This window comes from Adiantum capillus-veneris, chromosome 15, assembly GCF_014529385.1.
Source record: "Adiantum capillus-veneris isolate H3 chromosome 15, ASM1452938v2, whole genome shotgun sequence".
NCBI classification, from domain to species: domain Eukaryota; kingdom Viridiplantae; phylum Streptophyta; class Polypodiopsida; order Polypodiales; family Pteridaceae; genus Adiantum; species Adiantum capillus-veneris.
In genome coordinates this window covers 94,280,311-94,352,399 of record NC_140945.1, presented here as the reverse complement: position 1 = coordinate 94,352,399, position 72,089 = coordinate 94,280,311, and the positions used below count along the sequence as shown (strand labels likewise).

General features: G+C 44.0%; 1 protein-coding gene across 1 annotated transcript; it reads right to left on the bottom strand.

The window, feature by feature from the left end:
* Positions 1-16,253: 16,253 nt before the first annotated feature.
* On the bottom strand, positions 16,254-40,974 carry LOC147441097 (uncharacterized). Its single transcript, XM_086482815.1, has 2 exons — positions 40,576-40,974; positions 16,254-16,853 (listed from the first exon to the last, which is right to left on the bottom strand). Exons 1-2 carry the CDS (start codon positions 40,888-40,890, stop codon positions 16,416-16,418), a joined length of 753 nt encoding a protein of 250 aa, XP_086338941.1. The 5' UTR covers positions 40,891-40,974; the 3' UTR covers positions 16,254-16,415.
* Between the last annotated feature and the right edge of the window lie 31,115 nt (positions 40,975-72,089).

The window sequence follows — 72,089 nt, the reverse complement described above, 5'->3', positions numbered from 1 at the left end:
GAGCACTCACTCATTCACTCATCTTGAGCCATACACCATCATTCAGTTCCGCTGCACATTTCATGTCGTCTGCAAACATGGAGGGGGGGAGAGAGAGAGAGAGAGAGAGAGAGAGAGAGAGAGAGAGAGAGAGAGAGATGTCATCTGTGAGGACGATGAGGCAAGAGACATATTTTTTCATGGTCTATGTCGACTCTTTCTTTCCATTCCATTGATGCTTTGTGGCTTCTGTGTCACTAGTTTGTGTCTACTCGATCGAATAATTGTGCTTGGTCTATCGCAATGTTATCCTGAGATGGCCAATTTCCATTGATGCTCTATAGCTTATGGGTTGCTAGTTTGTGCTTGGTCAATTGAATTGGTCTGTCACAATACTATTGTGAGATAGCCATTGCCCTATTAATGCATGTTGCCCTCATGTGCAAGAGCTATAAGGCATGTCATAAATAAGACCAAAGGGAGTGTATAAACACCTCTACGATTTGTGAGCTAGATTGTTATTCTCTCTCTCTCTCTCTCTCTCTCTCTCTCTCTCTCTCTCTCTCTCTCTCTCTCTCTCTCTTAAGTGAAGGTCTTGGTCGGTTTTTTGACTCGCTCGGTGAATGGTAACACTCTCCAATAAGATAGCGCAACATGAAGGAAAAACTCAAATCTCATCTCAAGAATGAAGTTCCGCGCTTGTCTACCTGCAAAATATGTTATGAGGGTACTCATGCAAGATTGTTTAAGTCGAGCTCAAAGGTATATAAATCCAGAGCTCTCTGTGCCTAATCTCTTTGAGAGTGGACGACGCACTTTCTCTACAAACAATGCTAGAATGAGAAATACACAAGGCTAGCAAGTTGTCGAGATATTTAAAACTATGGACGTCCACTAGCCAGATCCTCTGAATCTCCTTTGTCAGACCCGCATCTGAAAACACTCTATCTACAGTATCCCCTCCGAGGGGTATCAAGGGTCTGAAACGAGATGCACAACGAAACTGGAAAATGATCAGAAAGAACCCTACCTCCCCAAATAGTAGTGGAACCACCAAGGGGACGCAACCCCTGCACGCATAAGAATTTATCCAACCACTCAGAGAGACGGCTCTCCTCTTTGTGGAATCCCCACGAGGATCAGAGTGAAAGTGAGTGAGGCTAGTGACCAACGGATGGAATGTGCCATGTAACAAACTTGCACACTCCAAGTCAAGATTCTACCGCGACACAGCAGAGATTCGCTTCAAAACAGTTCACGATTGATTCGACACGGTCCGGCGGAGTTCCGTGCCTAGAGATATTGGCCCCAAAGATTGGCGCCCCTTTTGGTATTTCTTTTTGTATCAATCTGAGTTCAAAGTACAACTGAGTGGGAGGGTTCTCACTCTCAGACTCTTTGTCCAGATGCTCTAAGAAGTGAGGCCCTACCCACTTGTTTATTGGTTACAAGGGATGCCTAAAAGCAAAGCCTCAAAAGCAGTAAGTGAAAAGCCTTCAAAAAAATAAAGCAATTATCCCAAAAAGCTGCCAATTTTCAGCTAGCGCAAAAATCAGGGATTCCGTACATTTTGCCACATCATCAGCTCTACAAAAAGCGGGATTTCCATACACTGTACCACATCAGCATGTCAGCGTGTTTTGCGACGAAAATTCCAAAAGTTCGTACGATATGCCACGTCAGCATGTCAACGCATATTGCGGGTCCACGTCAGAGTGTATGTATGTGGGACAGTGCGACGTCACCAGTTGTGACATACCTCCCTCTTGAAAGCATTGTAATCGCCCTCGATTACACCTGCAAAACAGACAGAGGCCATAAACTATCTTAGCAGACACTGACTGTTAGTACCGACGCACTAGGAACAACACATCTAGTACATGTACCAATTGACAGTCACATCACAAGGCATCACTTGACATCACAAGACATCACATGACAAATCACATTCAAAATTCATTCGTATTTCAGATTATGATTAATCGGCAATGTATTTAGCAATCACATCTTGATCCACTCGGGATCTCATAGATGCCCGATTAACTAATCCTTAGTGCAATCACGTCTATCGAGATCTTTCAGACCGAAATGCTGCAGTCATTTCGTCTATCAATTCCTACACTTAGACCAGTCAAGAACAAATCAGTATCATATTATCAGGAATTCCAGTTCATAGGTCATACAACAGAATACTGTCAGCTCACAATATCCCTGGACTCAAAAGAGACATCAGTAACTTTAGTATCAAAAATTGGGGCAATTTGTTGACAAAAGAGTGGAGCGACTCCCCTATTGTGCATACCCACTGCACCAAATTCCGCCCAGCTGAGTTTAGGGTTCAATTTCGAATAGACTATGCTAAACCAAATGCTTCAAGGTAAAGGTTCACAATCTCAGGAGTATCTGCCAGGTCCTCCTTCTCCATCCACTTCACATCCAATGCGGGATAGTTCTTGAAATTAACCAAGAATCACCTTATCATTTTACCTTTTACCTTCTATCTTTATGTGCCAAAATCTATTCTGAAACGAGTATCTCCTCGTTTTCCTCCACTTCGAGTTGCTCATCAAGCTGAAGAGATGGCCGAATATATCAACTCTCAACGGCCTGGTACTATTACCGAAGTAATCCACCACACCATGGTTGCTTCACGCATCAATTTCCATCAAGGGGCTAGACGTAATGTCAAGCCCATGGAAAACAAAGATAAAAATGATGCAAAGGGGAAATCCAATGCTCAAAATAATTCCCAAGGCACTTCCAACAACAACAACAACAATCGGTCCAAGGAGAAGGGAGTTTACAAAGGTAAAAACAAACTCTCTCCTGAAGAGCTTGAAGCTTTTCGCAAGGACCATAAGTGTTTCAAGTGTGGGGAGCAAGGACATGGCTATCGTTCTTGCCCCAAGAAGAATACTCGCAATGAGACTCCTAGGGCTTCCACCATCGAAGCTCCAAAAGAGGATGCTCATTGCAAAGGATCATCACTCTCCTATGCTTGGGGAAAGGTAAGAGAGTATGATGCCTTCATCTTGTTTGATCCTGGCTCTACTCTCAACTTCATATCAATAGAGTTGGCCACCAAGTTGGGCATTCAAGCTTTTGAGATGGGAGATATAGTAACAGCTGATGCAGCTTTCAAGGGACAACAAGCCTCCATTACTCCCTTGATTGGGAAGTTGAGGCTTCATGTCCAAAGCTATGTCGACAAAGAAGACTTCTTCATCTCTCCCCTCCAACATCAGGATGTTATCCTAGGGGCACCATGGTTTGATCGCATGGCTGCCAACATGAAGTTCCCTGAAAGGAGAATTTACTTCACCTACAGGGGAAAGAACATGTATATAGATGCTAGTGAGCGTGGTCGCACTATTCCACTTGTAAATCCTCTTTCTTTTGATAAATCAATGAAGAGCTCAGTTTCTGCGTACATGATTTATGTCAAAGAGTCTCTAAAAGCTAATAATGTTTCATCAAATGAAAATGATAGGAATCAAGAAGAGTTAGACTTGTCTACTTTTCTAAAAGGATTCCAAGATGTGTTCATCGATGATATCCCTATGGACCTACCTCCAAAACGAGGGGATGATGACCATCGTATTGAGCTCCTTCCAGGAAGCTCACCGCCTAACAAACCTCCTTATCGAGTCTCACAAGCTCAACAAGAGGAGATCATGAGGCAAGTACAAGAGCTGGTAGACAAAGGGATGGTGAGGCCTAGTTCCTCTCCCTTTTGTTCTCCAGTCCTTTTAGTGCAAAAGAAAGATGGTACATACCGTATGTGTGTGGACTATCGAGCACTAAACCATATCACTATCAAAAACAGATTTCCCGTACCTCGGGTAGAAGATCTGTTTGATAAGCTACAAGGCTCTACCTACTTCAGTAGGATTGACCTTAAGAGTGGCTATCATCAAATAAGGATAGTGGATGAGGATATCTTAAAGACCGCGTTTCGCACAACATTTGGTCTTTATGAATATCTAGTCATGCCTTTTGGCTTGACTAATGCACTAGCTACGTTCAATCGTTTGATGGAGAAAATTTTTAGACCATATCGAAAATTCACTGGAGTGTTCTTCGATGATATCATCATCTACTCCAAGTCTTTGGAGGAACATAAGCAACATCTCCAAGTGATTTTTCAAGCCTTGAGGGAGAACAAACTTTTTCTCAACCAAAAGAAAAGTGAATTCTTCCTTCAAGAGATTCAATATCTAGGCCATATTATCTCTCACGATGGTATTCGTATGGATCCATCAAAGTTAGAGGTAATAAAATCATGGCCTAACCCAAGGAATCTACATGAGCTAAGAAGCTTTATTGGTATGTGTGCATACTATAGACGCTTCATAGCAAAATTCTCTCAAGTAGCAGGACCACTACACGACTTAACCAAGAAGAACGTTAAGTTTGTATGGTCTGCTAAGGAGCAAAATGCTTTTCAAAAACTCAAAGAGAAGCTTACTTCCCAACCAGTCCTCGTGCTTCCGGATCTCTCAAAGCCATTTGAGGTCCAATGTGATGCTTGTGGTGATTGCCTTGGAGCAGTTTTGCTTCAAGAAGGGCATGCCATAGCATATGAGAGCCAAAGGCTCAATGGTGATGAACGAGTCTTGGGCATTTATGAGAAAGAGCTTTTAGCTGTTCTACATGCCCTAGACACATGGAAGCACTACCTATTGGGGACTCCATTTATCCTACGAACTGACCACCAAAGTCTCAAGTATTTCATGACGCAAACCAAGCTTTCCGACAAACAAATGAGGTGGGCAAATTTTCTTTCGCAATTTAATTTCCATATTGCTCACATAGCTGGTAAGCACAATCAAGTTGCCGATGCACTTTCACGACGACCAAAAGTTAATGCGGTGTCTATAGCTACTCACAATGATCTATCCTCTATGATAGATGAGTATGCTACTGACCCTGACTTTAGAGACATAATGTCAGCCCTTGCTTTGGGGAAGAAAGAGGAACCATTCACCTTGCAAGATGGTTATCTTCTCCACGGAAATAGGCTATGTGTTACCCATTCCCTTCGTGAGAAGGTTATGTATGAATCCCATGCTCCTCCATATGCAGGGCATAGAGGTATTCAACCTACTCTCCGAGGAGTAGAGACGTATTTCTATTGGCCTACCATGAAAGTGGACATACAAGAGTATGTTTCAAAATGTGTAGTATGCCAAAAGACCAAGTATGATAGAGGGAAGCAACCTGGATTACTCCAGCCATTGCCTATTCCAAATTCACCATGGGAGAGTATATCCATGGATTTCATCTTTGGATTACCCAAGTCTATCCATGGGAATACAGGAATATGGACAATAGTCGACAGGTTTAGCAAGCAAGCACATTTTATTCCTGTCAAAAAGACTATTAAGGCACATCAAATGGCAACTCTCTTCATATCTCAGATTTTCAAACACCATGGATTACCCACATCCATCGTGTCAGATAGAGATCCTAGAATGACCAGTAATTTCTGGAAAGGTCTCTTTGAAAATCTAGGAACAAGATTGAATTTCTCTTCGGCCTATCACCCACAAACGGATGGCCAAAGTGAGATAGCCAATCTTACGATACTCGATCTACTCAAGACTTATGTTACCGAAGTAGATCAACGCTCACAATGGGAAAAGTATTTACCGCTAGTAGAGTATGCCTACAATAATACTGTACATACTTCTACGGGCAAAGCACCTTTCGAGATCATAGAAGGAAGACCTAAAAGTCCCTTGCTACTGAAAGTACATGGGAAGATCTTCGCCGCCGATGAGTATAGCCGTGACCTACAAGAATCTTTTCAAAAGATTAGGGAGGCTATAGCCATCTCTCAACAAAGGCAAAAAGCTGCTACTGATAAGCACAGAAGAGCCTTAATGTTCAAAGAAAATGATTGGGTCTTACTCAAGTTTCCTAAGGCTCGATTAAGGCAAACGACGGGCAAAAATCCTACGGGCCATCAAAAGTATTATGCTAAACTAGCAAAAAGATACTATGGTCCTTTCCAAATCTTGAAGCCTATCAATGAGACGGCTTATCAACTCAAGTTGCCCAACCATTGGCTTATACACAATGCCTTTCATGTAAGCTTACTTAAGCCCTACAAAGGAGAGCCACCAATTGAACCAATTATTGAAGACCCTCCCGAAGTTGAAGACCAAGAAGAGGTGCTACAACCCGAAGCTATCCTTCGGCATGAAGACAAGGTACTACGACATGGTAAGATTATCCGACGGTATCTTATTAAGTTCAAAAATTATCCTTTTGAAGATGCTAAATGGATGCAAGGAGTACAACTTAAGGATAGTATGAACCTTGTCAATGCTTACAATGCTACATTAGAGTAAGCAAATGTACAAATTTCTTTTAAATAACTCATGTTTTTGTCTTATATGACTAGTCCTCTTTTTAATTGTGCACAAATTTAACTAGTATGCATGCTTAGAATCATGTTTGTGATGACGACGTCTCTCAAACACCAAGTAGAATTTGTCACTCTACTTTGGGAGAATGAAATGGACTAAATAGCAGACATGCTTGCGGCAGCTATGTCTCCCAAGCACCAAATGGATTAGTCATCCATCTTGGAAAGATGTCGTAGGGTAAAAAGGGATCCTTTACCCGCTAAGTACGATTGACTAATGACTAAGACTTTATCTCTTCTACCTCATAGTCGAGGACGACTATGATTTCAAGAAAGAGGTAATGTCATAAAATCTAATATCTAACTAACCCAAATGATTTTCTCATATTAAATTGATCACTTAATGTGGGAGAATAAACGGGAACAAGTGTTAAGATATAGGTATGTGCTTTTAGATCTATCTCAACACGGGGCCAATGTAAAGGGGCCCAAAAGGGAGATGGTCTATCAAAGAGCAAGGCTAACCAATGGAGCATAAGACCTTAGGGTTAGCTTCATTGAAGACCTCCAATAAATGTGTGTAAAAGTCCTTTTGACCTTAAGTAAGCTAGGGCTGAGCTTGAGGTGGGAACCCGGCCCAAGCTCGAGGTGCTTGTCCTACTTGAGGTGCTTGTCATGCTTGAGGTGCTTGATTAAGATGCTTGAGGTGCTTGACTGGCTCCATGCTTGAGGTGCTTGACTTGCTGCATGATTAAGGTACTTGAGGTGCCTTGAGAAGCTTGCCTGAGATGCTTGTGGGAACACCCCCTAGTTCAAGTGCTTTGTCATGCTTGATGAGTAAGGTGCTTGATCACCTAATGTCAAAATCATTCCTACAAGAGGGGGGGCGAGCCCTTTTCCTAGGAGCTAGAGAGAGAACACCCACTCACACACACAAGGGAAGCCCCAACTTGAAGAGGCAGCAAGGACACATGTCAGGCCCCTACCCATGTTACCTTCATGTGTTGCTTGAAGCCTATTGGCTAAGCTTCAAAGGGGTCCAATGATAAATTACATGAATTATCTAATTGTTTTAGCATTTATCAAGTCCTCTCTCTCAAAGGGGAAAGGGGGACACTTGTCCCAAGGCTACCCATGTTGCTTGTAATGGCTCCTGCTTGTGATTGGCTAGGCCTGGAGGGGTCCAATGAGCTTCAGGCATGAGCTACAAGGGGGGGTCGACCCAAGCAAGCTAGGGGGGTGCCTAGGGGGTATACTCACCCACACACACTCACAATCACTCTCATTGTGTGCTATGCAAAGTGCAAGAGCTCCCTCTCCAAGCAAGTAGAGGTTGAGAGCCTACACCAACACTCTTGGCTATGGAGTGCAAATCCAACCAAGAGCCATGCTTCAATGCTTAAGCTTGCCATCTCCTTCTTCTTCATTACTATGCTATTATGTATGCTAGCAACAAGAGTATGATAAGTGAGGAACTAATTCTTTCTCTTACGAAATGTTTCTTCTTCCTCTTCCCTACCCTCATTCCCTGCTAGCTCTCTCCACCTTCGAAGGTGTTTGAGGTCTTGGGACTGAGGCTTGGGATAGTTAAAGCTTTCTTCAAGTTTATGTTATGTTTGTGGTGCATGAAGCCTTCCATCTTCATGGCATCACCTAGGTCACAAGGAACACAAAGACTGTATTGTAACAAGTCTCTCTTTATGGGAGAAATCATAATACAAATGCCTATTGGAGGGGGGACCGGCTCCACATAAATCCGGTCCTCAATTGTTGTCATGTTCTCTAAACTCTCTCTCTTGCAAAAGTATTGTCTATGCCAAGTTAACTAATTGCTATGATTATGTTGCTATCTTCAATTATGTCTACCCGCTATGCTCACAAAATCATTTCTTGAAAGTACTCTCATTAAATTCCGCTATTCTCAAATTGAATAGGCAAATTCCATTACACCTTTACTAGAATGAAATGAGCTTGCTTGCTAGATCTGTCAATAACAGTCCATATACCATCGTGCTCACTCTGTGTTCTCAAGAGAACAAAAATGAAATCCATTGCAGTACTTTCCCAGGGGTGGGTGGGTATGGGTAAAGGCTGTAACAATCCCTGTGCTTTATGCCTATCAAACTTGACCTTCTAGCATACCTAATTGCGTACAAAATCCTCCACGTCCTTCTTGAGTCTCGGCCAAAAGAAGTCTCTCTCCACACCTTTCAAGGTGGTAGCAATGCCGCGGTGACCCGTAAATGGTGGGATAGTGGCATTCGGTTAACCATTTTCCCTCAACGGTTGTGTAATGCACAATATCGTTTCCTCATCAAGTAGCCATCACGAACGGAATATCCCGCTACTACCTCCCCATTTCATATCCGAGTGAAAGTATCTGTAAAATCTGTATATGTGGCATACTAATCGACCATATCCTCGAAGCTACTATGATGTATCACGGAAATAGCCAGAACCAACAGTTTCCAGGACAAAGCATCTGCCACCAAATTCTTATGTCCCTGCACATGGACAATCTGGAAGTGAAACTGTGACAAGATGTTCGTCTACCGCATTTGCTTTTCTGATAGCTGCTTCTTTGACAAGAAGTAGCGTAAACTCTGGTGATTTGTGAAGATCGTAATATCGCTCCGAGTACGTAATGTCGCCACTGAGTAAGAGCATGGGTAACCGCCAAAAGCTCTTTCTCATATATCTGTGCTATGATTCCGGCATTGAGAACAATCGGCTCTCGTAGGCAATGACATGGCCTTCTTGCATTAAAACCGCACCCAGACTATGACCACAAGCATCACAATATACTTCAAATGACTTCTGCAAATCTGGCAAAGTCAAGATTGGTCCTATAGTCAATTTCTCTTTCAATGTCTGAAAGGCAGTCACCTCTGTGGGTCCCCACGAGAAAGGGACTCTATGCAAAGGGGAAGCAACCTCTGCAAACTTTCTAATGAACTGCTGGTAGTAAGAACATAAGCCCAAGAATCTTTTACCTTCATGGACATTCTTCAAATCGGACCAATCACGGATAGTCTCTATCTTGGTCGGGTCCATTTGCACTTCTGCTGTTGAGACAATGTGTCCCAAAACGTGTATCTCAGATAGAAAAAATTCACTTTTCTTTGCATTAATCACCAACTTGTGATCTCGTAATGCCTGAAAGACCTGTAGCAGATGTTCTCTATGTTCTGTCTCATCCTTGGAGAAGACAATAATGTCATCAAAGAAAGTGCCCACAAAAGATCTCTACTCTTTGGAAATCATGTCCATCATTCGGTTAAAGGTCACTGGAGCATTGGTAAGCCCAAAAGGCATCACCAAAAACTCGAATAAATCGAAGGTCGTCCGAAAAGCTGTCTTGTAGATATCTCCCGGTGCGATTCGGATCTGATGATATCCGCTCCTCAAATTGATCCTGCTGTTCCAAGAGGTCTTTCACTTGGTTCATAATTTCTTCATTATGGGCTCGGCTCACATGGTAAGGTGGTCGGTTCAGTGGTGTGCTTCCAGGTATCCAATGAATGGTATGATCCTTAGGACGAGCTGGTGGCAACTCGTTTGGCAGGCCCTCAGAAAAGCAATCGACATGAGTGTGAAGAAAATCGTGGCGTTCTTTATCAAGGTTAAAACATATTTGACCTTCAATTATCATTTAGTTCTCTCCAGAAATTCGAGTAAAGAAACTGAATTTCATCAAGTACAATCTCTGTGCCCTTCATTTGTCAAAGTCGCTTTCTTAGCCCAATAGTCAACCCACAGCGTTGTTCTTGTGGTACCAAGGGATTTCGAGGAGGACGTCACAACCTCCCAAGGGCATTACGTAGAAGTCCTCGTGCCCTAAAGCACCTTTTGAAATTGTTGAAGGCTGCAAAAAGGTTCCTCCCATTTTGCATACAAAGGACAAGATCTTTGAGGCAGATCGATATGTTGAGAACATGGATGAGATGTATAAGAAGATTAAAGTTGCCTTGGACAAGACTCAGGCAAAACAGAAAAAGGTTGCTGATCGTCACCGTCGTGAATTGCTACTATCACCTGGTGATTGGGTTCTCTTAAGGTTCGAAAAGGCAAGGTTAAAGAAGATGAAGGGCAAGGAACGGCTGTTTCCTAAGCTCAGCATGCGTTACTATGGGCCTTTTCAAGTGCTTGACAAGATCAGTGATGTGGCTTACAGGCTGAAATTGCCTGATGCATGGAAGATTCATAATGCGTTTCACGTGAGTCTTCTAAGACCCTTTGTGGGTGATGTGCCAGAAGATATGCCAGTTGAGGATCAGCCAGAAGTTGAAGAACTTGATGAGATCTTGGTACCTGAGCAAGTTTTGGCACATAAGGACAGAAAAGTTAAAGGACAAGTTGCAAGACGCTATTTGGTGAAGTTCAAGAACTATCCGCCTATGGATGCAAAGTGGATGGAAGAGCATGAACTGTCAGAGTCACCAAATGTATTGCAGCTTTACCTTGAAGCCTTTGGGTTACAGCCTACTTATGCCCCAACCCAACGTGTGCAAAGGAGGGGTAATGATAGAGCTAGTACATCAAATGTACACATGAATTCAGTGTCATAGATGGAAATGGCAAAAGTATGAAGGCCTCATTAAGTCATTTGTATCTATGTATGTTACGACCTTTCTTGCGGATACATGCGATGATAAAAGAGTGTTAATAGCACAAGATCATCAGTGGCGTGTATTTATGGTATGCAATCGAGGACGTTTGCGATTTCAAGAGGGGGGTATGTCACGAGGACGTGGCAGTTATTAACCATGTCACAGAGATGTGGCAACTGCTAACCTTGGTTGTTGGTTTCTTTCCAATGGGGTTTATTTTATTTGTTTAAGACCCTCTTTTTGAAGTAGCAAACGGTCGGACATTGTATGGCCAATGTGAACGGTGGATTCACCCGCAGACGGGAAGTGGTCGGCACTGGAATTCGTATGGTAAGAGGATGTCTAGGCTCAGAGCAAGATCATATAGGTCCCCCCGTCGCACTTAGCAAGTTGGTGGATACTAGGAAGTGAACTCAATTAAGGCGTAAAGTCAAGGTGGGACTACCAACAAAAAGTATCCAACAGTTGGGCCACATTGCACTTTTGGATGCGGTCCCAATGAGGATAGATGGTCAGAAGACCAGTGGGAGCCCAACGGAAGCATCGCCTAAAATTTAGGGAACTGCTATTTTGGGCCGTGAAATGTGTTCGCGTCATTACCTCCGGTATGACTAGGGGAACACTTTATAACTCTGCCGCGAAGTCAACTGACACGTCGGTTGGGATATTTTTAAGCGGCGAACCCGAAACGGGAAAATGCTTGAAAATGCGCCAAGTGTCACATTTTGGTGAACTTTCCTCTTGCAGAAAAATGGGCGCTGATTTTTATGCTGGGAGAGGCCTCATTTGCAACTTGTCACAGGTTAAGAGCTATGGAGTGCTTTCTTTCCCTCTCATGTACAGTGTGGTGCTAGGAGTGATGCCCTGCACACTACACACTGCTCTCTCTCTCCCCTACGTGCAGTTATGTGATGCCCCACAAGAGGGCTACTCATTTGACTGATGTACAGTTGTGTGGGTTCATGCTTTTGTGCTGAGGCAAGAGCCTCCTTGAGCAGGAACAGGGGTAGCTAACTGTTGCTCCAAAGCAGGCACTGGTGAGGGTCATAAGCTCACCGTACAGGTGCAAAATCAGCGCTGTGTATGCGCTGTAAATTCACTATTTTTCAGCCATACGGACGCCAAGATCATTGGGAATCGTACCCCACTGGCAAAGGACAGTTAGGGGACTGTTTGGGGCTGAAAACAGGGCAAAAACCAGTAAATACAGCGTGCTGAATTTACTGTTTTTGGACAGGAATCAGAGGGTATACGACAGTGCAAGCGAGTTCCAGCAGGGGAATTGGTTTCGCGCAAGTTTTGGGGCTGTTATGCTGCCGAAATTTGGCCAAATCAAATGGTATCTAGGTGGATACACGTGAAGGATTCCCAAGACCTTACCTTGTAATTTACCCTCCTAAAGAATAAAGAAATACCGAAAGGGGCGCCAATTTTGGGGCCTATAAGTTGTCGGCGTCTGCTCGGAGCATTCTAGCTTCCGAGCCGTGTGTGAGTTGAAGTGTTAATTCCCATTACAGGTTCTCTTTGCAAAGTGCTCTGTGTGTGTGTATAAAGTAAAGAATTTCGGGTGAAAGCCAACGCCTACCGCCCTACGGGCCGGTTACACCTTCAATGAAGAAGCTCGTAGAAAAGAGCTCCAAAATCTCTCGCAATCAGTGTCCAAAGAATCTCCCTAGGTCATCCGAAGATGATTCCAAGTGGTTCGTATGCCTCGTTCGTACTCCCGAGTCAGCCAAGAAGAAATAAAAAGCCTTTTGAAGTTGAACCATTTAACCGGAGCTTCTTTCTCAACAAAAGAGTGGACCACCATGTTCGAGCATCTCGGAACCCAGAAAAGGATTCAAATCGACTGTCCACCTTCGTTAAATTCTTTGACTTTCTTGCTTTTATCTTCCAGGAAGTCATATTGGTTGGCTTTATAAAAATGTTTCTTCTTTGCATAAAACATGTTATCATCAGAGTCCGAAGTATCTGAGGATGAGTCCTCGGTAGAACTGTCAGAAACTGGGCGAAATCTAGGCTTCTTTGCCTTTTTCTTGCCCTTTCCGAAGCTTTGCTTTTTGCTTCGCTTGTTCATGTCTTTCTGCGAGTACAGGTTCTGCTTTTCTGCACTCGTTTGTCTTTTCAGCTTTACTCCCTACCTAAGAGGAGGAGCAATGGCGACACGCCATCTCGAGGAAATCTTATCAATTGGGTAATTCTCGGGTGTATCACCAATCTCGGGTCCCTGGAGTACTTAATCAATATGTTCACACAATCTGCAGTTGACGTTTGTACTCCTTTCTGGCACACTTATCCAAAAAAAAAAAACCTAAATCTTCATTCTTTTCTTCAGCTCCCACGCCGGATTATTCAACTTTTCTTTGCCTTCCCACTAAGAGGTGTCATCTCTGTCAAATTTTTCATGAGAACCCATGTGTAATCTGGGATTCTTAATGGCTTTATGCCCTGTAAGACAGAGCGATGAAGATGGGAGTGCACCTGATGCGCGATGTATGAAGGGTGGGAGTGGTTAATAAGTCTGGGGTCGGGACACGAAGATTCTTTCTCAAAAGCTGTGTGCGCTGCAAAAAGGATCAAATCCTCCATAGAAGAAGAATCTTTTTATGCTTTGATACCACTGTAACAAACTTGGACACTCCAAGTCAAGATTCTATGGAGGATCAAATCCTCCATAGAAGAAGAATCTTTTTATGCTCTGATACCACTGTAACAAACTTGGACACTCCAAGTCAAGATTCTGCCGCGACACAACAGAGATTCACTTCAAAACAGCTCACAGTTCACAATTGATTCAACACGGCCTGGTAGAGTTCCGTGCCTAGAGATATTGGCCCCAAAGACTGGCGCCCCTTTCGGTATTTCTTTTTGTATTAATTTGAGTTCAAAGTACAAGGTGAGAGGGTTCTCACTCTCAGACTCTGCGTCCAGATGCTCTGAGAAGTGAGGTCCTGCCCACTTATTTATTGGTTACAAGGGATGCCCAAAAGCAGTAAGTGAAAGCCTTCAAAAAAATAAAGCAACTATCCTAAAAAGCTGCCAATTTTCAGCCAACGCAAAAATCAGGAATTCCGTACGTTTTGCCACGTCATCAGCTCCGCAAAAAGCGGGATTTCCGTACACTATGCCACGTCACCCTGTTAGCACATTTTGCGGTGGAAATTCCGGAAGTTCGTACGGTATGCCACGTCAACATGTCAGTGCATATTGCAGGTCCACGTCAGAGTGCATGTATCTAGGGCAGTGCTACATCACCAGTTTGTGACATGCTAAGCATGCACTGCATGTATAGCTAAGAGGAATCTCTCCTAAGCATTTTGCTCGTGTGGGGCTATGGAGGATAAAGCTGGAGGGGTGGAGGCCTCCCAATGATCTATCTTCTCTATGTTGTTGAAGTGGCCTCCTACGACCCAAGTATCCACAATAGGTAATGCATGAATAGCTTTGTCCAGAAGGTAGCTTGTTCTCCCAAATGAGTAGGAGGTAGACGGGCATGAAACCAACCAAAATGGCAACATAAATGGCTCTACAAGGCCACATAGCATGGACCCACAAAGATGCACACTCCACATCTACGAGACACATCACCTATAACAGGCTCCCAAAAGGTGCAAGATCCTACATACATATGATTGCCAAATGGTTTGGCCATCTTATGCTCCTGAACCAATTAAACGTCCGCATCGCCAACTACATGTAAATGCAAATCTTCCCCAAGTAGAGGCCCCTCACCCTGGATGAATGTAATCCATTAGTGTTCCAAGTCATGGCATGCATGTCCATCAAGAACTAGAAGCATAATCCGAAGCGCAACAGAGCTCACATTCTCCTTATACCAGAGGCACGCTGATCAATCGAGTGACTGAGCTAGGGAGATCCAGTTGCACACGAGTCCGCATCGCCGGAGGTTGCATCAGAGGATTCGGGCCACTTTGGCCCGACATGCACGCTGCCTGGTCAGACTATTGACGATGGAGGAGATTGATGAGATCTGCTAGCGACAGATGATGGATCTCTTGTGATTTAGATCTTTTGAGGATTGCTTGTACCACACACATACCCACAATGTGTTATATTAGCCCTCATCCACTCCTTTCACCCACACCCCCCCCCCCCCCCAACCCCCACCCCAATACTCAGATTCCGCACAATTCCATTTCAATACCTTTTCTTTTTATTTTTGGTACTCAGACATTGTATCAGATTCACCGCGTGGTGACTTTTTTTTTTGTCTCATACGTCATTTTGGCCTTTTGAAGACGTTAATATAACATTTAATTTCTCTCTCTCTCTCTCTCTCTCTCTCTCTCTCTCTCTCTCTCACACACACACACACATTTAAGAGCTGTACTTTATTATAGACACTTAAGAAATCACCCTGCAAAGACCAAGCATTTACTTGATCTTACTACAGCAGGTCAATTTTTGGGCAAGCCTGTATAGTGAAATTCATCAGCAAACTGCTTGTTTCAAGAGAGCTTCCAAACATTTTCTATATAAATGCAGTGTGCCATGAGGCCCCAAAGAAATCAGTGGTCATACCCAAAGTGATGCACCCCAGCAAGTGGGCTATGCGCCCTTGCTTGGAAGACTTCTCTATTGAAGCAACAGTGTAAAAGTCACAATGGTCTACATAAGAGGATGAGAAAGAGTGTGTGTGACCCATAACTTGATACCCCTCTTTATAGAAATGGGAAAAACAATTGTCAACTTTCTCCAACAGTGGCCTACGTATAGAAAAGACAATGCTTAGTTGATGCCTCTCTTACAAGAAATGGGAAGAGAAAAAGTTTGGCATCACTTGCCATATGGCACTATCAAGAACTTTTACCTGAAGTCCACAATTGCTACCAAGAGTTCAATGCTTTACTAAGGCCTTATGCAGGCCAGAAAGGGTAATGCACAACTAGTTAAAGTGCCTTTGATTTCGATCAATGGTCTAATACCAACTTCAAAATCTCAAGAGGCAGCTCAAGTGTGAGCAACACTGTATGTAAACTGAAGCAATGCACAAGGATTGACGTGGGGATTGATCCTGCCACCGTGATTCACACCAACATCCTATCGAACTAGCCTACTTTTTGACAGGTTTTTCCTTCGTAGAAATCATGCTCATGGCAGCTGACAAAAAATTATGTAGGTAATCTACAAAAAAACAGGTTTACCTCAACACAGAATCATCTACCATGCACTTTGGAGGCAAACAACTGCCAGACCATTAAGAGATATAGCTATTGACTTTGCTTACATTACAAGCTTCTACACCACAAAATGTGTAAAATTGAAAGAAGTCTTGGAACACTTTGCTACTTGCTATTTGATTCAGTCAAATGGAGTCAATGTACTAACAAACAGTTAAATGAGGCCAGCAATGCTAATTAGCATAATTTGTTACAGGAGAAAATTACAATCATATATTGCACATGATTGTATATTCAGCAAAACTGAACAAATCATTCTGTATCATCTTTTCTGGAAGATATGGACTTTTCAAACAATAGCTGGATGGACAGAAGTGATATGATGATAATGGACACAATAATGCCTGACAATGAACGCTCAGCAGATGTAACACTTTCTACAAGCAGAAAACCCATCAGGAAGATCAACAAGATGTACAAGTTCTTCCGTGATTTGGATTTCATGAGAGCCCCTGTGGTTTCAGCAATCTGGTTTGCCTCTTCCCTTATAGCCTCCTGCTCAGCAGGATCTCTGTCCTTCCATCGTTTCAGCGGCTTATATAGTCCCTTGAAAAACAAGCCTTGACTTCGAGCATTTTGCACGCTTTTTTCAAACTCATCCAGCTCCTCTTGTCCTGAGTTTATCTCAGCTAAATCGGAGGCCAGTTGTTCCTCCACAGCTTGGAAGCCTTCATCAATAGCTTTTATAGTCTGGAAAAGGCCAAACACTACAGAAGAAAGTTACTTCCTGACAACAAGATCAAGTTCATTAAGACTGAGTCGGCCCTCCTCTTTTACAGAAAGCCTTAAATTGATGAAATTTTAAACGGACCTTGCAGCATCTTACAAGACACACAAAGAATGATGAATAGTCACCTATAATAACCCAATGAATTGTGCTGAGGTTTCTGCTGGAATGCCCAGAACTGCAGTAAAGAACTCACATTACATGCCCCCGCTTACATCTCACAAAACGGACCTCTATGCACTTACACTGATTCCAAACAGAAAAGACGCACAACATTTGAGCATTTCTATTTGAATCTGCTAGTCTTCAAGAAGCTAAACAAGTGCTAAACCTCATTTGCCACCATTAATATGGATTCCAACGGAAAGGCTTGTAGTTTGAGAATGACACCTTGCAATAGCCATGAGGGGGGGGGGGGGGGGGAGAGAGAGAGAGAGAGAGAGAGAGAGAGAGTGAGTTCCTTGGTGGGTGCAAAGGTCATCGGTGCTACCTATGGGATCCGTAGAGGGGTTGCTACATTTATGCAAGAGATTGATGTGACTATTCCCATTGACTGGCATGCCCTTGTTTTTGACCCAGACTCTGTGTTGTCACTGGAGTAGGCTACAGTGTCACTTTCACAGGACACACAGTTAGTACAGTTGGTCTGGTCTAGTTCACACAGGACAAACTCTCTGGGCTGGGCAGTCACACGTGGCAGGGATACGGACGGTGGTCTATTGGACATCGTGGCCAAGTCACCACCATCACTCAGTTTGGAGATAGACTTAGATGGCTTACATTTATGAGCCATTGTGGCTCTTTAAGGTGGTACATGTGAGTAGTAGTTGTTGGGTCAGGATTATCATCTTCTTCATATATGGTCCAGCGTCGTCGTCTAGGGTAGCGAGTCTATACACAACACGTCTGCACCATCCCTGCACATCTGAGCCTCGACACCCCCATTGTACCCGTGAGTTCTGGGATGGAGCTGAGTGTGCTGCCACGCCAGAGTCTGTATCGGTTCTTTGAGATAGTCGAGTCCATATGTTCTGGTCATGCTGTGTCTCTGTGTTGCTCGTGCTGTGTCTCTGTGTTGATCAGCTATTATCTATTGTTTCCTTTGTTTTCATTCTGTTTTGAGTGAGATGTCACGCACATTGCACTGAGGAGCACCCACCGTAGAGAGCACGACACACTATCCGCGCTACAGGTGCTCTCATTTTTGGCACGCCCGGTGGGACCTCAATTGAAGTCTCACTCTCTGTTGAGGTGCAAATCAAGGAGCTAACTGGGTTTTACCTAGCCTCGCCTGCTTCGCCTTGCCCAGTGCAGCTTGCTGGTCTAGTCCAGTTTCACCCTAGACAGTTTACTCTAGCTGACCTAGTCTCTCGCCCTGCTGGTCTGGTCCTCTCTTGCCCTAGTGTCACGTGACACATCCAACCCTATGTGTCCGTGGAAAAGCTATAGCACGACAAGGGTTCAGTCAGTCCAGTTAGTCTAGATTAGAAGTGATCAGGCACTTTTGTGAGTCTATTCGTAGACCATGCATATCCAGACACTTAGTGTAGATGCATATCCTCCGATTGCACACAACATGATCATAAGCATTCCCATCAGAATCCGTCAGGGAATTTTCCAGTGCATTTAGCCTATTTTACCTATTTTTGACATTTTTCACTTATTATTTTTAAGTGACTTTTGTTGGAAAGTAGGTAGGGCAAATTGAGTAAGTTTGTATATAAGCAAACCTAAACTAGCACTAATTAGCAGAAGAGGCAACAGGAGCCAAGCTCAGCAGGCAACTTCTCAAGCAAGAACTTGGTGGATTTCCTCCAAGCAAGAAGAACCATTCCTCAGCGTTTTCTCCATCAAGCACGATCTGCATCAGCCTTGCGTTTTCAGCATTTGGATCATTGCCAGCAAGTCCCTTGCCTTAGCGTTTTTTGCATCAGCAGATCTTCCCCGCAAGCAAGCTCAAGCCTAGCGTTTTCAGCAGCCTGCAAACACCAGCGTTTTCAGCCTTGCCATCGCCAGCAGAACCCCCTATGACTAGCGTTTTTGTTCATAGCAGATTCAGCCCTAAAGAGTAGCAGATTCAGCCCAGAAGAAACCTCAGTTTTCAGCCTAAAACCTGCAGATTTTCAGCATCAAAGAACATCAGAAAACAGCCCCAAAATCAGCGTTTTGGACTTGTAGCAGATTTCAGCCCTAGTGTCGGTCTCGTCGTCCCCGTCGTCATCGTCGACATAGCCTAGACTTGCATCAATCTCATGCATCACGATTGTACCAGATTGTGCAATCATAAGTAGACCACTCTCGCCCACGAGAGTGGGGCCTTCGGAGAAGGGTTTTACGTCTCTGGTGTCATATCTCTCTTCTCTCTCTATCTCTCGGTCTCATACACTTACACGCACAGTGTCCATTCACTTTGTTTGTGATCATAGTATTCTCTCATTAAGAACGGAAGGCTCTCCCTTCCATAAGAACAAAAGGAACCTTGAGCGCAGTTTGGAGCACTCATCTTGAGCAAAGCGCAAACATTCATTCCGCTGCACCTAACATTGGTATCAGAGCTTTGGCAGTGTTCTGTATCACTCAAGGAAAGAACCACAAGAATTTTTTTGCTTGTTGCGGTCGCACGAACCCAAGTTCGCTTAGGCGTGTTGATTCCTAATTGTGTTTTTGAAGAGTGACAGGAATCCCAAGAAAGAAGGGCTTGTACAGCCTCCCCTTGTGTCTCTTTTCACTCATTGAGAGCGGACCGTGCACTTAGCGGCCGGCCAATCGACGTCAGGTAGGAAAAAGCAACCTTGGTGTGAGCACAAGGCCGCCAAGGGGTGCACCCGCGGAAAAGAGTAGAACACGGGTGAAGAGAAGATCCTTCTCAAACACAGATTGCAAGCGAAAGAAGAACCTCAAGAACCTCAACAACTCAAGACCCCCAAGAACCCAAGTTCCTCGTGAACTTAAGAACCCACAAGAACCCACGACTTCAGAATGGTCATCACTAGAAGCGGAATGGATACTTCGCTTGGAGGTGATGAGCATGAGAGAGGCGAAGAAGAATTTCTCCACCAGGAGGTTTTTTCAACCCTCCCCCTTCTCATCTACGCCAAGGATTGCACTAACTCCTATGGAGGCGTTGAAGCATTTGTTTATGGAAAGAAAGCTAGAACGCGAAGAAAGAGAAGCAGACAGAAAGGCCTACGAAGAAGAAATGGCAGCCATAGATCACGACTATGAAGAAGAAATGGAAGCCATAGAGCGTAAGTACGACTTGGAAGACAAAGAAAGTGAAGCACAATTTGATCGCGAGAACAAAGCAAGACAAGCAGAATTTGATCGCGAGAACAAAGCCATCAAAGAGAAGAGCGATCAACACATGAAAGAATTCTTGCGACTCTTTTCTCAAGTTCAAGCACAGATGCAAGAGATTCGGAAAAAGGAGACTCTCTCAGTCTCTCCTTCTCCAAAGCATGACACACAAGATTTGCATGATTATGAGAAGCATGATGATTTGAATGACGATGATTTGCATGATGATTTGAATGACAATGATTTGCATGATGATTTGAATGATAATGATGAGCATGATGATTTGGATGACAATGACAAACATGATGATTTGCATGATCAAGATGTGATTTCTCACAAGCATGATAATTTGCATGAAGATGACGTGATTGTTCACAAGGATGATGTGTTAGTTGATGCTTTTTCTAGCGAAGCTAACCTCGTTACAGATTCGATCAATCACGAAGGATCGATCTTGGCTCTCGAGCATAGGTCCAAAGAACCCTCACAAAAAGTATTATGTGTTCGCATGATTGATACGCACGCATTGTAGGAGTGTTTCATTCGTGATCGTTTCCTGTATTTTAGTCAGCGTTCTTATGTGATCCCTTTTACTAGGCATGACATATTGTTCGTTGAGCACGTTTCACTCACGAATGGGCACGAATGTATGCGCATTGTTCATGAAAAGTTGAAAAGTATGCATTCAAGGAAGTCACATTCCATGTCTCTTCCTTGGCATGACACATTTGTAGAAAGAGCACATGAAAGTATGAGCACCAAGCATGGGCATTTCCATTGTGAATTGCCACAGTTGATTGCTTTAGATCAAAAGAGAAAGATTCGATATCATTGTTTGCATGTGTGTGGTGAACGGATTGGCACTCCGTCTCTTTGTTCATCTACATTGCATGCACAGTCTTTGAGGAAGACGAGATTTTTTTCAATCACTTTACATGGAATAGGCATGTTCATGTTTTTGTGTTGAAAGTGGTTTCAGGACAGCTGTGGAGATTCTTGAAGACGGAAGAAGCAGGACTCTAGACGAAGTTGAAGCATTGAAGACGACTTTGTGTCGCTTTTGGCGCAGCCCAAAGAAGCAAGCTTTGCAGACCTTTATGAAGTTCAAGTATCGCACGACCCACACATCAGAGTGGGCCAGCGAAGAGTCCCTTCCAGGATTCCGGATGTTGTTGGCAATCTCCGTCGACGCCATACAGTTCGGTACCAGTACCTCACTTTGAAAAGGAGGGGATGTCACGTGACACATCCAACCCTATGTGTCCGTGGACAAGCTACAGCACGACAAGGGTTCAGTCAATCCAGTCAGTCTAGATTAGTAGTGATCTGGCACTTTTGTGAGTCTATTCGTAGACCGTGCATATCCAGACACTTAAGTGTAGATGCATATCCTCCGGTTGCACACAGCATGATCATAAGCATTCCCATCAAAATCCATCAGGGGAATTTTCCAGTGCATTTAGCCTATTTTACCTATTTTTGACAACATTTTTCACTTAATATTTTTAAGTGACTTTTCTTGGAAAGTAGGTAGGGCAAATTGAGTAAGTTTGTATATAAGCAAACCTAGACTAGCACTAATTGGCAGAAGAGGCAACAGGAGCCAAGCTCGGCAGGTAACTTCTCAAGCAAGAACTTGGTGGATTTCCTCCAAGCAAGAAGAACCATCCCTCTAGTGTTTTCTCCATCAAGCACCATCGCCTAGATCTGCATCAGCCTTGCGTTTTCAGCATTTGGATCATTGCCAGCAAGTCCCTTGCCTTAGCGTTTTTTGCATCAGCAGATCTTCCCCGCAAGCAAGCCCAAGCCTAGCGTTTTCAGCAGCCTGCAAACACCAACGTTTTCAGCCTTGCCATCACCAGCACAACCCCCCATGACTAGCGTTTTTGTTCATAGCAGATTCAGTCCTAAAGAGTAGCAGATTCAGCCCGGAAGAAACCTCAGTTTTCAGCCCTTAAGAACCTCAGTTTTCAGCCTGAAACCTGCAGATTTTCAGCGTCAAAGATAATCAGAAAACAGCCCCAAAATCAGCGTTTTTGGACTTGTAGCAGATTTCAGCCCATAGCGTTTTTGGACAACAGATAAAAGATTGCAGATTTCAGCCTAGTGTCGGTCTCGTCGTCCCCGTTGTCGTCATCAACATAGCCTAGACTTGCATCAGTCTCATGCATCACCATTGTACCGGATTGTGCAATCATAAGTAGACCACTCTCGCCGACGAGAGTGGGGCCTTCGGAGGAGGGTTTTACAACGTCTCTGGTGTCGTATCTCTCTTCTCTCTCTATCTCTCAGTCTCATACACTACACTTTGTTTGTGATCATAGCATTCTCTCATTAAGAACGGAAGGCTCTCCCTTCCATAGGAACAAAAGGAACCTTGAGCACAGTTCGGAGCACTCATCTTGAGCAAAGCGCAAACATTCATTCCGCTGCACCTAACACCTAGTCCAACCAAGCTCTCGTCCTAGTCTAGTCCTTCCTCGTCCCTTCGTCCTTGTCTAGTTCTTCCTCGTCCCTGGTCCAGCCAGGTGATTAGTCATTTGCCTAGTCTAGTAGAGTCTAGACCTGTGTTCACCCAGTTAAGGGTCTTCTTGCCCAAAGCTTGGTTGGGTTTGTGCTCACTGCATGACACATACAAGGCAGTCATTAGAGCATCAAAGCGCATTACGACAGAAGACGTCAACCCTTGGTACCCAATAGAATTCCACCAACCTCATCATCCATTCCTCCATCCGGTTCTACATCTTCCAGGTCACCTTCCCCAGTAAAGCTCTCACCCATTTTTTTACAGCAAGCTATTGAGCAACAGGCTCCTAAGCAAGAGGCCATGGAGGCGTTGACCAGTGTTTTGGCCAAGGTAAACATCAAGTTTCCTACTTTCAAGGGACTCTCCTCAGAAGATGCAGACGACCATGCGAGGAGGTTTGTATCTCTCTGTAGAGATCGTGGTCTTAATAGAGAAGATGCTTATTTGGTACTCTTTCCATCTACCTTGGATGGCTTAGCAGACAAGTGGTACAGTTACTTTGTAGAGAACCATTTTGCAAATTGGACAGCTTTAAGACAACAGTTATGTGCATCATTCAGGCTAGGTGACTACCAAGAAAAGGTTTTGGATGAGTTGGCCAACAGGGGAATTTATGGTTAAGAAGTGGGTGGAGAAGGCTCTTCCCAAAACTTCCCAACAAAAACTCCAAGAGAGTCTCCAACTTGACGCCACTCTGGAGGAGTTTGTCGCGGCTACTACTAGGATAGAGGGAGCTAGGAAGCTGTTCACCAATTCTCCTCAAGTAGAGACCCCCTCAGTATTTTTGGAAAGTCCTTCTGATCCTTTAACTTCTTTACGCAGGGAACTGGAAGCCCTAAAGTTACAGCGAGCTCTTCAAGAGGAGAGGTCCTTCTCTCTTAGACAGGAGAAGCCTCCACATCACGAGGCATTGGAACAGATCAAGCGCCAGCTAGAAGAGCTCAAGTCCCAGCAGGAGACTAAGGCTATGGTTTGGTGTAGCTCATGCCGCACTCCAGGGCACCCTCCACATGAATGCCCCCTTCGAGTTTACTGCCACTTCTGTGAAAAGTCTGGACATGAGGACAAGGACTGCTACTACCTCAAGGGATTGCGGCAAATACAGCAAAGTCTTGGTCCTACTCTTCAACAAGGGCCGGCACCTGCATCCAACATGGTTTCTCCCTGTGGCCATCCACACCACACGCCACCTTTATTGTCAGCCCCTCCTATGCAAGGTATGCAGAGCACTTTTCCCTCTCACAGCTTTTATCATACCCATGCTCCCTCACCACCTCACAGCTTCTATGCCTCCACCTCCAACTCCATGCACTAGGAGCAAGGACCACCTCGCCCTCCAACTCGCCCATTGAATCGGCCCATTTTGTGTTGCAAATGCGGGGAATATGGTCATTACCAAAGCAAATGCCCTTTGCCTGAAGGGTCCCCTCCCTGCCGTCATTGCCCTGAAACGAAGGATCGCTACAGTAAAGATTGCCTAAACTTCGTGCATCCACGGCTGCGAACCCAAGTCAAAGCCAAAATGAGTTTACCTTTCCCAAGCTCAATTTGATGGCAGTTAGCACCACTCCTCAACCACCCCCTTCTGCCCGTGTGGTTACCACTCAAGAGAAGCTGCAGTTGGTCGAGGAGCCAGCAAGCGTCCTCACCCGGGCCCAGAGAGCCGCTCTCGGTCTTAGTATTCCAACACGTTTAACTCCCCCACACATTCTCCCAACAGTGGATACTCTACCTTCAACTGGCGCCAAGCCCTCAATCAGTGAAGCAAGAATCCAAATCTTTGCTCTCCGATATTGATGAAGTCTTCTTGGAAGCAGTGGCTGATCTACAGCACATCAAGGTACTAGAAAAGCCACTGGAAGAAAAAGAAAATCCTACAATAGAGACAATCTTGAAGAACACTTTTCAACAAGTGTCGCTTTATGACATGCTGCGGCTAGATGCGAGTTTTCGAAGTGACACCCTTACAGTTATTCAATCACTTTGCCCCGGAGCAGGTCCTAGTGGCGGGCACTGTAACAGACTTGGACACTCCAAGTCAAGAATCAACCGCGACAGCACCAAATAACCACTTCAAAACAATTCACAGATCACAATAGATTTGCACTGGCCCCGCGGAGTTCCGTGCCTAGAGATATTGGCCCCAAAGACTAGCGCCCCTTTCGGTATTTCTTTTTATATTAATAAATCATCAAAGTACAAGAGAGCGGTTAGGGTTTCACTCTCAGACTCTACGTCCAGATGCTCTGAGAAGTGAGGCCCTCACCACTAATTTAAAGGTTACAAGGGATGCCCAAAAGCAGAGCCCCAAAAGCTTTTAAAATCAAAAGCATCAGTTCTCTCTCTCTTAGAGAGTCTTTTTCTCTTTTTTTATAAAAAAAAGAAAAATTCGCGTCGCTCTTCATTTTCCAAAAAAAAAAAAAAAGTTAATAGCCTCCACGATTTTCGGAAATTAGGGTTTCTGGCAGAAATTAGGGTTTCTATTGTCCGCCACATCATCACTTTGTGACATACCCCCCTCTTGAAAGCATTGTAATCAACCGCGATTACGCCTGCAAAACCGACAAAAGCCATAAACCGTCTTCGCAGACACTGACTGTTAGTACCTACGTACTAGGATCACACATCTAGCACATGTACAAAATTAACAGTCACATCACACGACATCACAGGACATCACATGACATTCAACATTCATTCGGATCTTAGACCATGATTTATCGGCAATGTAGCTAGCAATCACATCTAGGTCCAATCGGGACCTCAACGATGTCCGATTGACTAACCCCTATTGCAACCATGTCTATTCGAGATCAATCAGACCAAAATGCTGCAGCCATTTCGTCTATCAGTTCCTGCACTCACAAGAAGTCAAGAACAAATCAATATCATTATCAGGAATTCCATTTCATAAAGTCATCCAACAGAATACTGTCAGCTCTCAGTATCCCTGAAGCTCAAAGAGACATCAATGACTTTAGTATCAAAAGCAAGGCATCTGTTGACAAAGGAGTGGAGTGACTCCCCTCTTGTGCATCCCACTGCACCAGATCTCCGGCCAAGCTGAATTCTGGGTTCCGTTTGGAGTAGACTATGCTAAACCAAAACATCGAGGTAAAGTTTCACAATCCGAGGAGTATCTGCTAGGTCCTCCTCAATCCACTTCGCATCAAATGCAGGAAAGTTCTTGAACTAAACCAAGAACCCGCCTTCGGACTTTACCTTTCTTCGTATCATTATGTGCCAAAATCTGTTTAGGAACAAGGATCTCCTCGTTTTCTTCCACTTCGGGTTGCTCATCAGGCTCCCCATCATCAGGCACATCACCCTTAACAGGGTTCAAGAGACTCACATGCAATGCATTGTGAATCCTCCAAGTATCTGGCAGTTTCAATCGGAAGGAGACATCATTTATATTTTCAGCCATCTGGAAAGGTCCGTAGTATCACATACTAAGCTTTGGAAAAAGCCTCTCCTTTCCCTTTTTCTTTCTTAGGTGTGCCTTCTCAAAAGTAAGAGCACCCAATCATCCTCCTTTAGTTTCAAGTCGCGACGATGGCGATCCGCTACCTTTTTCTGTCGTTCTTGAGACTCCTGAAAAGTCTCGCGAACCTTGGCAAAAGCCGTATCCAAATCTCGCGAATATTCATCCGCTTCAAATATCTAATCTTTCGTGCTCAGGAAGGATGGAACCTTCGCAGCACTTTCAACAATCTCACATGGCGTCTTCCCCGTCGAAGAGTGTATCGTGTTATTGTAGGCAAATTCCACCAAAGGTAAGTTCTTTTCCCATTGAGTCTTCTGATCCGAGATACAAGACTTCAATAAATCTAAAATCACTGAATTGGCAATCTCAAATTGCCCGTCAGTCTGCAAGTGGAACGATGACGAGAACTGCAACTGCGTGCCAATGTTCTCCCAAATTGCCTTCCAAAACCAACTCATAAATCTGGGGTCTCTGTCGGAGAGAATCGTCTCAGACGTGCCATGTAATCGGAAAATCATCGTGATCATTCTGTGTTCTCGGGAGATCAAAAAAATGAATCCATTTCAATATTTTCCCAGGGGTGGGTGGGTATGGGTAAAGGCTGTAACAATCCCTGTGCCTTATGCCTGTCAAACTTGACCTTTTGGCATACCAAGCAACTGCGCACAAACTCTTCCACATCCTTCTTGAGTCTCCGCCAAAAGAAATATCTCTCTACCCCTTTCATGGTGGTAGCAATGCCGCGGTGACCCGTAAAAGGTGGACAGTGGCAATCAGTCATAACCTTATCCCTCAACGGCTGTGTAACGCACAACATAATCTTTTTCATCAAGTAGCCTTCCCGAAGGGAGTATCCAGCTACTATCTCCCCATCCCGTATCCGTGTGAAAATATCTGCAAATTTTGTATATGTGGCACACTGATTGACCATATCCTCGAAGCTCCTATGATGTATCGCGGAAATAGCCAGAACCAACGGTTTCCGAGACAAAGCATCTGCCACCACATTCTTCTGTCCCTGCACATGGACAATCTCGAAGTGGAACTGTGACAAGATGTTCACCCACCGCATCTGCTTTTCCGAAAGCTGCTTCTGTGACAAGAAGTAGCGCAAACTCTGATGGTCTGTAAAGACAGTAAAATCCGCTCCGAGTAGGTAATGCCGCCACTGAGTAAGAGCATGGATAACCGCCAAAAGCTCTTTCTCATAGATCTGTGCTGTCATCTCCGGCCTAGAGAACAAATGGCTCTCGTAAGCTATGACATGGCCTTCTTGCATGAAGACCGCACCCAGACTACGACCACAAGCATCACAATACACTTCAAATGACTTCTGCAAGTCCGGCAAAGTCAAAACAGGTCCCGTAGTCAATTTCTCTTTCAATGTCCGAAAGGCAGTCACCTCTGTGGGTCCCCACGAAAAAGGTACTCCTTTCTGTGTCAAGGTATGCAAAGGGGAAGCAACCTCTGCAAACTTTCGTATGAACCGCCTGTAGTACGAACACAGTCCCAAGAAGCTTCCAACTTCATGGACATTCCTCAAATCGGGCCAATCACGGATAGTCTCTATCTTGGCCGTGTCCATTTGCACTCCTGCTGCTGACACAATGTGTCCCAAAAAGTGTATCTCTGATAGGAAAAATTCACTTTTCTTTGCATTAATCACTAGCGTGTGATCTCGTAATGCCTGAAAGACTTGAAGCAGATGATCTCTGTGTTCTGCCTCATTCTTGGAGAAAACAATGATGTTGTCAAAGAAAGTGCCAACAAATAGTCTGTACTCTCGAAAAATCCAGTCCATCATCCGGTTAAAAGTCGCAGGAGCATTGGTTAAGCCAAAAGGCATCACCAAAAACTCAAATAACCCAAAAGTCGTCCGAAAAGCTGTCTTGTAGACATCTCCTAGCGCTATCCTGATCTGATGATATCCACTCTTCAAGTCAATCTCGTTCAAATCGAACACGCTTCTTCTGTTTCTTTGCCTTGTCAAATGTCGACCGACGACCCAAATAACTTGGAAAGTCAGTGCTTTTCTTCTGCTTTTTTTGCCGTGCTTTTTGGCTTTCTTTTGCGCGTCAAAAAGCTGAGCAATCCGTGCATCAACCACGTTCTCCAGTTCCTTCTCCGTATATTTTCTTGGAGGCAGAAGGTTTCTTGAGAGCGGGTTTCGGGAGTGGTGTTGTGGTTCTCTGCCACTCCATCTGTACCTCTTCCAAAGAGGTCTGGTTCATATATTTTGCCATCTTTGGGTCCTTGGCAAAATTGAGCATCATCTTTGTTGCATCGCCAATCAATTGACGACGCTCCATCTCTCTTTGCTCCGCCTGAGTAGGCCGAGGCGGGCCATACTCTCTGTCTGAATCTTCGTTGTGATCCCAGCCCGCATCTCCAGATGCAGAGGGAGTCGACTGATCATTGCCTGAAGCCATAGGTGCCACGGAAAAAAATTTCGGGGATCGGATTTCCCGTAGAAGAGAAATCGGCCGAGCTCTGATACCACTGTAACAGACTTGGACACTCCAAGTCAAGAATCAACCGCGACAGCACCAAATAACCACTTCAAAACAATTCACAGATCACAATAGATTTGCACTGGCCCGGCGGAGTTCCGTGCCTAGAGATATTGGCCCCAAAGACTGGCGCCCCTTTCGGTATTTCTTTTTATATTAATCAATCAACAAAGTACAAGAGAGCGGTTAGGGTTTCACTCTCAGACTCTGCGTCCAGATGCTCTCAGAAGTGAGGCCCTCACCACTAATTTAAAGGTTATAGGAGATGCCCAAAAGCAGAGCCCCAAAAGCTTTTAAAATCAAAAGCATCAGTTCTCTCTCTCTCTTAGAGAGTCTTTTTCTCTTTTTTTATAAAAAAAAGCAAAATTCGCGTCGCTCTTCATTTTCCAAAAAAAAAAAATAATAATAATAGCCTCTGCGATTTCCGGAAATTAGGGTTTCTGGCAAAAATTAGGGTTTCTGCTGTCCACCACATCATCACTTTGTGACAGGCACCTCCCAGTGCAACCATCCGAGTCCTATATGATATCCCATCACGCTGCTCCCCTCACGGATTATAGAAGCCCTCGTCTCACCGTGTCTATCTTGGGACAACAATTTTCAGGGGTAATTGTGGATGGTGGATCCGGCATCAATATGATGCCTGAGTTCACTATGATGGCTTTAGACCTACAGCCTACTCAACCTGACCCCTTCTTAGTAACATTGGCCGATCAGAGGACAATATACCCTGTGGGCATAGTAGAAAAAGTGCCTCTGCAGGTACAAGACTTTACTTTTAATTTGGATTTTGTTGTGGTTCATCTTCCCCAGGTTGAGGGCGGATTTCCCTTGCTCATCGGTAGACCATGGCTACGACACACTAAAGCACTTCATGATTGGGGAAACGATGCCATGTAGATACATACTCCTGGCTCCCTGATACAACCCATTTGCCTAGAAGGAGGCATGGATCCCGTCGTGCAACATAGTTCTTTGTTCCTAGCAACCAGCCTTGAATTGGAACAGCCTACTCCACCTGACGGGTCAGACGAGGATCTGTTGGGGTGGTTGGATGCTACCCCTATTATGGAGTCTCTACTCACTCTTTGCCTGAAGGTACACCCTCTCCCAATGTTTCCACAGTAACTAAACCTAATGAGCCAGCTCAAAGGTTGAAGGTCATAGAAGTTACTCCCGATGCGCCCTTGGTGGAAGCCTTTGAATTTGGTGAGCTTATGGAGAATCATAGCAGCGGACAGACATCTCCTCTACAGGAGTTCACCCCCCCTCAAACATCAGTCCCATTGGTGTCTACTTCTCCAACCAAAACAAAGCTCTCCTCTGTGTCTAGCGAACTCCCTTCACAGAGCCCGTCCTGCTTGATGAATTCCCTGCTCATGATAATTGTCTTGCTCATGGTACCTCCTCATGTTCTCCATCAACTTCTGCGCTCTGTAGCATCTACTCTTTCAGCCAGTGGACCATGGAATTCATCTACAGTGGAACACGAATTCTTCCGGCTATACCTTGCATTGGAGATGAATATTTGCTATCTGCCACCCCCTCACACCCTCGCGCCCCATCTACCCCCTATCCCCTCGACCCTACCCTCCCCCTCACACACTCGCCCCCCTACCCACCCCTCGCCCCCCCTTACCAGCCCTCGCCCCTACCGTCCTCCTCACACCCCCTCGCCCCTAGTCCCCCCTCACCAGCCCTAGCCCCTGTGTCACAAACGGGAGCGCATAACAATATAAAATACATTCGGATAAATAGACTTTATCACTTAGTACTGAAGCCAAAGGATATAGAGAGAAATAGATAGAGAGAGAGATAGAGAGTGAGAAGATCGACGCAGTACTGGGGACCAGAAGATGGGCTGGTCCCCCCCCATAATAGTATCTTTATTACTGAGGAGAAGTCTATACAAGCACTTGAACCGAACGTATTACCACGTTCGTTCTAGAATAAGACTTGACGGTTCCCGAAAGCCTCAGCTTCCGATTCCTAGGGCAAAACCCTATTCCAAGGAACTTATGTTCCTTATTCCAATTCCTCAAGAATCAAGGTTCTCGCCTTTGGATCTCACCTTCCAGACTCAGGGCATGGCATCCCTGCAACTCTTTTCCAACTCTCTTTCCAGAGTCCTCTTCCCTCAGAACAACTCTGCTTTCCCGGACACGAAGTCCTTACTTGGGAATCCCAACTTCCGGATCACAACTTGAGAGACTACCTCTCTCTGATCCGTGGATCTACTTCCCAAACTCGGGTACGAAACCCCTGGGCTGATCTGGCTCTAGTTCCTCAGAGCGCTTTTCTCCTGCAGAGGCTCATACCTTCCTCTGCTCCTACTCCCTCACTAAGAGGAAGTACACCTGCAAACAAATACTCAGAGTTCATAACATGAAAATCGTTACCTTCAAAGTCTCGACGCTCGAAATACAACTCCGTTCTCGAAAAGCAATTCCCCGGAAGAGATCTCTCCATAGAAAATCCTCTCTTCCAATCCTACACACAAAAGAGGTGTGTTCTTGGGTTCCTTCTCGTAAATCAGCCCCGTCTACGACGTTTATGGGCTGAAAACAGAGAAAAACAGAAACTTGTCGCGATGGAAACACGCTTCGTAGGCACTTCTTCGCGAGGGAACTCGCACACTGGGTCTTGGCGACATCTGGTGCACTTGGGGCAGCCATGGGCATCACCGGCAAACGTCTTCTTTGCGGGTGAACTCTGCAGCAGCATCTCCTTCTTGCAAAAACTGATCCTCCTCTCTGAGTGAGGGCATGTGATGCTTTTATAGCTCCTAGCCCGGGCACGAATAGCTGCTCGCGTAGAGATCGCGGCCTTTTTTTTTTTTCCTTTTTTTTTTTCTTTTTTTTTTTCGTTGTTCTGCCAGAAAAAGAGAAAGAGAAAACGCTGGCTGATCAGTTGCCTTATTTATCAGATGGCTGCCCACTTATTAAGTGGGCGGCCGGCGTATTTTAAAAATAGTCTGAACCTGCCCAAAAACTCAATAAAACCTTATAAGTTAAAAACAATGCTTTCACAGCACTTCCCATGCGTCCCTGGATGCAATCACATGCACAGTTGCAATGCAGACATAGACTTCCTCGCGAGAAAGCATCTGCTTTCCCGAAAAGCAATCCCGCTTTCTCAGAAAGCATTTGTTTTTCCTCAAAGTTTCCTTTGAACCCATCTTCATTCAAGTGCTTGAATTTCCTTGTGCACAATTCTAACACAGTTCGGAATTTCTCCCGACTATGGATATTCCCTTTCCGATGCACCCGTCATCCACCTTGTGACGCATCAGGAATACCCATCACCTAGTCCTTTCCTACCGAACTTACGGTACAATCTCCTTCACAATGCTCTATGTCACCCATCCTATGACGCATCAGAGATGTCCGTTCCCGGATGGTCGGATACTTCTTTCCGATGCTCCCTATCACCCATCCGATGTGACGCATCAGAAGTACCCGTTCCTGGTGGCCTTACAGATATTCCCGTTCTCAGTGCTCCCATCGTTACTTTGAATGACGCACTAGGAATACTCTGTACTCGGATGTCTCCAGTGAGAAAAGCCCTCTCACTTAAAATTCCAATAATTCATTTAGAATTATTTTTCCTTGGTGTTCCAAGCGAGAAAACCCTCTCGCTTATAAATCAAATAATTCATTTAGAATTATTTTTCTGTAAGATAAAGCCAATTTAGCAACACCCTGCCTACTCACCCTCGCCCCTAGTCCCTCCCCCTCGCCCCCCCTCACCAGCCCTCGCCTCTACCCTCCCCCACACCCCCTCACCCCTAGTTACCCTACCCACCCCTCACCCCTACCCACACGCCCTTCCACCCCTCACCCCTATCTAGCCCCCCCTCGCCCCTACCCACCCAATCTTCCCCTGTCACCCCTATCTAGCCCTACCCACCCCTTCCCCTCTAGAAAAAAAATGCAGAAAAAAGAAAGCATCTGTACACCTCATGCTATACACTGTGCTCTGCCAGGGCTGCTAGCTTTTGGAGTTTCTGAAGCAGGTCTTTTGGTGTTTCACGGTAGACGAGCAAGATGAAGAGCCTTTTGGTTGTTTCCTTGTGGCTTTCAAGCATTCACCTAGTTGCCATCCCGTTGCTGTTAATGATTTTCATTCTACCATCACGATGGAGCTTAACCTTATTTGCGGTGTTATTCCACCTTATGGTCATCCCTCTTTTCGAGAAGAGTGTTGTGCAGAAAGTGTTGCAAGGTTCATCTGTAAGCATGGACCAGGCCATTTTCCTCTCACTATGGTTATGGAGGATAAAGATGCGCTGGATACAAACCAAGCATATCTCTTTGCTGTGGAGCCTCATTCTATTTTGCCAATTGGGATTCTTGGACTATGCAATCATACTGGGTTCCTGCCTATTCAAAGGCTTAAGGTGTTTGCAAGCAGTGCCGTGTTTTTAACTCCACTTTTGAGGCATGTAAGGTCATGATTGGGCCTAGCACCTTCTTCACGAAAGATGTACGGATGCGGTACCTAGTGGTTTTCTTTCACAGTTTTTCAGTATTCCTCTCACCGAGACGATGAGCGGTCTTGTGGCAAGCAACCTCTACAGTGGAGCCTCGTTCTATTTTGCCAATTGGGAATCTTGGACTATGCAATCATATTGGGTTCCTGCCTATTCAAATGCTTAAGGTGTTTACAAGCAGTGCAGTGTTTTTAACTCCACTCTTGAGGCATGTAAGGTCATGGTTGGGCCTAGCACCTGCTTCACAAAAGATGTACGGATGCGGTACCTAGTGCTTTTCTTTCACAGTTTTTCAGTATTCCTCTCAGCGAGACGGTGAGAGGTCTTGTGGCGGGCAACCTGTAGCAGGCTACAATGTCACTTTCACAGGACACACAGTTAGTACAATTGGTCTGGTCTGGTTCACACTGGACGGACTCTCTCAGCTGGGCAGTGACATGTCGTAGGGATACGGACGGTCGTCTATTGGACATTGTGGCCAAGTCACCACCACCACTCAGTTTGGAGATAGACTTAGATGGCTACCATTTATGAGCCGTTGGTGGCTCTTTACGGTGGTACATGTGAGTAGTAGTTGTTGGGTCAGGATTAGCATCTTCTTCATACATGGTCCAAGGTCGTCGTCTAGGGTAGCGAGTCTATACACAGCACGTCTACACCATCCCTGCACATCTGAGCCTCGACACCCCCATTGTACCCGTGAGTTCTGGGCTGGAGCTGAGTGGGCTGCCATGCCAGAGTCTGTATCGGTTCTTTGAGATAGTGGAGTCCATATGTTCCGGTCATGCTGTCTCTGTGTGTTGATCAACTATTATATATTGTTTCCTTTGTTTTCATTTTGTTTTGAGTGAGATGTCACGCACATTGCACTGAGGAGCACCCACCATAGAGAGCACGACACAACTATCCACGCTACAGTCACCAATTCTAGCCTTTGCAGGGCTGATTTGCAACTATCACCAATTTGGCCCATAGCCATGGATAGGGCTGAATATCTGGGAGTGTTGAATGCATTCATATGCTTGTTGATTTTGCAAGAATCTCTTGAGAAGCTGCAGGAGACTCTGTTGCTTGTGAGGCTCCAGGCGCTTGACCTGTGCAGAGCACCCAGGATAAGGGAGACTGGCAGAGCATGCAGAGGGACCCTTACACTGGCAAAGAATGCAAAGAAAGGGGCAAGTCTACTCTCGCCTAGCCATTGGCAGAGCATGCGAGGTAAGTAGGAGTCCATGCAAGTTAATTGGAGTCCATGCATGGCAGGTAGCAATCCATGCAAGTGCACTGGAGTCCATGTATGCCAGATAGTAGTCCATGCATGGGGGCAGCAGTCCATGCAAAGCAATTAGTGTCCTTCCATGGGAGGTGGCAGTTCAAGGATGGCAAGTACCAGGGTCCAGGAAACCTTGGTGAGGATCAGTTCAAGCATAGTAAGGAAAACAACCCTAGTAAAGGGCAGTTGAAGCATGGCAAGAGCATGACAACACAAAAGATGCCATTTTCAGGCAAGGTGCCCACACACACAAATAGGGAGCCGGAGCCGGCCACTAGTTCAAAACAGCCAATTAGAGGCTCAAACACAAGAAGAAAGTGCACACACTTGGCACTTGGACTTTGTGTAAACAGACACACACACACACATATCTCTATTTAAAGGGATGATTTAGCTAATTGTAAGGACTATTGTTGGCTCTCTCTCTCTCTCTCTCTCTCTCTCTCTCTCTCTCTCTCTCTCTCTCTCTCTCTCTCTCTCTGTGTGTGTGTGTGTAACAGACTTAGACACTCCAAGTCAAGAATCAACCGCAACAGCACCAAATAACCACTTCAAAACAATTCACAGATCACAATAGATTTGCACTGGCCCGGCGGAGTTCCGTGCCTAGAGATATTGGCCCCAAAGACTGGCGCCCCTTTCGGTATTTCTTTTTGTATTAATCAATCATCAAAGTACAAGAGAGCGGTTAGGGTTTCACTTCTCAGAGCATCTGGACGCAGAGTCTGAGAGTGAAACCCTAACCGCTCTCTTGTACTTTGATGATTGATTAATACAAAAAGAAATACCGAAAGGGGCGCCAGTCTTTGGGGCCAATATCTCTAGGCACGGAACTCCGCCGGGCCAGTGCAAATCTATTGTGATCTGTGAATTGTTTTGAAGTGGTTATTTGGTGCTATCGCGGTTGATTCTTGACTTGGAGTGTCCAAGTCTGTTACTCTCTCTCTCTCTCTCTCTCTCTCTCTCTCTCTCTCTCTCTCACACACACACACACACACACACACACACACACACACACACACACACACACACACACAAATGCAGGGCGCCATCACTCATGAGCTTTGTACTGTTGAAATTTTACATTAATAAAACAAATACCAAAAGGAGCACCTATTCAAGGGCCAGTACCACGTAGCCAAGGAATTGCACCTCTCCATCTATCCCGATCCCATCTCTATCTCTCAGTCTCTTTATTTCTTGATTACTCTGTCTTATATCTCCATTATCCAAGTGCTGAGTTTCTGATTTTACAAGCTGAAAATCTCTGTTGTTGCTGTCCCGCACCGTCTAGTTGGTAGTCCAGCAAGTTTCACGTGCAACATGCTCTGTGGCAGAAAACCACCCAGCCACCAATCAAACCGGCGATCAAGAAGCCTCCTACTCCAAGAATGTTTACTGAAGAAGAAATCCAGGATGTGGTCCATGCCTGAATCAATCAGATTCTCAATACGAAGAAGACGGAAAAGCAATTGAAACAACATAACAAGGGAACCAATTTCCCCGGTTACTTGGGGCAAAAAACCACTTTCGAAAACGCCAGAAAACAGAAGAAGCGTGTACGCTTCGAAGGATTGCCCAGTTCGTCCTCATCTTCTGATAGCTCGGACACCTCATCTTCTTTTGATTCAAGTGATGAGGACAGGAAAGGCAAGAAACGACGGACAGAGCATATGTTTTATGCAAAAAGAAAGCATTTTTACAAAGCCAATCAATATGATTTTCTCCACGACAAGGGCAAAAAGCCCAAAGAATTCAAAGAGGGAGGACAGGCAGTAAAGTTAGAGCACTTTTCAGGGTTTCGAGATGCTCCCAAGGCTTTAGCCTTTGTCCAACAGTTTGAAATAGCATTTCTGAAGGCCGCTATACAGAGCACTCCAAGATCCGACGGGCGGCATCCTTTCTGAAAGGCAATGCACGGACATGGTGGTCCACTCTATTGTTAAGGAAACAAGCGCAGACAAAGTGGTTGAAATTTGAGAAACTCTTTATTTCTTCATGGCTCACAAAAGAGTACAAACGAGACGTGATTACTGACTAAACCGTGTTCGGATGGTCAAGACAGAATCTTTGGATTCTTACTGTGGAAGATTTTGGGAAATTTTTCTACCTGTTTCATCCTTTAAGAAGATCAAATTTAAGGAGCAGATTGAACGATCTTCCCAAAGAAATTTGAGATCATTGTCTCGAAAGGAAGTCCGAGTCTATACAACAGTTGATGGGACATGCGAAGCCGGGATTTGCTATACATTCGGGTAAATTGATTTACACATCAGATGAACCTTCAATACATCAGAGCAGAAACAATCGACGAAGAGATAGACGACCTTCACTGACAGAAGACCAAAGAGATGAATATTTCAAAGCAGGGAAGTGTTTTGAATGTGGAGAACAAGGACATATCGCTACAAAGTGTCCCAGAAGGGCACAAGAATCAGAATGACTGGCACATTGAAAGAACAGCAGGACAAGGCAATACTCATTCCAGAAACAACTTTCTGAATTAGCATTATTTTGCTTAATAGATTTATGAAGCAAAAACTTTTTTTTTGAAAGATTTTGAATTTTGAATAAAACTGATGTTTTCTGAAAGAATCTATTTATTATGGAAAAAGAGCAAGATTAAGATGACATGGAGCAATGATGGCTCCTGAATGAACCTGATAACGAATCATGACTGATTCGATCAGCTTAGTGATGGATTCGAACCCCCGAAAATGATTCTCGCACACGACAATGCTTGAGGCGAATGACTACTTGCACACGACAGTGCTTGAGTCGGAAATAAGAAAAAAAAAAATCTCTATGACATGATTGCAATATGGGATTAGTTAACCCGACATCAATGAAGTCCGCAATGGATCTAGATGTGGTTACTAAATACGTTGTTGGCGGTCATGGTTTGAGATTTGGAATGAATGTTTCTGTGATTGATTGTCATGTGATGTCATGTGCAGTGATGAGACTGCCGTCTTTGTACATGTGCTAGATGTGTCGTGTCTAGTGCGTCGGTGCTAACAATCAGTGTCTACTAAGACAGTTTATGGCCTCTGTTTGTTTTTGCAGGCGTAATCGAGGGCGATTACAGTTCTTTCAAGAGGGGGGTATGTCACAAACGGGTGACGTGGCAAGCCCCGAACAAACACACGTGTTGAAGTGCTGACGTGGCAGTACGGACCCCTGGAGATTACGCTGAAGTGCTGACGTGGCAGTCTTGTACGGACAGGGCCGGATTTTGCGTTGGCTGTTGTACGGAATTCCCCAAATCGCGCTGATGCTTTTCTGGGCAGATTTTTGGATCAGTTGCTTTTGGAACAATTGCTTTTAGTTTGAGAAGCTGTTAAGTTTGAGAGCTTTTGATTTTGGGGCTCTGCTTTTGGCATCCCTTGTAAGAATAAAAGAGCCCTCAAGGCCTCATTCTTCAGAGCATCTGGACGCAGAGTCTGAGAGCAGAAGTCCCTGCGGGAGTTGTACTTTGTTCAAAAGATTAATATAAAAGAAATACCGAAAGGGCGCTAGTCTTTGGGGCCAATCTCTCTTGGACGGAACTACGTCGGGCAGTGTCGACCAAATTGAACTGTGATTCTAAAGTTATGAAGTATTTTAAGTGATTCTCTCTCGTATCATAAACAGAATCTAGACTTGGAATGCCCAAGTTTGTTACACGTACATATAGGAAAAAGGAAGTGGATCGAGCAGTTATTATAACCCCAAGACTTCACTTACAAGAGCGTAACCTAAGTGACTTGGAGAATGTTCATATGCCTATATGCTTAAGTGATTGTATTATGCAAGTGAGGGTATGCAACTATTCACTTGCCTGATCATGCATGTATTTCTGAAGGCTCACAAAGTGTGAGGCTAGATCCTAAGCTATACTAACTAAGACTAATGCTAACTTGTAGCAATAGCTTGTCCACTTGGCTCAAGTGCAATGCGCATGTGACAAGAGAGGCTCCTCTCATTCTTGCAATTGCAGATTGAAGAGAGAGTTCCCTCGAATAGTTGTACCTTCTGAAGATCAATAGAAAAGAAATACCAAAAGGTGCGCCGAAGTTCTGAGGCCAAAGCATCTGAGAGTAGAACTCAACTCCATGTCCATTGTGTGGAATCTCTCGCTCTCTCACCTTCAGTTGTGTTTAAGTGTTAAAGTCTGTTCGAGTTTTGTTTTTCAATTAGCACGTGGTGCCCTTTTATGGATACAGAATCCAACTAGGTCACCGCCTCTAGCTACCAGGTTGTTTTTGGTTTGTGTATCTCAGGTGAATTGCTCTTCATCATGAATTTCAATGGCTTATCCATTGGGATCAAACTTTTCGAGGATATACTCGGTTTCACTTGCATTTCAGCGGCCACATCTGGCCCACACTAGAGGCATGTCATTTGGTATGCAAAGCAGTGGGAGAACGGATGTCATCGCCATAGCTTTTGGATTTCCTCAATAACTCCCTTTCTCATGTCACCCATTCCCAAGATTATGATGTTCTCCCCTCTTGGGAGATGTTGCTCATTCAGTTTGAGACATCGGACGAGGCTCCTTTGAAATTGATGATTTCGACAGAGATCTCTCAGCTTCATTAGGTCGTACAGTAAAGTACGCTACACTTCCATACGGCAAAATACAGTGTATTTCAAATTATATCGTACAATTTGGATAAGTACAATGTGTCTACTAAAAAAATTACTTAAAACCATAAAAACCATCTATAGATTACCTCATGACTTAGGACTATGCCTAAGTCTAAGGTTCAAGGGCCTAACAACTTATGAAAAGGGAGTGCGCACAAAGACCAAAGTCTCAAGGTACACCCTACCAAAAACCAAAAAAAAAAGGCTGGACCGTATTTGTATATGTACAGCCGTACGACTGTATACCGTACAATTGTACAACATGGGCATTCATACAACATACGGAAACCTCCAGGTTCGCCGCAAGGGTCTAGCACTTACAGCCAAGTTTCCAAGACTAATGTCAAAGTTTCAGCTGCATATTACAGGGATTGGCAATAGTCTGGGTGTTGTTTTGAGCAAGGGTGCTGCACCATCCGATGGTAAATACACCCGACTGCTTGGATGGATTCTTCATCCCTCTCTCATGACGAGTCCTCCTCAGTTTGTTTCTCTCCCTACTATACGTAAAGGTGATATACTACAGTAAGTATTCCATTTCGGCTTATCAGGACACCATTTTTTATGTGGCGGAGCTGGGCATATGGCAACTCGATGCATTGAAAGAATAAAGAGTCCACTACAGAGACAGGCAAAGGTATCATCTGGTTCTAGGAAATCAGATTTGAGAGAGCTAGGAGGAGAGAAGCAAAGAAGAGGAGAAGGCAACAGAAGCAGACAGAGAGACCTCTAGTTATACAAGTACACAAGCACAAGGATCTGTTAGCGAACCCACCTCTTCAATGCTAGCTCTTTTTTGGCGACGATACCCCCTTGTTTCTCCTGAGTACGAAAAGCCTCCGTGGGGTAGACCTACTCCTTCATGCAATTCTGACAGAAATGATGTTCCTCTTGTTGTGCTCATGACCCAATATGAGGAGAGATTTTCGCCTCTTGGAAATGATAAATATTTATATGTTAAAAGATTTGAGAGATAGAGAACCAAGAAATAGTCTTGGCAATTATGGTATATTATATGGATATTCCTCTAGGGTGATCAGCTTTGTGTATCTTATCTTGAGGCTATGCCCTTGAGATAATTAGGAAGATTTTCTCTTGGAATAGAGAGGGGAAGCACACCCCTGTCATAGCTTCTCTTTTGTGCAATCTGCACATTGAAGCCTTATCACAAAGGCTCCATCTCTACCAAGTATGGCCGATGTCCAAACGGAACTAGCATTGTATATGGTTTTCTTTCATGGGCAACTTTGGCCTTCTGCAAAAACCCCTGTAGATCAATGAGAAAGTGCAAATACAGCTGGTACAAGCCTTTGATTGTCAATCGCAACCAGCCTCAAATACCTCCCACAAAATGCTTACCCAAAACAAGATGACTCCATCAAAACTGTGTGTGTGTGTGTGTGTGTGTGTGTGTGTGTGTGTGTGTGAGAGAGTGAGAGAGAGAGAGAGAGAGAGAGAGAGAGGCAACCGTACCTTGGCACTTGCCTCATCGAAGTCTTTCAGAGCATCGGTCGCAATTCGATCAGACTCCAGCATAGCCTGATCGGCAATATTTGATAAGAGCTTGGCTTTGTCTTGTATGTAGTCAGAAACCCTAACTTTCCCAGTCTCCAGCCGAATGATGTCCACCAGCGTCTGCTGAACATCGGCGTCCCCAGAAGCCTCATTATCCCCACTCTTGAGCGACCGCACTACAGTCCTACAGTTGTGACGCAAGCCCAAGCACTTTGTCAGTTTGAGTTCCGCCCTCAACTGTCCAACGAGAGAGACGCCCAGCGTCAGGTCCATGTAAACAGCAAGGCTGCAGGATGCTGTCTCTAGTATCAATTTGAACTTCGAAGCATTTCAATGAACCAATGGAAACAAAGCACTAAGGCCTTCTGGGAGGATGAGATTTATGGAGATGAGTTTTCAATGAGTACCTAAAATCAGGGATTTTTTGTTGTGTTTTAATATAAAATTATATTATCCATCTATATGTATATGTATTCTATAACAGCAGTCTGAGTACCCCTTACACGTGTCTACGTCTGTGAGTTGAAGGCTAAATGCCAAGCACGGGATAAAGATGGGGAGCGAAAGAGAGAGAGAGAGAGAGAGAGGTCGCCTTTGGCGGCCGGCCGTACTCGTTACAGATACATAATTACAAATGGTGTACCAAAGTACCCCTTTAATTGAGGAAATTCCCAAAGTGCCTGCGACCTTCAAATTTTTCAAAATTCCCAAAATACCCCTAGTTGTGAGATTAAATATCTCCCAAGAGGGAAAAAAATTGTAGCTTTTCATAAGAAGTTTGATTGTCTATCAATACAAGATGCTAAAACTATAATCTAACTTGGTTATGTAGGATTTGGAGATTTCCATTATATACTCGAGTAACAAAATCATACTTTGGTGGCCAACCATTGCAACATAAGTTTGTAATCGATGGTGCCAAAATCGCTGAATCGACACTAATGAGACGTGTTATATAAATGAGTGAATTTTCACTTGTGCTACCCAAACCAGAGAATCTGCACTGATATTGTTTAACTAGTTAATTTGTTAATTGATGATGTGCTGCCTAAACTGGTGAATATGCACTCGTGCTACTTAAATTGACGTATTTGCACTCATGTAAATACGTGCAAGAGAAAAATGCTCACTCGAAAAATCTTCACCATGATGAGCATATACACATTGCCTAAATGGGCAAATCTATGTGCTTGTGACCAATGGTCTATACAAGGCATAAAAGAGAAAAACATTTACTACCTGTTTGACACCACTATTGTTGCTAATTGGACTATTTTCTAATTTTTAATGATTAATTTCTTTCTCTAGGATATTTTATTGTGTACACTAGAACTGTTAAAAGATTGTAGCTACAAGAAGTGCCATCAAGAACGAACAACTCTGATGTGTCATTTGATGGGTGACGGTAAACATCGCAAAGGAGTTTCCGTAAGTTCGGTGGAAAGGGCCGGGTTACGAATGCCCCTGATGCGTCACATGATGGGTGACGGATGCATCAGAAAGGGGGCATTCCGTAGGCTGAGGAGGAAATCCGAACTGAGTAAGAAAATACGCGTAAGAACGCAAGCACAAGAATAAAGATGGGTTCAAAGAAGCTTTTTACGAAAAGCAGGAACTTTTGCGGGAGGGCAGATGCTTTCCCGCGAGGAAGCTATGTCTGCATTGCATCTGTGCCGTGTTCTGCACTCGGGGACGCCTGGAATGTGTTCGTGTAGCATTGTTTTCACTAACTGAGTGAGTTTTAAAGTTTAAACAAGTTCACACTTTACTTTATAAAATGGCCGGCCACTTTTAAGTGACCGGTCCCTTTTATTAATAAAATAAAGCATCCCCAAAAGCTTACGTAAAAAAACCCACGCAAGCTGTACGGATGGGCTGAAAAACAGTGAGCTCTCTCTCTCTCTCCTCTCTCTAGAAGCGCCAGAAACAGCGAGCTCTCTCTCTCCTCTCTCTAGAAGCACCAGAGCTTTTGTTTTTGTGCCCTATTTCCGCCGGGTGCACGGGCCTATAAAAAGGCAACCAGCCAACGTTCAGTTTTTGGGGGAAGGCAAGGAGCACCAGAAGTCCCAGCGCTGAGGATTCTCGAACAAGTGCTGACGACGGAAATCTGCAAGTGTTCGTGTGACGACTAAGTACGGAGGTCGCTTTTCCGAGCAAGGAGTGACATGTATAATTTGTCGATACGCATTGCGAGTTGTTGCTTTGTGTGGTTTGTTTTGCAGGAATCTCCCTTCTTTACAAGAAAGTACGGCTTCACGCCTAAGTCCTTTACAGAAAAGTACGGCTTCGCGCCTAAGTCCCTTACGGGAAAGTACAGCCTTGTGCCTAATCCCTTTACGGGAAAGAACGACCTTCGGGTCTAAGATTACAGAACGGAGGGGTTTCCTTGGGTTCTTGTGCTTGTATACGAATTCTCCCTGAATAAAGAATACTCTTGACGGGGGGGGGACCAGCCCATCTTCTGGTCCCCAATACTGTGTCGATCATCTCCCTTCTCTCACATTTGCAAAGTATTTTATTTTTCAGATTTCTAAGTGCTCGTGTACGCTCCCGTTTTGTGACAGTGGTATCAGAGCTCGGACTCCTCTCTTTCTCTGCAAAGAAGGACGACTCCGGGAAGAACGGGAAGAACCATGTCGAGCCAAGGGAGAAGCGTTGAAGAGGAGCTTCAACGAGTGTGAGCTCAGCTTGCGGATTTGCAACAAATCTTACTATTGCCAGATGTCCAAAAGTCTTGGGCGGAATGAAGAGAACGAATGGAACCGATGCAGCCGGCATCCAGACCACACTGTTGGCGTGAGACCACATGAATAAAGAGAAGAAGAACGTGCCAAGGTGCACAAAGGATCTTCGGATCGGAATGAACAGCCTACTCCAAGGAAAGGCCAGGAAAAAGCGCTCTCTTTGCTAGACGAGAGCAAGGACATCTCTATTTCATCTCCATCTTACTCCCCTGATTATACTTCTACTTCTCAATCTTCTCGCCAGAAGAAGGAAGCCGCTACTACTACTACCCTACATCAACCTAAAGATAAGCCTCGATTCAAGAAGCATGGTCGCAAGTCTCAACATCGCATGAGAGTCTTCAAATCGGGCGACAAGGACATCAAGTTCGAAACCTACAACGGACGGAGAGATATATCCAAAGCATTGTCCTTCATCAGACAGTTTGAAGTCGCCTTTACCAATGGGCACTTCACAGAAAGATCCAAATTGTGCCATGTGGGGATGCACCTCAAGGAAACGACCAGTAATTGGTGGTTAGCCAAGATTCTGGAAGGTTCTCAGGCCAGAACTTGGGAGAGATTCAAATCTGAATTTTATGAACAGTTTCTTCCGCCTGACTTCGAGCAAGACATACGGAAGGAATGGGACTAGCTCGCCCAGAAGGAACATGAGAGAGTAACGACCTATGTGGACAAGTATTGGTCGGTTCTTCTGAAGGTCACTCCCTTCATGAAGATTGCCGACGAGGAAAAGAAACGAAAGTTCGAAGCGGGTCTCCAACCGCAACTACGAAAGAGTATGAAAGTGTATCCGCATGACACTTTTCAAAGGATGATGGAGTCAGCAATCATTGTTGACGATTTGCACTCAACTGGGACGCCCAGAAAAATGGAGCATAGCACTTACCGTGCGAGACAAAGAGGGGTCTACCATGACCAAGGGGGCCAAGGAAGAAAACGTCCTCCGTCTAGGGACCATGATCATTCTAAGAAGCCAGAGGGCAATGGCAAGCGAACTAAGTATCTCTCTCCTACTCAACTCCAAACCTTCAGAGAGGAAGGAAGATGCTTCTACTGTGGAGAGAAAGGACATATGAAGCCGGACTGCCCTCTAAAGCAGCAATGGCAAGAACAAGCCTCTACGAGGCAAGATAAAGCAAGGAAGGAACCCGCTCCACCAAGCTCGAACTCAATTCCAGATGTTCAAGGAAACACAGAAACGGAGAAAGGGAAGCGTCAGCTTCTGAAGGGCTGGGGGTCTCTGAACAACCAGCGAGTACTGATTCTTTATGATCCAGGATCCATGGATAACTTCATCTCCCTGGATACTGCGGAACGTTTGTGCCTCACACCGGCTCAGCTTGGCACACCGGTTACATCCGGATTGGCATTCGAGGGGTTGACAACCAATGCAACTCCCATGCAAGGACAGCTCAATCTTCGGATTGGCGAGTACAAGGACCACGAATCATTTTTGATGGCACCCATCGAGGGATGTGATATCATCTTGGGTATGCCATGGCACTTCCACATGACACCTGTCCCCGATTATGTGGAAAAGACCCTCACTTTTTATCATGGGGGTAAGAAAATAAAGATTCATGCTCATGTAGAAGATTGGCAGTTCCCAATTGTAAGCCATATCTCCATTAAGAAAGAAATGAAGAAGTGTGTTTCTGCTTACTTGATTTTTGCACGTGAGAAGGATAAAACTAGTGGGGATCCACTCTCTAGTCTAGAAATTAAGCGTTTTCAATTTATTGAAAAGTACAAAGATTGTTTCACAGAAACACTCCCTGATGAACTACCTCCGGTACGCCCGGAAGATCACCGCATAGATCTCATCCGGGTAGCTCGCCTCCCAATCAACCCCCTTATCGGGTGAGTCTTGCTCAGCAAGAGGAAATTTTGAAGCAAGTCAACGAGCTTCTAGAGAGAGGGTTAGTACGGCCAAGTGCTTCACCCTACTGCTCTCCAGTTCTATTGGTGCAGAAGAAAGATGCCACGTTTCGAATGTGCATAGACTATAGGTCTTTAAACAAGATTACGGTCAAGAATCGCTTTCCGATCCCTCGGATTGATGATATACTTGATAAGTTGTAGGGTGCAAGTGTCTTTAGTCGCATAGACTTAAAGAGTGGGTATCATCAGATACGGATCGCCCATGAGGATGTCCATAAGAGTGCTTTCCGCACAACCTTTGGACTATATGAATTTTTGGTAATGCCTTTCGGCTTGACCAATGCTCCTGTGACGTTCAATCGCATGATGGACCGCATTTTCAGCCCGTATCGAGCTTTTACGGGAGTATTCTTTGATGACATACTCATCTTCTCTAAGTCAGAAGAGGAACATCGGAAGCTCTTGGACCTAGTGTTTCAAGAATTGCGAAAGCATGAGTTGCATGTGAATGCAAAGAAGAGCGAGTTCTTTCTCTCAGAGATACACTATCTCGGCCATATAGTCTCTCACAATCAAGTGAGTATGGATCCTGCCAAGATCCGAGTGGTAGAAGATTGGCCTATTCCCCTTACGGTACATGATGTACGTAGCTTCCTGGGATTATGTTCTCGTATTATCGAAGGTTTGTCCGAGGATTTGCCCATGTAGCAGGACCACTTCATGATTTGACAAAGAAGAAGATTCCTTTCATATGGGGATCGAGACAAAAAGGAGCTTTTGATCGGCTCAAGTACTTGCTAAGCCATGGACCTATTTTGATAGTGCCTGACTTAAGGAAACCATTTGAGGTTCACTGCGATGCTTCAGGCAATTGCATCGGAGCAGTGTTTAACCAAGAAGGCCATGCAGTGGCCTACGAAAGCAGACGGCTCAAGGATGCCGAGTTGCATGCATCAATCTACGAAAAGGAACTCACGGCTGTGATTCACGCCTTATCCAACTGGAAGCACTATCTTCTAGGAGCGGATTTTGTGATCAAGATTGATCACAAGAGTTTGCGGTATTTTCTTACGCAAAGGAAACTATCTGAGAAGCAGATGAGATGGGCAAACTTTTTGTCTATGTTTCACTTCCAGATCCTTCACACGGCTGGGAGTAAGAATGTGGTCGCGGACGCATTGTCAAGGCAGCCAAGGGTGAACGCTATCACTTCGGTGTACCACCAAGAATTAGAAGCACTACCGGATTTGTATCCGAATGATCCAGACTTCTCCACCGTTTGGGGAAAGCTACATCGTGGAGAGAATGAGTTTCCCTATTCCATTCGGGACGGTTATCTCTACCACCATAAGGCCATATGTGTGGCGGAACCATTAAGAAAGAAGATCATGGATGAAGCACACGCTTCGCCTTATGCGGGTCATCGGGGTATTCTCCCTACGACCTTAGCAATGGAAAGAGATTTCTTTTGGCCTAGCCTCAAAGCAGACATTGATAGGTATGTCAGGGAATGCTTGGTTTGCCAAAAAGTGAAGTATAATCGGCATAAGATGCCTGGGTTGCTACAACCTTTGCATGTGCCTAATGAACCTTGGGAAAGTATTGCCATAGACTTCATCATGGACCTCCCTAGAACTCAGACTGGAAATGACGCGATCTGGACCATTGTGGACAGGTTTAGCAAGCAAGCACACTTTATACCAGTCAAGAAAACGATCAAAGCAGATCATATGGCTAGGGTCTTCCTAGCACATATCTTTAAACATCATGGAATGCCTAAGTCTATTGTGAGTGATCAAGATCCTCGCACGACAGGAAATTTTTGGCATGCCTTGATGGATAATCTTGGTACGAAGTTGAATTTTTCATCTGCCTACCATCCTCAAACGGACGGGCAAAGTGAGATAGCCAATTCCATAGTATTGGATATGTTAAAAGCTTATGTGTCAGACCGGCAATCTGACTAGGAGAAATATTTGCCTCTTGTCGAGTATGCGTACAACAATACCATACACTCGTCGACGGGGAAAGCACCTTTTGAGATTCTCTATGGTAAGCCTTTGCTTCCACCGATCCTTTTAACTAAGGATAAGATCCTTGTAGCAGATGAATTTGTCCGGGATTTGGACACAGCCTACGGGAAAGTTAGGAGAGCTATTCTACGCTCTCAGGAAAAGCATAAGAAAGCTGCAGACAAGCACAGGAGGAATCTAGACTTGACAGTCGGACAGTTAGTCTTACTCAAGTTTGAGAAGGCAAGACTTAAGAAACAAGCGTCTCATAAGGGGAAGGTGGTAAAACTTTCTACCCGTTATTATGGTCCATTTAAGATCACTGAGCAAGTGAATGATGTCACCTTCCGATTAGAGCTACCACCTAATTGGAGGATCCATAATGCTTTCCATGTCAGTTTACTCCGGCCGTATGTGGGACCACCTCCGAGTCAGCCTAGTGCTGAGGAACCTCCTGAGGTTGAGGAAACAGAAGAAATACTCCAACCGGAGCAGATAGTAAGTCATCAGGAGCGGCCCCTCAAGTCCAGAAAAATAACACGGAAGTATTTGGTTAAGTTTAAGAACTATTCGAATCTAGATGCTCAGTGGATGACGCAGGAGGAATTAACAGCTTATCCCGAGATACTGGAGGTATATGTTCAAGCACTATAGTTGAGGTCAACTGTTTAGAAGCCAGAGGGATGTTGCTAATTGGATTATTTTCTAATTTTTAATGATTAATTTCTTTCTCTAGGATATTTTATTGTGTACACTAGAACTGTTAAAAGATTGTAGCTACAGGAAGTGCCATCAAGAACGGACAACTCTGATGTGTCATTTGATGGGTGACGGTAAACATCGCGAAGGAGTTTCCGTAAGTTCGGTGGAAAGGGCCGGGTTACGAATGCCCCTGATGCGTCACATGATGGGTGACGGGTGCATCAGAAAGGGGGCATTCCGTAGGCTGAGGAGGAAATCCGAACTGAGTAAGAAAATACGCGTAAGAACGCAAGCACAAGAATAAAGATGGGTTCAAAGAAGCTTTTTACGAAAAGCAGGAACTTTTGCGGGAGGGCAGATGCTTTCCCGCGAGGAAGCTATGCCTGCATTGCATCTGTGCCGTGTTCTGCACCCGGGGACGCCTGGAATGTGTTCGTGTAGCATTGTTTTCACTAACTGAGTGAGTTTTAAAGTTTAAACAAGTTCACACTTTATTTTATAAAGTGGCCGGCCACTTTTAAGTGACCGGTCCCTTTTATTAATAAAATAAAGCATCCCCAAAAGCTTACGTAAAAAAACCCACGCAAGCTGTACGGATGGGCTGAAAAACAGCCCTCTCTCTCTCTCTCTCCTCTCTCTAGAAGCGCCAGAGCTTTTGTTTTTGTGCCCTATTTCTGCCGGGTGCACGGGCCTATAAAAAGGCAGCCAGCATTCAGTTTTTGGGGGAAGGCAAGGAGCAGCAGAAGTCCCAGCGTTGAGGATTCTGGAACAAGTGCCGACGACGAAAATCTGCAAGTGTTAGTGTGACGACTGAGTACGGTGGTCGCTTTTCCGAGCAAGGAGCGACAGGTATAATTTGTCGATACGCATTGCGAGTTGTTGCTTTGTGTGGTTTGTTTTGCAGGAATCTCCCTTCTTACGGGAAAGTCCCTCACGGGAAGTACGACTTCACGCCTAAGTCCTTTACGGGAAAGTACGGCTTCACGCCTAAGTCCTTTACGGGAAAGTACGGATTCGCGCCTAAGTCCCTTACGGGAAAGTACGGCCTTGTGCCTAAGCCCTTTACGGGAAAGAATGACCTTCGGGTCTAAGATTACAGAACGGAGGGGTTTCCTCGGGCTCTTGTGCTTGTATACGAATTCTCCCTGAATAAAGAATACTCTTGACGGGGGGGGGGGGGGGGGGGGGGGACCAGCCCATCTTCTGGTCCCCATACTGTGTCGATCGTCTCCCTTCTCTCACATTTGCAAAGTATTTTATTTTTCAGATTTATAAGTGCTCATGTACGCTCCCGTTTTGTGACAACTATGTAGTATAGCTGAGTAGTAAAGTACTTACAAAGTGTTGTTCACTAGCTCAAAGCACCTCAACTTATGTGAGTAAGTGCATAGCTTAATGTCAATTGATCTCAATTCAGTGCAAGTATAGCCACGACGCTAGACCTTTTCTATTTGATCGTTATAAGATAATGCAAGTAAGTAAAAGACCCCTACCTTCTTAAAATATCTGACGATAATCATTGCTTAAGTGTAGCATGTCAGGTATATCTGCAAAGAGATTAACTTACTAAAAAGTAAAGAAAATGAACGTTTATCAAGAGAGTATATTAAAGTGGGGGATTTTTTATAAGTAGATGTTGTAAGAGGTGTTGTATAATGTGGAGATCTTAAGGTAAAATAAATATTTGGGTGGTGCATGACATTTGGCCCTACAGAGAGAGAACTGACCACTCAAAGAAAAATGATTTTGTTAGGTTTGTGATAATAGAATACAATGAGAAATTAGGTGACTCGAGGTTCTTTGAGGCTATGAATTAAACTAATATGTGAACCATTTAATTGGAATTTGTGTGCATTTGTTAGTTGCTTTGAATGGGATCTATTGGAGAGTTAGTATGTGCAACTAACTAAGTATTATGAATGATAAACTAGTTAAGATATTTGATATAGAAACAACCAAGGATTTCATTCTAAAATCCTATATGGTGCCACTATTATATTATCACCTGAATTTTGGAATTGACAATAAAAGAAAACAAAAAGGAGGGGAGGACTTATCTGGTTGCTTCTCCATGATGTCGTGTGTTCTTGATGGTATTCATGTAGTAAGACGAAAAGTTGATTAGTCTACAAAATGTTGGTAATAGAGCTTAGTACAAACTTGGATATGGGTTCCACTTTGTAAAGGGTCCATCATATGGGTTACATCTGTAATAAGTACCACAAAAGAGGGGAAAAAAAAAGTGGCCTTTGGACATGGTTAGTACAAAGCTAAGGATAAGAACCACATTAAATATCATTAAGAAATATAAAAAATGTAATGGAATTGGCCTATTAACTTGAGAGTAGCGGAAATTAATGAGAGTACTTTTGAGAAATTACTTTGTGAGCATAGTGGGTGAACATAATTGAAGATAACAACATAGGCATAGCAATTAGTTAACTTGACATGAACAATACTTTTGCAAGAGAGAGAATTTAGAGAACATGACAACAGTTGAGGACTGGATTTATGTGGAGCCGGTCCCCCCTCCAATAGGCATTTGCATTATGATTCTCCCATTAAGAGAGACTTGTTACATGCATAGGGTATTGCATCTTCCGTTGCCAGGTTCTTGCCTTTTATTTTTCCCGGAGAAGCGTCCATGATGCTTGAAGCTCATTGGACCCCTCCAAGCCTAGCCAATCACAAGCAGGAGACATTACAAGCAACAAGGGTAGCCTTGGGACAAGTGTCCCCCTTTCCCCTTTGAGAGAGAGGACTTGATAAATGCAAAGACAATTAATTAATTCTCCTAAATTATCATTAAACCCCTTGGGTGGCCAACCAATAGGCTTCAGACAGACCATGAGGGCAACATGAGGACAAGCGTCCCTTTGCTTTCTTTGTACTAGGCATGCCTTGTGTAAGTGTGTGTGTGTGTGTGTGTGTGTGTGTGTGTGTTCTCTCTCATCCCCCCTCATGTAGGGCTTGCCCCCTCCTTGTAGGGATTAGATATTTGACTTTTGACACCTCAAGCCCCTCAAGCCTAGGCTTAGTTCCCACCACAAGCTTGGGTTGGGTTCTCACCTCAAGTACAACCCTAGCATCCCAAGCATGTCAAGCACCTCAAGCATCTCAAGCACCTCAATCATCAAGCACATCAAGCACCTTAAGTTTGGGCCGGCGGGTTCCCACCTCAAGCTCAACCCTAGCTTACCTAAGGTCAAAGGACTTTTACACTAACTATTGGAGATCTTCAATGAAGCTAACCCTAAGGTCTTATGCTCCATTGGTTAGCCTTGCTCTTTGATAGACCATCTCTCATTTGGGCCCCTTTACCACTGGCCCCGTGTTGAGATAGATCTATAAGGACATGTCTATATCTTAACCCTTGTTCCCTTAATATGAGAAAATCATTTGGGTTGGTTAGATATTAGATTTTATGACATTACCTCTCTCTTGAAATCATAGTCGTCCTCGACTATGAGGTAGAAGAAATAAAGCCTTAGTCATTAGTCAATCTTACTTAGCGGGGGTAGAGGATCCCTTTTTACCCTACGACATCTTTCCAAGATGGATGACTAATCCATTTGGTGCTTGGGAGACATAGCTGCCGCAAGCATGTCTGCTCTTTAGTCCATTTCATTCTCCCAAAGTAGAGTGACTAATTCTACTTGGTGTTTGAGAGATGTCGTCATCACAAACATGATTCTAAGCATGCATACTATTCAAATTTTGTGCACAATTAAAAAGAGAACTAGTCTTATAAGACAAAAACATGGGTCATTTAAAAGAAATTTGTACATTTGCTTACTCTAATGTAGCATTGTAAGTATTGACAAGGTTCATGCTATCCTTAAGCTGTATTCCTTGCATCCATCTATCATCTTCAAAAGGATAATTTTTTGAACTTATTAAGATACCGTCAGATAATCTTACCATGTCGTAGTACCTTGTCTTCATGCCGAAGGATAGCTTCCGGTTGTAGCACCTCTTCTTGGTCTTCAACTTCGGGAGGGTCTTCAATAATTGGTTCACTTGGGGGCCTTAAGTAGGCTCACATGAAAAGCATTGTGTATGAGCCAATGGTTGGGCAACTTGATTTGGTAGGCCGTCTCATTGATAGGCTTCAAAATTTGGAAAGGACCATAGTATCTTTTTGCTAGCTTAGCATAATACTTTTGATGGCCCGTAGGATTTTTGCCCGTCATTTGCCTTAATTGAGCCTTAGGAAACTTAAGTAAGACCCAATCATTTTCTTTGAATGTTAAGGCCCTTCTGTGCTTGTCAACAATAGCTTTTTGCCTTTGTTGAGAGATGGATATAGCCTCCTTAATCTTTTGAAAAAATTCTTATAGGTCACGGCTATACTCATTGGTGGCAAAGATCTTCCCATGTACTTTGAGTAGCAAGGGACTTTTAGGTCTTCCCTCAATGATCTCAAAAGGTGCTTTTCCCATAGAAGTATGTAAAATATTATTGTAAGCATACTCTACAAGTGGTAAGTACTTTTCCCATTGTGAGCGTTAATCTACTTCTGTAACATAAGTCTTTAGTAGATCGAGTATCGTAAGATTGGCTATCTCACTTTGGCCATCCGTTTTTGGATGATAGGCCAAAAAGAAATTCAATCTTGTTCCTAGATTTTCAAAGAGACCTTTCCAAAAATTATTGGTCATTCTAGGATGATCTCTATCTGACACCATGGATGTGGGTAATCCATGGTGTTTGGAAACATGAGATATGAAGAGAGTTGCCATTTGGTATGCCTTAATAGTATTTTTGATAGGAATAAAGTGTGCTTGCTTGCTAAACCTGTCGACTATTGTCCATATCCCCGTATTCCCATGGATAGACTTGGGCAATCTAAAGATGAAATCCATGGATATACTCTCCCATGGTGAATTTGGGATAGGCAATGGCTGGAGTAATCCAGGTTGCTTCCCTCTATCATATTTGGTCTTTTGGCATACTACGCATTTTGAAACATACTCTTGTATGTCCACTTTCATGGTAGGCCAATAGAAATATGTCTCTACTACTCGAAGAGTAGGTTGAATACCTCTATGCCCCGCAAAGGGAGGAGCATGGGATTCATACATAACTTTCTCACGAAGGGGATGGATAACACATAGCCTATTGCCGTGGAGAAGATAACCATCTTGCAAGGTGAATGGTTCCTCTTTCTTCCCAAAAGCAAGGGCTGACATTATGTCTCTAAAATCAGGGTCAGTAGCATACTCATCTATCATAGAGGATAGATCATTGTGAGTAGCTATAGACACCGCATTAACTTTTGGTCATCGTCGTGAAAGTGCATCGGCCACTTGATTGTGCTTACCAGCAATGTGAGCAATATGGAAATTAAATTGTGAAAGAAAATTTGCCCATCTCATTTGTTTGTCGGAAAGCTTGGTTTGCGTCATGAAATACTTGAGACTTTGGTGGTCGGTTCGTAGGATAAATAGTGTCCCAAATAGGTCGAGGCACTGGAAATTTGTTTTTGATAGTGATATGGTTTAGTGCTCGGTAGTCCACACACATACGGTATGTACCATCTTTCTTTTGCACTAAAAGGACTGGAGAACAAAAGGGAGAGGTACTAGGCATCACCATCCCTTTGTCTACCAATTCCTATACTTGCCTCATGATCTCCTCTTGTTGAGCTTGTGAGACTCGATAAGGAGGCTTGTTAGGCGGTGAGCTTCCTGGAAGGAGCTCAATGCGATGGTCATCATCCCCTCATTTTGGAGGTAAGTCCATAGGGATATCATCGATGAACACATCTTGGAATCCTTTTAGAAAATTATACAAGTCTAACTCTTCTTGATTCCTACCATTTACATTTGATGAAACATTAGAATCTTTTAGAGACTCTTTGACAAAAATCATGTACGCAGAAACTGAGCTCTTCATTAATTTATCAAAAGCAAGAGGATTTACAAGTGGAATAGTGCAACCTCGCTCACTAACATCTATATACATGTTCTTTTCCCTGTAGGTGAAATAGATTCTCCTTTCAGGGAACTTCATATTGGCAGCCATGCGACCAAACCATGACGCCCCTAGGATAGCATCCTCATGTTGGAGAGGAGAGATGAAAAAGTCTTCTTTGTCGACATAGCTTTGGACATGAAGCCTCAACTTCCCAATCAAGAATGTAACGGAGGCTTGTTGTCCCTTGAAAGCTGTGTCAGCTGTTACCATATCTCCCATCTCAAAAGCTTGAATGCCCAACTTGGTGGCCAACTCCATTGATATGAAGTTGTGAGTAGAGCCAGGGTCAAACAAGATGAAGGCATCATGCTCTCTTACCTTTCCCCAAGCATAGGAAAGTGATGATCCTTTGCAATGAGCATTCTCTTTTGGAGCTTCGATGGTGGAAGCCCTAGGAGTCTCACTGCGAGCATTCTTTTTGGGGCAAGAACGATAGCCATGTCTGGGCCATGTCCTTGCTCCCCACACTTGAAACACTTATAAAGCTTCAAGCTCTTCAGGAGAGAGTTTGTTTTTGCCTTTGTAAACTCCCTTCTCCTTGGACTGATTGTTGTTGTTGTTGTTGGAAGAGCCTTGGGAAGAATTTTGAGCATTGGTTTTTCCCTTTGCATCATTTTTGTCTTTGTTTTCCATGGGCTTGACATTCTGTCTAGCCCCTTGATGGAAATTGATGCGTGAATGGTAAGCACTTTGTCCTTTGCATCGCTTGCAAGGAATTGCTTCATGATGGAAGCTCGTAGAGTTTTCCATGTCTTTGGGGCTTCGCTGTTGCCACAAAGGCTAGCCCACCATTGACGAGCTGATTTTTGGAAGTGCATAGCTACATGGTGTATCTTGGAGGACTCCATGAAGCCCTCGTCTCCAAAGGCCGCATCAAAGTGCTGGATGAAGGCCAACACTTTGTCGGTAGCACCAAAGGTGCCATCATAGGTGAGAAAAGAGATACTCTTTCCTCCCTCCTTGAACTTCTTTAGCTTTTTGGACCTTCCCCATGCAGGGTATGATTTGTGATGTCCTCCCCTCTTGTCTTCTCTAGGAGAATATCCATAGCTTTCATCGGAAGAGGAGGAAGGTGAAGAGAAGGAGAAGAGGGTGACCTATTCCTAGCCCTTTTCTTCCTTTGTTTCCTCTCTTCTCTTTTGAAATGACGAGGAGAGGGACTGTGTGTTGATCTTTTTCTCTTGGGAGGAGTGGGCGATCGTCTCGACCGCCGTCTTCATGGAGCCACATCTTCCAAGGAACTTAAGAGTTTCATTGCTTTCTTGCTCTTTGGATTCCTCCTCTCGAATGGGAGAGAGTCTTCTTTTGGGGGTCTCTTCAAGAGGCCTCCTAAGCTCTCTCTCCTCTTGGAGAGGAAGGGAAATTCCATAAGCACGAAGTTGTTGAGTAACTTTGGCTTGCAAAGCAGGGTTGCCCATAGCTTGCTGCAACCTAATGACAAGATAATTCACAAACATGGGGGCATCATCATTAGCACCTTCATGTGCAAAATCAAAGCTATCAATGTTCATTCTACTCTCTTGATTATTGTCAGCCATGTTAACAAAATTTATGTATGTACTTAATGTATGCATTGGCAACTCAAAACCTTAGTTGCCACTCCTCTTAGCCTTTGAAAATTGGCTCTTAAGTATCTACACCCACGGCTCGAAGTGGTTAAATATAGAGAGTAGTAGAGTGGGTCTAACATAGCAGAGTTGCCGAGGGCTAGCTCCTTTCGGACTTCTTATGGCAAGTCTAAAAAGAATCCATTATTAAGTCTAAATCTCCCGAGGTGTGCACCATATCCCACATAGTGGGCTCAACAAAACAGATAATAGATCCCAGTTCCACTTACCCTAATATAATTAACAACATCAACCATTTATAGGCTACTTAAGGACCTCTCTTCTTAAGCAAGAAAAGAGAAACCAAATGCTCTGATACCAATGTAATGGAAGTGGCCTATTAACTTGAGAATAGCGGAAATTAATGAGAGTACTTTTGAGAAATTACTTTGCGAGCATAGCGGGTGAACATAATTGAAGATAACAACATAGGCATAGCGATTAGTTAACTTGGCATGAACAATACTTTTGCAAGAGAGAGAATTTAGAGAACATGACAACAGTTGAGGACCGGATTTATGTGACGGTCCCCCCTCCAATAGACATTTGTATTATGATTTCTCCCATTAAGAGAGACTTGTTACAATACAATCTTTGTGTTCCTTGTGACCTAGGTGATGCAATGAAGATGGAAAGCTTCATGCATCACAAACATAACATAAACTTTGAAGAAAGCTTTAACTATCCCAAGCCTCGGTCCCAAGACCTCAAACACCTTCGAAGGTGGAGAGAGCTAGCAGGGAATGAGGGTACGGAAGAGGAAGAAGAAACATTTCATAGGAGAAAGAATTAGCTCCTCACTTATCATAACTCTTCTTGCTAGCATACATAATAGCATAGTAATGAAGATGGAAGAGATGGCAAGCTTAAGCATCAAAGCATGGCTCTTGGTTGGATTTGCACTCCATAGCCAAGAGTGTTGGTGTAGGCTCTCAACCTCTACTTGCTTGGAGAAGGAGAGGGAGCTCTTGCACTTTGCACAATGCACAATCAGAGTGTGTGTGGGAGAGTATACCCCCTAAGCAACCCCCTAGCTTGCTTTGGTCGACCCCCCTTGTAGCTCATGCTTGAAGCTCATTGGACCCCTCCAAGCCTAGCCAATCACAAGCAGGAGGCATTACAAGCAACAAGGGTAGCCTTGGGACAGGTGTCCCCCGTGCCCCTTTGAGAGAGAGGACTTGATAAATACAAAGACATAATTAATTCTCCTAAATTATCATTGGACCCCGTGGGTAGCCAAACAATAGGCTTCAGGCACACCATGAGGGCAACATGACGAGGAACTTGACAAGTGTCCCCTTTGCTTTCTTTGTACTAGGCATGCCTTGTGTGAGTGTGTGTGTGTGTGTGTGTGTGTTCTCTCTCATCCCCCCTGATGTAGGCTCGTCCCCTCCTTGTAGGGATTATATATTTGACTTTTGACACCTCAAGCCCCTCAAGCCTAGGCCTAGTTCCCACCACAAGCTTGGCCCTTAAGCACTTCAAGCTTGGGTTGGGTTCTCACCTCAAGTACAACCCTAGCATCCCAAGCATGTCAAGCACCTCAAGCATCTCAAGCACCTCAATCATCAAGCACCTCAAGCACCTTAAGTTTGGGCTGGGTTCCCACCTCAAGCACCTCAAGCTTGGGCCGGGTTCCCACCTCAAGCTCAGGTCTAGCTTACCTAAGGTCAAAGGACTTTTACACTAACTATTGGAGGTCTTCAAGGAAGCTAACCCTAAGGTTTTATGCTCCATTGGTTAGCCTTGCTCTTTGATAGACCATCTCTCATTTGGGCCCCTTTACCACTGGCCCCGTGTTGAGATAGATCTATAAGCACATGTCTATATCTTAACCCTTGTTCCCGTTTATTCTCCCACATTAAGTGATCAGTTTAATACGAAAAAATCATTTGGGTTGGTTAGATATTAGATTTTATGACAAAAATAATAACAAAGAGTCATTTAAATAGGGCAAATTGAAGAAAAAATCCACAAATTTGTAAGTGTCATAAAACTTTAAGCCTAGAAATGCATCAATTTATGAACGAAATTCATGCGAGTTAAGAATTACAAAAATGGTTGCAAAAAGCAAGCTTATAGTAGGAGGGTTTGCGAATGTGATCAAATAGCATTAATCATCTTTAAATATTGTGCTTTTATAGATGTTGTGAAGCAGAGCGAAAGATTCTTGAATGCCATATTGCATACTCGTTGAATGAAGATTAATAAGATTCTACCAAGATTGCTATGTAGGCTAATTGAGGTAGTTATTAAAGTGTTTACCTTTTGCGGTACTCATTTAAACTCCCTTATTTTGAAATCTCATCACTGCAATAGACAGATGTTCTTTAATTACCACCTTGAAAGTGTTTGAAGCTAAAATAATACTCCTCAAGTACCACCTCGTAGATATTTGATGCCTTAACACTTGTCTTTTATAATAAATGGAGGTTTGATCATAAGTTGCTTTAATCTGCTGTTGACTAAGGAAAACTCCAGCAAATGGTTGCCCACACATTGGTATGCTTGGGACCAAGACAAGCTTTAACAAATGCTTTTTGCACCTTGTTCAATGAGTAGACTAGCCTTTGCAGGGCATGAATCAGAAGACGAAACCAAAAACTCTTGCAATCGTGTGCATGTGGGGCCAAAACCCACAAAGGCAAGAGGTGGTAACCCAACCCTCTTAGAAGGCGGTTTCAAACTTGGATGGGTTGGTTGCAGAAAGAGGAAAAGCGAGTAGAGTAGGAGAGGTGTGGGCCATATAGGGGTGCATGCCAAGGGTGAACATTGAGCAGCAGCCTGACGCAGGCATGGTGATGTTCTTCCTATCCTCATATGTGGAGATCATTTGACCTAGTTTTTAGCCATTAAGAGTACCTTCTCACGTTCATTAACCCTAGCTTCTCAATGCCTTCCCAATTGAAGGACTCTCCCACTCGTCTTGTAGCATTTGTCCTTTGCGGTAGGCCTTCCAATTTGTCAAAACAATAAGCTATTGATAGCCGTGGGATTTTGTTTGCTAGAAGCACACTTTTGTGCTCTTGTACCTTTTTCCCTTCTCCTTCCCGCATTCCAATCTCATGCAAATACGATGGTGCAACTTCCTAGTTGGGGCAGACTAGGTTGGGTTGGACTAGCAAAGGCGAGTTCTTCCACTAAGTGTGGATGCCATCCCATGGTGGTCAATTTGTAATGGGTTCCTTGTGTTGGTCGAGTAGTGTTCACCATAAGAAAAGCGAGCTTCCATAGAGCATGTAGCTGAAAGAGAGGGAGAGATATCTGAAGTATTTGGTGGTTCAGAATGTACAGCAGTGTGGTGGCAAGCAAACAAGGGAGAGAGATAGAGTTTTAGGTGCCCTAAAGTGTGTGTGAATTGGTAATTGTGTGAGTTTGTGAAGTGCATGCACCACAGGCAATGCCACCCCCCCTTCTATCATGCAATGACGGGAGAACGACACATTTCCACAATATGATTTTGTGAAAAAGTTTCATTTTTTGGTCATTGACCCTTAAGGATCCATCTTTGCTATTGGGGCATGCAGTGGATGTGAGTTGATGGCATGTTGTGGTACGTTGATGATGGTTAGTATCCTCTACGAGTCACAATGATGCCATGCATAAAGCTGTTGCTACATGATGCCGACGAGTGGGAGTGGAGGGTAATGGTCGTCTGAGGGACCGTCAACTATTGATGGTCCTTGTTGCACTAGTGGGTTACACAGTTGCCGATTATTGGTGAGAAGAGCGCCATGATTTGCCCATGGTGTTCATGAGCTCATGGCCGATGGCATTCGAGTTGAATACTGTTAGGTAAAGGTGGTGTGCCTCATCGTGCTTTTTTTGTGTCTATCGGCCAGTGTTCGACCGCCCACATTTAACTCCTTATTCTTTATGCATACAAAGAATAAGGAGCTCTCACTCATTCTCACATAGTGCTCACACAGTGAGATTTGGGAGCTCCACCCACATCCTGTGTCGTGCTCTCTCTCCCTCTCGCTCCCCTTCGCACTCTCCGCGCGCGCACCACATTTGTGCACTCACAATTGGTATCAGAGCCATCTCATTCCCGAAATTGTTTCCGCGCACGTGCACTTTCAAGAGTGCAAACAGGGTTCCGACTTCGGCATTGGCAAATTTAGCTTTTCGAGAGCGTTTCCTTCAGGCGTTCTGGGGTTTTACTCCCCTTTCAGAGCCATTCAAGCCATCAGAAACCTCATTCGAGGTATGGTTCAGGAGCTGCATTTTTCAGCCCTCTTTTGGTAGTTTCTGCTACATTTTTGGGCAAAAAACGAAGGTTTTTGGCATATCTCTCACACCCGGACTCGGATACATGTGATCCAGGAGTCTACCTTGGGGTTTTGGCACGTTTCGGACGCGCTGGTCATATCAGAATTTTAAAATTCTAAGTGCTGAATTTTTTGCAGCAGTAGTTGTTTATTATGTGTCGAGGATTCCACACATGGTTTGCTCTCGGATATGAGAGTGGTATTTGCTGCAAGTTTCCTCACAGGTGAGAGGATGAAATGTATGTCTTATGTGGTTTGATGCTCCGGAGACTCATGTAATTGCATTTTGAGCTCGGCAATGTATGCCTCGAGCATGTTTTTTGGCAGTCACAGGTAGAGCAAGTATTTGTGTACTAGATTTGCAGATGTTTGCAATGATGTGTGCAAAGTGTGGAGATTGGTGCATGCATTTGGAGTGCGGTTTGATGCGCATTGGTTGCTCATGGTTTTGAGCGTGCGATCACTTTGGTTATTGGTTTTGTAGCCATTTTACTGACGAAACTCTGGGTAAATTTTCCCAACAATTTTATGCGCATCGTTGGTACGATCGAGATTGCGATTGCTTGTAGCACTCAGGATTTGCGTGCAGTGTTTTCCCTTTTGGGTGGTGCATTGCGAGCGTGTTTTGCTTTGCATTTTTGGTCTTGAGCTATGAGTGCTCGGCCATTTGGAGCTTCAAGTTTTGACTCCAAGCTACAGGTTGAGTCTAGTACTCCCACAGGTGTTGCCATTTGTAGTTGAGGACATCTTCTACAGTGTTTTGACTTGCATACTGGTTTCGACACAGCAAGTATCTTGAGCTTTTGCTTTGTGTATGCTTTTTTGGGATAGTGGCCGGAGTTTACTCGCCATAGTTTGTGATCGAGCTTAGCTCTCACATTGATAGGTTTTGTCAGTTTCCACACGGTTTGGTGTTCTTGTACCCACTCTTGTAGGAGTGAGGAGTTGCGTATGCTACGATTTTCTAGCGCGTTGTTCATTCATTGACACATTTTGGCAACATTTTTTCACTCACATATGTATGTCATTTGTAGCGCCGTTGTCATACTACGACTAGACTGGTTTGGCTCTGTGTACGACTTTGTGAGGTGATTCTGGAGAGTACATTCCCGGATTGGCCATTTTTTTGTTGTCTCCATTGCGATTTACTGTTGAGTTTTTGGTTCCAGTTATAGAGGAGACTCTGCCAAAATTTTGCCAGAAATGTATGCCTATTGCAGAGGCTAGTGAGCTTGACCGTTTGCTCACCTTCTTTGCTTGAGAAAGTGATTTTCTCTCGGGTGGGAGAGTCCTATGATCTCGAGCATTGTTTGCCATAGTTTTGGCATGGATATGGAGACACTTCAGGTTAGAGGTGGTTCTCAATCACAATCGCGATTGACATGTTGGCACTGCGGCCACGATGGGCATATTAGGGATCGTTGCTTCATGCTTATGAGGTAGTGGAAGAGGCAGATGCATGGTGCTACTATGAGGACAGATGCTAGAGAGTATGCATGTGACGGGCATGTCACTTTTGAGTCTAGCTTGCCTTCAGATTACTTTGTGTCTTGGGACAACACATTGTCTACGCGTTTTGTACTAGACGAGCATGCAGTTTTTCACGTGACGCCACATCGTGATTTATTTTTTCTTTCTCTAGTGGGAGACTTGGTTGTGTGCAGTTTGCTGGTGGTTTAACATATGACATAGAGGGTGTTGGAGATGTATGCACGTCCTTACGTAGCGGTGCATTGCTTACGCTACAAGATGTATGTTATGTATGAGGACTCAACCAAAGTCTCATTTCAGTGCCTCAGTTGCAGAGTAGTGGACATTGTGTACTGCTTGGAGAGCGATAATTTTAGATGCATAGGGAATCACTGGTGATAGCCAGAGGTGCTAGGAGTGGTATGGTATACTCTTTGCATATTTCTGACACACGAGGCGGTGTAGTCTCTGTGTATTTGTAGCCATGTTTGGAGCGAGAGACGAGACGTGTCTCTTTTGCGGATGTGCTGCATGGAGAGTAGGTTGTGCGTTTATCTTGTGGTGACATTCATGCAGACAATGATATCTCTGGGATGCACAGCTTGGTCAGTGTTAGGAAATAAGACGTAGCTAAATAGATAATTGAGTAGATTACTTAATGGAGAGAGACCGATTTATATACACGAGATTATAGAGTAGAGAGAGAGAGAGAGAGTACACACAATATATGTGGTTCACCCAATGCGGGCTACGTCCACGGGAAAGCAGCCACTCAATGGATTTAGTACTTCAAAACAAGAAGTAGTTTACAAAGGGATTATACCCTTAATGGAGCTCCCGCCTTGCTTCACTCTCACCACCTCACACTCACCTTGTTGCATCAACTTCACACTATGAAATGTGTGTAGAAATGGCCTCCTTTTATAGGCCAAAAGAGCTGCCCTCTCTTATGAGAGACAGCCATGTGTAGCCGCCCTTGTGCGAATAAGTCCAAATCGGACCCTCCAATCCGCCCATGTGTGGCCGCCCTTGAGAAGACAAGTCCGCTTTTGAATTCGGCCACCGGCCACCGGCCATTGACTTCCGGCCACCGGCCACCGGCCATTGACTTCCGACCACCGGCCATCGGCCATTGACTACCGGCCACCGGCCAATCGATCGGTTGTTTTCCGACCACTTTTCGGCCGCCGTCCGGCCATAATATTCCGGCGAAACAAAAAGTCTCGGGGGCCTCCGCCCCCGAGGCCTTTAAAGTTGCCCCTGATTCTTGTCCGTGAAAATTTTGGTTTCCGGTGAGTGATTTTCCTTCACGCATGATGGCTTCTCCTCATAATGGGGGCCCTACAAATGTGCGCTTTTACCACAAAAGATTACAAGGGTAAATCAGGCTCCATACTTAACAATCAGTCATCAGTTGAGCCAGAGACCGATGCATCGTTCTATGATGTATCTGATACGTTTGAGGGTGACAGCGTCCTTCAGACAGTTGTGTGTGATTGTAGCGGTGATGATTTTTTGATTTTGCAGTCATTCTCAGTAGATATGCCTTTGCCAGATGATGCTGACATGGTGATGCATAGTTAGGTGGTTCCCGATGAGGATGCATATGGCACTGAGGTTGCTGACAAGGATAGGTTGGCACACGTAGTGCATGTTTCGTCGGCTTTCATGTCTCTCATGTCTGACCATTTGGTCTCGAGACCTGATCTTGCTTATGCAGTTGGTGCATTTGCAATGGGAGTTGTCAGTCGTGCGATGACTGACACCTAGCATTGTGCATTGTGGTGCCATGCAAGTTGTCACTCGATACCGAGTGTCATCGTAGCTCTAGCCCTAGTGGTATGCATGTTGCATCTACACTAGAGCGGTTATAGAGTGAGCCAGTGGGCATAGATTGAGAGTCGTCTTCTCTCACCTCTTGTATATACTAGTTGTAGGCTAGTCTTCTCTCCACTTATCAGCACACAACCTTTAGTGGGAGAATGTTAGGTAAAGGCGGTGTGCCTCATCGTGCTTTTTCCGTGTCCATTGGCCGGTGTCCGACCGCCCACATTTATCTCCTTATTCTGCATACAAAGAATAAGGAGCTCTCACTCGTTCTCACACAGTGAGATTTGGGATCTCCACCCACATCCTGTGTCGTGCTCTCTCTCCCCCTCTCTCCCCTTTGCATTCTCCGCGCACGCATCGCATTCGCGCACTCAAAAATACAACACTAGGAGTTTAAACAATGTCATTGTTGAGGATCTAGAGTCAGAAAATGTTATGGTTTGTTGACGGTGGTTAGTATCCTCTACGAGTGACAATGATGCCATGAGTAAAACTACCACTACATGAGGCTAACAAGTGAAAGTGGATGGTAATGGTCGTCTGAGGGAACGTCAGCTATTGATGGTCCTTGTTGCACTAGTGAGTTACATAGTTCATGAGCTCATGGCTGATGGCATTCGAGTTGAATACAACACTAGGAGGAGTTTGGACAATGTCGTTGTTGAGGATCTAGAGTCAGAAGATGACGAGAAACCCTTGCCTACATAGATTATATGGTGTATGTTGCTTACAAGCGTCCAATCCCATGCAAAAAAATTTATGGGATCTAAAAACAAATCACTCTTGCTTTGAGCCGCTTCGGAGAGTTATGCATACTTAGTAATGCAATAAAAAGAAATTGAAAGTTTGTTAGGGTGTGCTTTTCGTTGCTGCACCTTGACATGTTGGAAGTACTTGCCAGGAGGAACGTTGAAGCCTCTTTGGATTATTTTCCACCACATTAAGAAACATGCTTCTTCTTTGGAATTTGGAGGTCCACTTCTCCTACCTAAACTTCTTTCTTTTTTCCTCTCTTGCCGAGACGCTCTTATTCTATATCGATTATCACCCAACCTCTTCTTGTGGCTTACACTTTTAATTACTATGTCTCTATATAGATAAATAAAAAAATAAAATTATAGACATGCAATCTTCTCTACATGTATGATCATCTCTCTTATATATGTATATTTATATCACCAACGAGTTTTTTTCTATAACTATATGCAACAAACTACTATGTCTCCATATAGATAAATAAAAAAATAAAATTATAGGCATGCAATCTTCCCTACATGTATGATCATCTCTCTATTTACATAACCAATTACCAGATTTTTTCTATAGCTATATGCACCAAAACTCTTACTTTATGTATATACATATATATATATCCTCAAGCATAATTAGCTTCATATGAGTAATTATAATCATTGAGTAAATCTTCATTCATTCATGAGAATTCACAATTTGTTAAAGAATCCAAACACACTTGCAATCTCATGAGATTAATAATAATCTCCTCAATACATATTTCAAACAAGATAAATTAAGTTCAAGTAAGCATGACTTATCTTTGATCCTGATAATCTCCATAGATGTGATTGTTGCAAACCTGAGAACGTAGCCCATGCTTTGATACTGTTGTTACATCTTGCCATCCTGGCTTATTATCCTTGAATGCCGATTGAAGATGAGCAAAAGCTCAACTTCTCCTTGTTGACCACCTTTGTAAACATGTCTGTAGGATTTTCACTTGTATGCACCTTTCCTAGCATTAGCTGTCCCTCTTCCAAAAGAGCGTGTATGAAGTGATATCTCACCTCAATGTGCTTTGTCCTTGAATGAAAGGGTGAGTTCTTTGCAAGATGGATAGCGCTTTGGCTATCACTGTACAAGACACAATTGTCTTCTTTGAATCCAAGCTCATCTAAGAGTTTGTGAAGCCACATAATTTCTTTGCTTGCCTCCATCATTACTACATACTCTGCTTCTGTGGTAGAAAGTGAGACCACTTTCTACAGCTTTGAAGCCTAGCTTACTGCTGTGCCTCCAACCGTGAAGACATAGCTAGTAGTGCTCCTTTGAGTATCTTTGTCACCTGCCATATCTGCATCAGCATACCCTTCTAGAAAAATATCAATTCCTCCAAAATACAAAGCATTTTTTGTTGTCCCTTTCAGATACCTAAGTATCCACTTCACAGCTTGCCAGTGCTCTTTACATGGGTTGTCCATGAACCTACTTACAACTCCCACTGCATGTGCAATGTCTGGCTTTGTCCATACCATAGCATACATAAGAGAACCTACCACTGCAGCATATGAAACTTTAGACATATAGCCTAACTCCTCTTGTGTCTTTGGACACATATCCTTGGTTAGTTTAAAGTGACCAGCCAAAGGTGTAGAAACCGTTTTTGCATTCTGCATTGCAGACCTTTCTAGTACCTTCTTGATGTAATCCTCTTGAGATAGCTTTATTGTCTTCTTCGTCCTTTCCCTTGATATCTTCATACCAAGTATCCTCTTTGCAACACCTAAATCTTTCATTGAAAAAGATTTAGACAGCTCCTCTTTTAGGTCTTTGATGTCCTACATGTTAGCACTTGCAATCAGCATGTTATCAACATACAACATTAGGATGATGAACTTCCCATGTCCCAAATTCTTTGTGTAGACACAATGATCTGAGTTGCATCTTCTGAATCCTTGATCTAGCATCCATCGATTGAACTTCAAGTACCATTTTCTTGATGCTTGCTTTAAACTATACAAGCTTTTCTTTAATCTGCAAACCATTTTCTCCTTAACTTTTAATTCATACCCCTTTGGTTGAAGCATGTAAAGTTCCTCCTCTAAGTCACCGTAAGAGAATGCCGTATTTACATCCATTTGCTCAAGATTTAGATCATGAGTAGCCATAAGGCTTAAGACAAGCCTAATTGAGTTCATTTTTACAACAGGAGAAAATATTTTGTTGAAGTCAATACCTTTCTTTTGAGAAAACCCTTTTACCACAAGCCTAAACTTGTACCTTTTCTTCCCACCTTCTTCTTCCTTCAGCTTGTACACCCATTTGTTTTGAAGTGCCCGATTACCTTTAGGCAACTCAACCAACTCCCATGTTTGGTTGCGATGTAGTGAGTCCATCTCCACTTGCATGCTCTTCGTCCATTCTTCTTTGGATTCGTGTTGCATAGCTTCTTCGTATGATTTCGGCTCTCCAGACTCTGAGATCAAGAGATGGTTGAAGGAAGGAACAAACCTTTCTGGAGGTCTACTTGCTCTTGTAGATCTTTGGGGAATAGGTTGAGGCTCCTCATTTTGTTGACGTTGTTGCACATTGTCACCGTTTGCAGTCCTTGAGTCTTCACCATCCTTAAGCTCCATGTACTCATCACCTGTTTCTTTTGTTTGTTTTCTTTCCAAGTAATCTTTGTACATATTTCATTCGTTAAAAATTACATCCCTACTCCTAAAGATTTTACCATCTTCAGGATTCCATGCACGATACCCAAAGTCACCTTCTCCATAGCCAATGAAGAAACACTTTTTGGACTTTGCATCTAGCTTTGATCTTAGGCTTCTATCTATGTGTATGAAAGCCTCACACCTAAACACTTTGAGAAATGCATAATTCACCGGTTTACTTGTCCTTGCCTCTTCTGGAACTTCCCCATCCAATCCAGTTGAGGGTGACCGGTTGATTAAGTACACAGATGTACTTACAGCTTCCGCCCAAAGCTCAAGCGGTAGGCCTGCATGTAGACTCATGCTTCGTGCTCAGTCCATGATTGTTCTGTTCATCCTTTCGGAAATTCCATTTTGTTGAGGTGTCCTTGGGGTTGTTCTTTGCCTCCAAATACCATTGCTAGCACAAAAGCTTTCAAAAGCTTGGCTGCAATATTGGCCTCCATTGTCGGATTTGAGGCATTTAACCTTAGTACTTGTTTCATTCTCCACAAAGGCTTTCCACCTTTGAAATATGGAAAACACATCGGATTTATTCTTCATTACATAAACCCATGTTTTCCTAGTCGCATCGTCTATGAATGTTACATAGTACAATGAGCCACCAAGTGATGGTGTACTTGCCAAGTATCCTCTTTAAGGCACCTCCATCTTTCATTGAAAAAGATTTACACAGCTCCTCTTTTAGGTCTTTGATGTCCTACATGTTAGCACTTGCAATCAGCATGTTATCAACATATAACATTAGGATGATGAACTTCCCATCTCCCAAATTCTTTGTGTAGAGACAATGATCTGAGTTGCATCTTCTGAATCCATGATCTAACATCCATCGATCGAACTTCAAGTACCATTGTCTTGATGCTTGCTTTAAACCATACAAGCTTTTCTTTAATCTGCAAACCATTTTCTCCTTACCTTTTAATTCATACCCCTTTGGTTGAAGCATGTAAATTACCTCCTCTAAGTCACTATGAGGGAATGCCGTACTTACATCCATTTGCTCAAGATTTACATCATGAGCAGCCACAAGGCTTAAGGCAAGCCTAATTGAGTTCATTTTTACAACAGGAGAAAATATTTTGTTGAAGTCAATACCTTTGTTTTGAGAAAACCCTTTTACCACAAGCCTAGACTTGTACCTTTTCTTCTTCCTTCAGCTTGTACACCCATTTGTTTTGAAGTGCCCGCTTACCTTTAGGCAACTCAACCAACTCCCATGTTTGGTTGTGATGTAGTGAGTCCATCTCCACTTGCATACTCTTCATCCGTTCTTCTTTGGATTCGTGTTGCATAGCTTCTTCGTATGATTTTGGCTCTCCAGAATCTGAGATCAAGAGATGGTTGAAAGAAGTAACAAACCTTTCTGGAGGTCTACTTGCTCTTGTAGATCTTCGGGGAATAGGTTGAGGCTCCTCATTCTGTTGACGTTGTTGCACATTGTCACCATTACTAGTTCTTGAGTCTTCACCATCCTCAAGCTCCATGTACTCATCACCTGTTTCTTTTGTTTGTTTTCTTTCCAAGTAATCTTTGTACATATTTAATTCGTTAAAAATTACATCCCTACTCCTAAGATTTTACCATCTTGAGGATTCCATAGATGATAGCCAAAGTCATCTCCATAGCCAATGAAGAAACACTTTTTGGACTTTGCATCTAGATTTGATCTTAGGCTTCTATCTATGTTCATGAAAGCCTCACACCCAAACACTTTGAGAAATGCATAATTCACCGATTTATCTATCCATGCCTCTTCTAGAAATCCCCCATCCAATGCCGTTGAGGGTGACCGGTTGATTAAGTACACAGACGTACTTACAACTTTCGTCCAAACCTCAAGCGATAGGCTTGCATGTATGTAGCCTCATGCTTCGTGCTCGCTCCATGATTGTTCTGTTCATCCTTTCGGAAATTCCATTTTGTTGAGGTGTCCTTGGGGTTTTTCTTTGCCTCCAAATGCCATTGCTAGCACAAAAGCTTTCAAAAGCTTGGCTGCAATATTGGCCTCCATTGTCGGATTTGAGGCATTTAACCTTAGTACTTGTTTCATTCTCCACAAAGGCTTCCACCTTTGAAATATGGAAAACACATCGGATTTATTCTTCATTACATAAACCCATGTTTTCCTAGTCGCATCGTCTATGAATGTTACATAGTACAATGAGCCACCAAGTGATGGTGTACTTGCAGGACCCCGAACGTCAGAATGAACCAACTCCAGGTTTTTATTTTTTCTTTCATTTCCAGATTTTTGAAATTTTACCCTCTTTTGTTTACCATAAACACAATCTTCACAGAACTCTAAGTCCACTTCTTTCAAACCTGGTAGAAGCTTCTTTGTTTGAAGGATTTGCATTCCTTTGGCACTCATATGCCCAAGCCGATAGTGCCACACCGCACTGTTGACTTTTGTAGTTGTTGCACAAGCTGAAGCCCAAGTGTGAATGGGGCGAGCTCATATAAAAGTCACCTAAACCTAAAAATCATTCATTCTTTCATTTGTGCAATTGAAAAGTGCTCTTGCTCCATCTCCATCTTCTTCTTCTTCATCTCCTTGTGTGTGTGTGTGTGTGTGTATGCATGAGAGAGAGAGAGAGAGAGAGAGAGAGAGTACGCGATCGAGCATTGCGACGACGGCACGGCGGTGGCGAGGCGGTTGAGCACGGCACGGTGGTAGCTCCTTCTTCTTCGCGTTGCTCCTCCACGAAGGCAAGCGTAGGGCGGTGAGTGACACACCCTTGCTCGCTTGAAATTGCTAGATTAGTTTAGTTGTGTGCTTGGAGCCATTTGTGGTTCGCACACAGTGTATCGGCAAGTCCCTTGCATTGACACGTGCGACAAACGTGCACATTTTTGGTGCCACTGTCGAGGAAATGCCCTGCATTAAGCTTGATTAGCACTCTATGCTACTTTGTGGTGCGTTTTGAAATGTAGGAAAGGTAGAGAAGGAAGGTGTGTGTGTTAAGAATGAGTTTGTTTTCCTGCTGTGTATTGTTTTGTTAATAAGGTATTGAAAGGTACTGTGTTTTTGCTGTTCATAGGTGTTTTCTCTGTGATAAGGTGTTAGAATTAAGGTAGTAGATCCATAATGTTAGTTCTATGTAAAGTACAGTAAGTAGTTCTGCTAGCTAATGAGTTGTTATAGTAGTGTGTTAGTGTGTAACAGTAGCTCTATTAGTTGTAAGTAGGTAGGTTAGGTGTGTGTGTGCTCGCGCGCACAACGCGACCGCGGCGACCTTATCCCAAAAAAAATAAAATTAAAGGTAGGACCAGGCTCGAGAATATTTCCCAAGACCAAGCCCAAGTCCACGCTCAGGTTCAGGCCTCAGTCCCCCTTTAAAATTACGTATTTTAGTTTCACGTGTAGGTAAAAATCAACCTTTTTGAGGACCAACGGAGCTTCGGATAACCGAACGTTGTGTTGTAAATCACACCACGATCCCTTGAGCGATACGCTCGTTTCGAGCTATCACACACTCTAATCCAAAAACCGATCATTAAAAACATTAAAAATATCAAAAAACGAGTGAAAATGGACGCTTAAAAAAGTAAGCGGTTTACCTTCAAGGTTATTCGCCGACGCTTGTAGGGTGCCAAAGGCACATGCATCTATGCTCTGGTCGTGTGCTAGAGGCCGAGAAAGTAGAGAGCGTTTCGACTTACGCGAGTTCTCAATATCCACCTACCTTAGGTTCCGGGCCCTCGACGGGGACCCAGGGTAGTACAAATCAAGACCCAAACATAGCGGCTTGTGGCTCTTCCTCTGACTACGGCGTCATGGAGGGTTTTCCAATGCCTAATCCCGATATCTTAAGCCAAGACATGCATGCCATGGATCCGCGGTTCGGGCCGAGCGTGCTTAGCCGCTTGAAGGAAACCTTTAGTAGAGGCACTCGCTTTGAACATGGAGCTAATGATGTAAATAAGGGGGGTGGGGAAGTAATTTCGCTATTCATGATCAACGTAGACCCCATGCTCTTAGAGAGTGTGCATGTGAATACTCCATTCACCGTACCCCCTGACTCTGCAGAGTTATTCCCCTCTGAGGTTATATTACCTGATCGTAGAAGCCTTGCCGAAGTCAAGAAGTTGAGCAGTATATCATCGCAGCTAGGAAAAAGGAAATTGAGAGCTTACGCAAGGCGGAGCAACGAAGAGAGTTAAAAGCGAAAGGCCCTATGTCAATATGATTGCTAGGAGAGCAATCGAGTGCTCCTAATTTAGCAACCACTAAGGGCCACCCCATAGAGAGCAACATTGATCTAGATCAAAGGATACCCCTAGCACCTCAATCCTAGATGGAGTGTTCTTAAATGAGGACTGGGAGTACGAACTACAAACAAAAACTCTAACCGACATATACATAGGTCACACCTATCACGTGGGTTGGTTAGATGTCGTACAATCCACAACGGGAGCTACTAGTGTGGAGGATCAACAACAAAGAGTTTGTGAGGTCATCCATAGGGTTATTGAACTAGAGAGACAGAACAAGGGGATCAACATGCCTTCATGGGTCTCATGAGATTCTTGGATATGGGGAACGCTAAACAACCAACCTTATCGCAAATGGAGACTCCCTCAATGAGTCCGATGGATCCTCCATATGTTGTTTTGCCAGGGGTCTCAGTGCAATCTGAGCCCAGAAGTGATAGCTTTACTTTTCCAAGTCTAGCTCATCTTTCCCTTGATGACACCATGGCTACCATGCCTACCCAATTGATGGGCATGCCAAGAAACATGCCACGGACCTCATTTGTTAGTAAAGCACCGCTACATAGTAGCTCAATGCCTGCAACAAACTGTACCTTTGCCGACAATTTCATAAACTGTAGTTTTGACACAAACTATACCTTTGCCGACACAAACTGTACCTTTGCCGACAATTTCACAAGCTTCATCATCTCCCAAGTATACATACCCAAAATTACCTTTGGTGTAATCTTGGAAATGTTGCTTGTGTGGTGTCGCATAGAATGAAGCTCTGGAATCTACTATCCACGAATTAGATACATTGTCTAATGAGAGAATTAGAGCATCTTGCTGTACTTTACGTGTCACATGGGCCTCCGATGTTGGCTTATTGTCTTGAGACTCAATATCCTTCTTCTTCTTGGACCAGCAATCCTTCTTGACATGGCCCTTCTTGCCGCAGTTCCAACATTCAAGAACTGACTTTGTGCGTGACTAGCTCCGTCTTGAGCGATTACGACCCTTTTGATTTTTGAACCTCTCCTTAGACCTTCCTCTTGTTTCCACTGACAGTGCAACACTTGATGATTCTCCTATGCTTCTCCTTCGTATTTCCTTGCTTAGGATAACACCCACAACACCATCAAACTTAAGAGTATTTGTGCCAAAAATAGAATTACTTACAACCATCACAAGGCTGTCCTAACTATCCGCTAGAGATGATAGTAAAAGGAGAGCTCGCACTTCTCATAAAAATTGATTTTCACTGATCGAAGTTGACTTATGTTTGTGTTAAAGTTATTTAGGTGTTCTGCAACTGAACCAT

What these genes read in the sequence shown, in the direction of transcription:
- LOC147441097 (XM_086482815.1), bottom strand. Translation starts at nt 40,890, where the DNA reads ATGGACCTGACGCTGGGCGTCTCTCTCGTTGGACAGTTGAGGGCGGAA. An exon ending in TCGATGAGGCAAGTGCCAAG is followed by an intron (nt 16,854 to 40,575) that starts GTACGGTTGCCT and finishes GGCCTTTTCCAG; the next exon opens with ACTATAAAAGCTATTGATGA.